General features: G+C 55.9%; 3 protein-coding genes across 6 annotated transcripts; 2 read left to right on the top strand and 1 right to left on the bottom strand.

The window, feature by feature from the left end:
• Positions 1–20889: 20889 nt before the first annotated feature.
• On the bottom strand, positions 20890–26531 carry COMMD7 (COMM domain containing 7). Its single transcript, XM_027697196.1, has 9 exons — positions 26403–26531; positions 25112–25165; positions 24929–25031; positions 23299–23355; positions 23183–23220; positions 22544–22634; positions 22371–22420; positions 21850–21898; positions 20890–21279 (listed from the first exon to the last, which is right to left on the bottom strand). The coding sequence occupies exons 1-9, from the start codon at positions 26484–26486 to the stop codon at positions 21203–21205; spliced, it is 603 nt and encodes a 200-aa protein (XP_027552997.1). The 5' UTR covers positions 26487–26531; the 3' UTR covers positions 20890–21202.
• An 8087-nt stretch (positions 26532–34618) lies between these two features.
• On the top strand, positions 34619–51481 carry DNMT3B (DNA methyltransferase 3 beta). 3 transcript variants are annotated; one of them, XM_027697191.1, is made up of 19 exons: positions 34619–34723; positions 38324–38462; positions 39156–39262; positions 40396–40476; positions 40949–41137; positions 42294–42452; positions 43243–43350; positions 44045–44186; positions 44578–44706; positions 45161–45205; positions 45587–45666; positions 45935–46047; positions 46432–46615; positions 46868–46952; positions 47363–47604; positions 47763–47853; positions 48096–48244; positions 48890–48975; positions 50159–51481. In XM_027697191.1, the coding sequence occupies exons 1-19, from the start codon at positions 34619–34621 to the stop codon at positions 50298–50300; spliced, it is 2376 nt and encodes a 791-aa protein (XP_027552992.1). In that variant the 3' UTR covers positions 50301–51481. The 3 variants fall into 3 exon arrangements, with proteins under 3 accessions (XP_027552992.1, XP_027552993.1, XP_027552994.1); XM_027697193.1 differs by lacking the exon at positions 34619–34723 and adding an exon at positions 37950–38051; XM_027697192.1 differs by lacking the exon at positions 40396–40476.
• Positions 51482–54315: 2834 nt separating this feature from the next.
• MAPRE1 (microtubule associated protein RP/EB family member 1) lies at positions 54316–64644 on the top strand. 2 transcript variants are annotated; one of them, XM_027697194.1, is made up of 7 exons: positions 54316–54417; positions 55112–55235; positions 57787–57932; positions 59520–59724; positions 60092–60201; positions 60892–61044; positions 61419–64644. In XM_027697194.1, the coding sequence occupies exons 2-7, from the start codon at positions 55115–55117 to the stop codon at positions 61473–61475; spliced, it is 792 nt and encodes a 263-aa protein (XP_027552995.1). In that variant the 5' UTR covers positions 54316–54417; positions 55112–55114; the 3' UTR covers positions 61476–64644. The 2 variants fall into 2 exon arrangements, with proteins under 2 accessions (XP_027552995.1, XP_027552996.1); XM_027697195.1 differs by lacking the exon at positions 54316–54417 and adding an exon at positions 54880–54900.
• Positions 64645–64863: the final 219 nt, after the last annotated feature.

Genomic DNA, 64863 nt, shown 5'->3' with positions numbered 1-64863 from the left:
AGCCGGTTCCCCCCTGCAGCACCTCGGCGATGCGCTGGTACTTGCTCCGGGTCACCGTCTTGGTTTTGGCCGAGTCCCCGTAGGTGCGCAGGCACCAGTCCCGGAACTGCCGCCCCAGCTCGCTGTCCCCGGGGCGGCTCCCCCGCAGCAGTAACGGCGGCTTCGGCATCGCCCGACCGGCGGCGGCGGTGGTAACGGCGGCGGTAGCAGCAGCGGCGGCGGCGCCCGGCCCCGCGCCCTGTCCCGGAGCGGGCGGAGGGGCAGCGGCGCTCCCGGGACGGGCTGCGGGGGCGACGGGCGGGATGGAGCAGGGAGCAAGAAGCGCAGGGAGGGTGGCGGCCGCTGTAACGGGGAGGGGGGGAAGCACCGGGGCTCGGACAGCGACCGGAGGGAGGCACCGGCGGCGCCAGCAGCAGCAGCAGCCGCTCCTGTCACAGGATCACAGGCGGCTCCGGCTCGTCCCCCTCCCTCCCTCCCTCCGCCCGCCCGCCCGCCCGCCCGTCCCTGCCTCCTCCGCCCCCCTCCGGCCGCCTCCTCCTCTCAGCGGGATCCCACCTGTTAGAGCGGCCTCGCCGCCACCGACGGGCCACCCCTCCAACCCCCCGCCCCGGGGCTGCCGCTCCCCCCGCCCCGGCTCCGGTGGGATGCGCTCCCCCGGCTCGGCCGCCCTCCCCCTCCCTCCCCTCTTCCCCGCTCCCCGGCCATACGGCCCCGTACAGCGGGGCAGCGGGGGGCGGGGGGCACGGCCGGGGCGGGGTGGGGGGTGTCGGTGGGCGCGGGTCCCGGTGCCGGTCCCAGACAAAGGGCCGGCGGGGCGCGGGCGCACGTGTGCGGCGGGACGGGCCGGCGGGGGCGGAGGCGGGCACCTGCCGAGCCGCCGCAGAGCCGGGGAGGAGCCGCGGGGGCAGCGGGAGCGGCAGGGGGAAGGTGGGGAGGGGGGGTCCGCCACCCGCCGGGAGGACCGGGATCGTCCCGCAGCGCCCTCGGTTGACCGGAGCGGCTGCGGCTTGTCCCGCCGGACCGGGAGAGCCGCACCCCGCCCCGAGCCCGGCCCCGGGGCAACCGCGGTCCTGCCGGCCCCTGGAGCGGGAGACAAAGGCCGGACCCCGGCCTCGGTGCCTCTCTGCGCTCCCCCGCCCTCCGCATCCGCCCCGCAGCCCCGGCTGTCCCGCGGCGGGACCGAGCGCCGCCACTGCGGGGCGAGCGGGGGGGGGTCGGGACACGATCCCGCTGCTCCGACCCCGAGGGGGCGGAGGCGAGGGGCGGCCACGGCGGGCCCCGGGGGGGTGAGATGGGGCGGCCCGTCCCGGCCGGCGGCTGCGGCTCGGGCTCTGCCCGGCGCTCTCACGCATGTGCCGAGATGCTGGTGGTGCCACACGTGTGCTCCCGGTCTGTCCATCGGTGTCACATGTGTGCTCCGTGCCCACCCGGCAGTGCCACGCGTGTGCTCCTGGTCTGCCCATCAATGCCACACATATGCTCCCGGTCTGTTCATTGGTCCCACACACGTGCTCCCTGTCCACCAGTGCCACACGTGTGCTCCTGGTCTGTCCATCAGTGCCACAAGCATGTTCCGTGCCCATCCAACAGTGCCACATGTGTGTGCTCTTCATCTGTCTGTTGGTGTCATATGTGTTCCCTGTCTGTCCCTCAATGCCACATATGTGCTCCTAGTCTGTCCATGAGTGCCACGTGTGTTCCATGCTCGCCTGGCAGTGCCACGTGTCTGCTCCTGGTCTATCTCTTGGTGCCAGGATGTGTTCCCTGTCTGTCCATCAATGCCACGCTTGTGGTCCCAGTCTGTCCATCAGTGCCATGCGTGTGCTCCATCTGTCCCTCGGTCCCACACCTGTGTTCCCTGTCCATCAGTGACATCCATGCTCCCACTCTGTCCATTGGTGCCACATATGTGCTCCATGCCCACCCAGCAGTGCCACGGATGTGCTCCTGGTCTGTCCATCAGTGCCACATGTGCTCCATTGCCTGCCCTGCAGTGCCACACGTGTGTTCCATGCCCACTCAGCAGTGCTACACACCTGCTCCGTCCCAGTTGGTTCATATGAGGGGTGCCTGTGTGTTCAGGAGTGCTAGGGCTGGCATGAGATGTAGGAGCAGGGCTGGGAGTCTGTGGGAACCTGGAAGAGGAATTTGACGTGTCAGTGAGTTGCCAGAGGCTGGTGTTGGAGGTGCTGGGCGCGGCAGCAGAGCAGCCGGGGCACACAGCTGGCCGTGGTGCCACATGCCAAGGCTGGAGACACAGGGGAAGGTGAGGGCACTTCATGGCTGAAGGGCAGTTTTCTTCACTGCCCCCTGCCCTGTGCCAGTTGCATGGTGCCCATCCAACAGATCTCGAGGTGGAAATGGAATGCTGTAGGAGCTGAGCCATGGGTTAGCCATGCCAGAATGGTACAGTGAAACCAGGGGATGTTCATGACACTGGAGCCTTGGCATTACTTATTGCAATATGCCACTGTAGATCATGCTGACCTTCCCTATCCCACCGGATGTCTGGACACCTCTCAAAAAATTCCCAGTGTCCCCATCCAGCTTGCACGGGTCCCAACATGACGCCATTGGAGAGGGACTCGGGGAGTGCAGAGGGTCTTTCCCGTTGTGGATTTTCACCCCAAGGCACGTTGGGCAGGATGCCTACAGGAACTTGCTGCTGTGCTGCAGTATTTCTGGTGACCACTACGAACAGGATGGACATCCTCTGGAGCCTCAGCCAGCCATGAAAGCATGGCTTTCTCCAGGGATGGTTGTGAGGAGCAGTGAGTGGACAGAAATGGCAGAAAAGAAAAGGATGTTCTGCAGAATTTGGGTTCAGTGGACAACTTTCTCACAAAGACTTCGTGGATGAAGTTGGGCTCAGCTCTCAGCCTGCTCCAGCCCCTGGGCATCCACCTGCCCCAAATAAAGTGACTGGCTGAGCTGGTGTTCAGAGCCAGCTGGTACAGGGGGAGCCATGGAGGGGGTCCTATGAGAACTTGGTGAATCACTGTTGTGAGTGGTGTGGTGACAGTTGGATGTCCGTGAGTGCCAGGGAAGTTCTCATTGCTGGAGTCCAGACACTTTGCAGGAGATGTTGAGTGAGGATGGGAGTAAAAGGATGTTTTGCTTCTGCTGAGGAGTTGCTGTGCCCAGGGGTGGTGCTGCCTTCTTCACCATGGTCAGACCTCCTGGCTGAGGTCACCACCGAATTCTCCACCTTGCAGTTGAACTGCTGAGGGGCCAGAGCAAAGGGAATGTCCTCTCACACCACTGTAGGCATGGGCAGATATCTTCTCCTACCTCAGCCCACCCACTGGAAGGTTTGGGGTCCACTTAGAAAGCAATGCAGAGGGTCCCTCTCTGGTGAGCATGGACAGGACTTTCCCTAGTTTGGGAAGGCAAGGCCAGCCATGCCAAGAACTGATGTCCTCTGAGTGACAATTTTGTGCAGACCACTCGCACCAGCCTGAGTGTTCAGTATAATATTTTACGTCCCAATCCAGCATGGTTTCAATGAGTATTTAACTTGCACTGCATGAACATTCTCATGACACACCAAATTAGAGTGCATTGAGGCCACTCTTGTCCTTAAAGATAGGGGGGGAAAAAGAAAGTGGAATTGTTTGGTGGCACTGGACCTTCAGCGGTCGGTTCTGGCTGCAGGTACTGGGTGTGTTCAGCACCAGGTGTCTGCTGACCAATTTTTTATAGACAAACAGGTGGTGCCTCCAGGTCCATAGCTATTTATACTGTACGCAAAAAAGGTTGGGTTTGGGTTTTACCTGAGTGCTCTGCTGCTCTTTCCTCTTTAAGGTGCCTTTCTAATTGCCTGCAAGTTGTGTTCTGTTCTAAAGAAATTTTTGTTCTTCTGACAAAAATGCTCAGCTGGACCAGGGAGTGGACATGCACAGGACAAAGGAGTTGGCACCTGCAGAGGTCAGAAACTGCAACATACAGTAAGGGATAAAATCCTGCTGTGCCACCAGAGACATCCCATCAGGTGCTTGAGAAGTCATAGAATCATGGAATGGTTTGGGTTGGAAGGCACCTTAAAGACCATCTAATTCCAACCCCTCTGCCATGTGCAGAGACACCTTTTACTAGACCAGGTTGCTCCAAACCCCATCCAACCTGACCTTGAACACCTGATCTCCTCATTCAACATCTGGATTTGCACTCAAATAGAGCCAAAACTGGAACTATCTACCTACTGCCGCTGAGTGTTGCTGGGTGGGATCAGAGGCAGGCAGAGGGGTGGGCACGGGGGCACCCATCCCATCCATGGACGTTGCCTAGTGCCGAGCAACACAAAGTGATCTCAGGAGTTAATAACCATCACTTTTGCTGGCAGCTGGGAGTACTTCCTCAGGGAGAGTTAGAGTATGTTTAGGTACTTATTGAATCACTGTGGATGATGTTTGGCTCTTGTAACTTCAGTCATTCACAGCTGGACAGCCAGAGGTACGTGGGTGTCTCAACTGCCTCTACAGTCAGTGTATGACAATGAGCACCTCCAGAAACCATTCATTCCCATGCTCTGAACACTCCCCATGGAGTGAGATGAGTTGCTCACTGGAACTGCCTTATTCTTCCCATCAAACACAAAGGGAGCCCATGTGTCTCTGTCCATGTCTGAGACGTTCACCTGCCTGAGGCTGGATGGGAGACCTGTGATCCACCAAGAGATTTGTGATCCACCAAGGGAAGAATTGTGATCCATCAACTGGATAGCTGTGATCCACCAGCAGGATGGAAAAGGGGAATGATCCCAGGTTGTCTTGGAAGAGTCATTTCAAGGGAGGCACAGAGAAGTACGAAGGCTCTGGAGATGCTCCGGACTGCCACCTGGTTCTAGTGAGCCATACTGAGAAAATTTAGCCTGAAACTAGTGCAGAGAGAGTTTGCTGGATTGTTCAGGAGAGAAGAGAGTGTCTTACAGAGATGACTCAGCTCCCTGATCTCAGAGAAACGGATGCTGAGAGAAGACACGTTTGTGGACAACTAGAGACAAACACCAGGGAGAGACACAGGCTAAACCCTGGCACCACCTTGGTACAAGACAAGTAGGAATGCACAGACCATGGGAAACCCCATGTCTGAAATGAGGAGATGCTGACCAAGCATCAGAGCCATGAGGCTCTACAAGATTGACCTCAGAGGAGAACTGGGGAGACAACCTGGTGGCTGCAAAAAGGAGCTCGGTCGGGTTCTGGGTGACGTGGCCCACTGTGGCTGCCTCTCACAGCAGGCACTGGGCACAGTCAGGGGTCCCACTGGGGTCTCTGTCCCCAGAGTGAGAAATCAGCTTTAATTCTCCTGCAGTTTTTGCTAACTCTGAGCCTAAACAATGAGGTTTTCCCAAGTAGAATTATTCTTGACTTTAATCAAAACCCAATTTAGATCCAGGTCAGATAATAAGTCAAAGCAGCTCAGGGAAGTCATCAAGGAGCGAGAATTCCATCTGGAGCCTGTTGGATTGCTGTCCATGTCACAGCACCAAACATCATTTGGTGTGGCTTCTGCTTGGGAGAGGCCTGGGACCGAGACAGGCAGAGCAACCAGAGTCACAAACTGAGTGGGGATTTGTGGAAATAATAGACATTTTTCCCACCTTCTTATTCTGTCTCCAGTGTGGCTTCAGCGGGCTGGGAATCAAACCACGTGGCCGCTGGATTGATGTGCTTGGAGGAAGAGCCACAGAAGGAGTGGGGTAGCCTGGCGCTGTGGGGAAGGACTGAAATACCCAGCAGCTGCCAGAGCTGTGTGGGAGCCCGGGCAGGAACAGCCAGGGAGCTGCAGAGCAGGGCTGAGCTCCATTCCCAGAGCTGCGTGGGGAAGGCTGATGGCACCTGCCCACATCCTCTGCGACTGCACATGATGCCACGTCTCCCTCAGTTTCAAGACCAGCAAATTCACCCTTCTCTGCTTTTTTCCTTCAGGAGAAAGAAGAAAAAAAAAAACCAACCAGGAGACCACAGATTTCCAGGCTAGGCTGTGCTAAGGCGGCACAAGCTGTCAGCAGGCGCGCCGGGAGCAGCCGGGAGCAGCCGGGGTGCCCTCTGCAAGCTGGAGAGCTCATTGTCTGTGTGGCAGAGGACAAGAGGGAAGGAATAGGAACCAAAAATAGTCTTACAGTCTAAGAAGTAAAACTGTTCCTGTGACCTCTCACACTTGTGCTGGGTTAACAGTTGGACTCGATGGTCTTGGAGGTCTTTTCCAACCTTAGCAATTCTGTGATTCCATGATTCGCCGTGCTGGGGGGTCTGTCTTCCTCCACCAGCCCAGAGGAGGGTCTTCCTCATTTTTCCAGGTGTGATCTGTCCCTCCAGGCACATCTGCTCGGGCTGTCCTCCCTGGCCCCTTTACCCTCCTTTGAAATCCTTACCATGGGTGCACTCCAGCAGCATTTGCAGCTGCAAACATCTGGACAGGGCTTTCCCATGAGCCAGCTCAGAGGTCAGGGGGTTGCTCTGGGCTCTGAGGAATCCCTGCTGCTTCTGTGGGACCCCTGGGCATGGCTGGCACAGGAGGGGACAAGCAAATATTGGCCGGAGTGGGCAGCTCTGCTCCTTCCAGAAGGGAACTGTGAGGTCCACAGGGGTCTGGCCTTTACATTACAACATTTAAATGCCAGTGCTGGAAGGAATAGCTGGCAGGTGGGGAAAAGACGTTTTGCCTGGGGAGTGCTGCCTGCTCAGCAGGCCCCAGGAGAAGCTGGGTTTACATTTTCGGTGTGCTGGGAGACATGAGGGTCCCTGTGGTGATATTTCTGGGTGGGATTTAATGGATTCAGGCTGAATCCTGGAAACCTGTGCAGCAGCAGGATAACGAAATGCCAACTATTCTTCAGTCTGGCTGCATCCCACCTCTGAATACTTTAATTGCTTTGACCCAGCTGTTAACTCAGCAATGGGTGCTGGTCCATGTGGCTCATCCATCCCTGCCTGGGTGCCCAGCGGGGTCTGTGCTGTGGACACTGTGTGTGTGCTGACCACAAAACATGTGCTGCTTGTGGCTGTCCCTCAGCAAGTTCCTGGTGCCATCCATACATCTCCAAAGGCTTGTTACCAGCAGAGCTGAAGGGCCTCACCTGCAGCATCACCCCAGGGGATGCTGAGCCTCAGCCAGGCTACTTCCATGCAGGACAGAGGCAGCAGAGCCCTCACAGAGCCAGACCCCATCCCGTGGAATGCTGCTGCTTCTCTCATTCAACTGCCTGTATCAAACAGTGGCCACGGGAGCACTGGGGCAATTCCTGCTGGTTTAATTTGGGGACCGTGTGATTGGGTTTTTGCCTGATTTCCTCGGGGATGTCGGAGTGTGGGCTGGTCCCAGAATAAAGAGGATTCTGTGTCATCCTAGGGCTGAACGGGTTAATTTTTGTGCTTCCCTCCCCAGCTCGCTGTGGACTCTGGCTGGGACAGAACATCTGTCTGTTGCTATGGCTGCAGTACACTTGAAGGGGATGACTGGATAATTATTGCAAACATCCATCCTGCCTGATGTGCTCCCGGACCCTCCCTGCCCCAGCCCGGGCAGTGGCCGCTGCTCAGGCCCAACTTCACTAGCAGGGACCCTACCGAGGGATGGCGCGTTGGCATCACCTTTTCATTTGCATAATTAATGAGGCCGAGCCTGCAGGGCTCCTGGGAAATCCGACGCAGAGCAGCAGAGATGAAATGGCACGGAGGGCTCCAGCCTTCTCGAGGCTCGTTAGAGCCCGGCTCGCTGCTGACGCCCCGCTTTGGAGCTACCAGGGAGTCGTTCTTCCATTGCCTTTAATTTACCACCCACTTCTATCCGAACAGATTGCTCTGGGCTGATCCTGCCATGCCTCCTCCAGGCACAGGATCCCACCTGGCTGCTGCTGGGCAGGACCCCACCGACTCAGCACGAACCAGGGTGCACCCCAGGGCTGTCACACCATCAGGGACTTGGGAAATAGCAAGGTTCCAGGTTCCAGCGTGGACCCGAGGCATCCCCTGGTTCTCTCTCCTAAGTAGGCTGCTGCTGCTGCCAGCACTGCTGCCTGTGCTCCCTTCCTGCACTCCCTGCCTCCTCTCCCTTCCTGCTCTCTCTGCCTACAGCTCCCTGCCTGGTCTCTCTGCCTAATCTCCCTGCTTGCTCTGCCACTGTCTGCAGCTCAGTGACTTGCCCAGCTGTGCCCACTGCTCACCCTGCAGCACCTGGGCACTGTCCTGTGTGGCTGCAGTGCCAGCGCTGGATCCTCAGCCTCTGGCAGAGCCCGGCTGTCTGGTGATCCAGACAGGATCCCTGGCTTCTGGTGGAGCCCATTGCCAGTCAGTACCTGGTGATCCACCTGGGATCCCTGGCCTCACCTTGCATGTGCTGGAATATGACATGCCCTAGCCTCATTCCTCCCAGCAACTGCTGCTGTTGCTCCTAGGAGTCAGCCTGCCCTGAAACACCCATGGCCTCTTTGTTTCTGGCGTTGCTGTTGTTCTTTTGCCTGCTGGCATTTAACCCTGCCCTGGATCTCATTCTGGGGCTGTTCAAAAATCCAGATCCTGCCCTGTGCGCCCTGTGGACTGACCCTGTTTCTGCAAGTCCCACCTCTGAATTAACAGACCAAAAGATAACACAGGAGTTCCCCTTCTGAGCAGCCACTGCTGTTCTGTTTAACTGGGAACTTCAATGCAGCCATTGTACAATTTTTTTCTGTTTATCAACACGTGGTGGGTAGGAAGCCCAAGTGGAGCTGGGAGCACGGTGAGTGCAGACCCACAGCTACTGGCCAGCAAACAGCACTGCAGCTGAGACCCTCTCTCTGGACCCTCTGCCTGGACCCTGTTCACTCCACAAGAATCTAAGTAGGCTATGTAGGACAAGGCTGCCTCTTGCTTTTCCTGTTATCTGTAACATCAACAACAAATAATAATATTTTCATACAGTGTTTTGGATCCGCAGAGCAGCTGGCAAACACTCATTGGTGCAGAGCATTCCCAGAGGCTCCAGTGGCAGGTAGGGATGGGCCCAGGTCATGGGACACTCCATGGGGCAGTGCTGCCTCTTTAAAGGAGGAAGGAGGATGGCACAGAGATAGAGAGACCTATGGGCTACTCCCAGGTCCTGTCTGATCCTTATCATCCCAACATTTTTGTGTATGATTCAACAAACTCCTTTGCTTGCACAACTTGCTTGATTCTCATCTCTGTGACTCAGGTGCAAATGATGGGCTCACATTTGCAGTGAGAGAGTCGAGCCCTGTGGCTACAAAACCTTCTAGAGATCCTCACTTAGATTCAGCCTGGAGGACAGAGCCAGGCACTTCCCTCTCAGAGGCCCTTGCAGAGGGAATGGGGTGAATGAGGGTGGCAGGTGGGTAGGTGTCACATGGGCTCTGTAACGGGGCTCCCAGGGATAGACAAGGCTGGCATCTGCTTGCCACACCTGCAGAAGGTCTGTTAGCTCCTTCCCCCAGGAGCTTGTCATATCCTGCCTCCAAGGAAGATCTGGGACTTGCTGTCCCGAGTCGGGCCCTGGCCTCGGGTAGCCAGGGCAGTGTGGGTGCTTGGAAGGATGTGCTCTGTTCCACAGAGCTGGCTGCAGGGAATTGTGGATGCTCAGCACCTCTGAAAGCCCTGCCATGGGGGTGCCCAGCTCCACTGGGAGGCACCTCACTGCTGGGTGCCCGTGCTTGGAGGTGATTCGCCTGAAAACACACAGGGTATCCAGGAGCTGTAGGGCTGTGGGAGGATCCAGGCAGAAGGATTGCTTTGGCAGGCAGAAAGGTGGTGCCACTTTCTGCTCACAGCAGGGTCCTGTGTCTGTGGTGGCCTGGAGCTTTGGGGAGGCTTCTCCTCCAGCTCCTGGGCTGCAGGGGCTTTAGGGGACAAGCTGTCAGTGGTGCCCACTTTGTAATTCTGGGGGAGGGGTAGCAGGGTGCCCTGTCCCGTGTCAGGGTGCAGGGCATTATCTCCTGACAGTGCCCCAGTGTCAGTCCAGCAGCGACAGCCGTGTCCCTGGCCCAGCCCTTAGAGGAAGAAGGGCTCTTGGTGACACCTCTAGTTTCTGTGCTCCCCAAGACTGCAGGCAGGGAGGAGGTCAAGTGAGTCACCTCAAAGCCACGGCTGAAATGCAGAGCTGTGCCTGGCAGCGGGGCAGTGGCTGTAGGGGGAAGGAGGAGGAGCGGGCACAGGGCTCCCCCAAGGACAGCCCTGGCCTGGAGCTGGTGATGGGGACTGGTGGAGGGATGGAGGTTTGCCACCTCCCCTACCTCCTGGGCTTGGCCCCATTTCCAACGTGTCTTGGCACCATATGGCGCTTGCTTTATTTGTTCTGCTGCGACTTGGGAAGGAGGGCAGTGTTTCATTGTCTGGCAGAGGAGGTGGGATGCAGGCACAGGAATATGCCCGTGTCCCGTGGGATCACTGCCTGAGCCAGGCGCTCCACATCTCGTCCGAGCTGCAGGTCGGTGTCCTCATCCTTTGCTCCAGAGGGGTTTCCCCGGAGAATCGCTGCTGGAGATTCACCCACCCACGTGGCACCGGAGCTGAACGAGCACCGCGTGTGCGGGAGCGTCCCGGTGCGGAGCACGACCGACCCGCCACGGGACGCTGCCTGTAGGAGGAAAACGTGGCAGCGCTGCTCCTGACTCATCAGAGCACAGGCAGCAATCCTGCGACAGCGATGCCGGGCTTGCCCAGCACCAAAAAGTGACAGCACGCTCCACCCACCCCGGCTTGCGGGAGCAGGAGCCTTCTCCGCATGCCCGCGGTCTGGAGGAGCCGCTATCCCGCGGACATCTCCCCGTCCTGTTCCGTGACACCCTAAATCTCATCCCACTGCCTCGCCTGCCGCCCCTGCGCTCCCCCTGGCCCTGCCTTTTCCTTCCTTCGGCCTCCCAACCCTCAGCTCGCCCCACGGAGCTCTGGGATGGGGAGGAAGGGGAGGAAGGGGAGAAAAGCTGCTCAGAGGCTGAGGCCCAGCCCTGCCAGATTTGCATATTTTTTACTGGCTCCCAAACAAGACATTTCTCCGGGGAAGTGAATGCATCGCCTGCGGTCCCCGAGGGTGCTGTGTGCTGGGACAGCAGCCGCTGTGTGCGGAGGGGCCGCGGTCCCAACACACACCGCGGTCCTGCTCCACACGCTGGCAATCCTCTGCTGCCGCAGGAAAAGCCTTTTCCTTGGTGATTTCAGAATTCACGGGCTTTAATGGTGCTGCCCTGGGACCAGGTCCGGTCCCTCTCGGCTCACAGGAGTCCCGGAGGCGGCCGGGCTGCAGCCGCCTGCGCAAACCTGCTCGTTTCTATTTTGTCACTAGAATTTCCAGCATGTCCCTCCTCTCGTGTATAATTTAGTCGCATGAAAAGGAGCCGCGCGAGGAGGGGAAGAGGATGGGGAAACTTGCAAAGTCAGCCATGGAGAGGGAATCTGTGTCAGGAAGCATCACAAAGGGAGCCGGGGGATTGGCTCCAGTCGCTTCCAGCGGCTGTGTGTGTGCCAGCCCCTCAGGAATCGCCCGGCGGCTCCTTCCCTCCCTGCGTCCCTCTCGCCTTCACTGCGCTGCGGCCGGGCTGGGACAGCCCATCGCCGTTGCCATGGCTGCGGTGTGCGGAGCGGGGGGGCTCGGCCGGGTCCCCCCGCCGGAGCATCCCGCGCCTTCCTCCCGCGTCCTCCCCTCCGGCCCCATCAGATCCGCTCCGGCCTCTCCACGGCCAAAGCCGCAGCGTGGATTTGACACCCGTGGGATTAGACAGGGCTGTGCCCGCGGGAGGAGGAGGAGGAGGAGGAGTGGAGGAGGAGAGAGCAGGGCAGCTCCGGGCTGGGCGGCCTCCAGCCGCCCCGGGGAGGGCCGGGAGGGCGGCGGGCAGGTAGGGCGGGCAGGGCGGGCGGTGCGGGGGGGCCGGGGCCGCTCCCCAGGGAGCGGGGGGGCCCCGGCGGGGCGGCGCGGGGCACAGCTGATCCCCGGCCGCAGCTGATCCCCGCCGCCCCCCGCCAGCTGCCGCAGCGTGGGCGCAGCCGCGGTCCCGCGTGTCCCCCCCCGCCAGCACCGCGCACCCCGGCCCGGCCGAGCGGGGAGCGGCCGGTCCCGGTGCCCCCGCGCTGTGCGGGACCGGCGGGGCGGCCCCGGGAGCAACCGCTCGGTCCTGCCCGCGGCCGGGGCAGGGGACGGGAGCGGGGGCTGCCCCCTCCCCGCAGCCCGGACCGCTCAGCGGGGAGCGGCGGGAGCGGCTCCTGCCCGGCGGGGGGGCCCGCGGGCAGCGGCGAGGGGGGGGGCCCCGCGCTGCGGGCAGCTGCCTCCAGCCCCGCCAGCTGCGGCCCCGGGACCGGCCCTGCCCGGCTGTGCCCTCCCCGAGCTCTCCTTGGGGCGGGACCTGCGGCCCGCTAACCGGCCTTGCTGCAGGGGGGAGCTCGAAGAGCGGCCGTGGGACCGAATATCTCCCGACTCGGGACGCAGCGAGCGAGGACAGCAGCAGCAGCAGCACAGCGAGCCCGCGACTACGGGGGTTGGTCCACCCAGCCCTGGGTGGGAGATATCGCCGCCGCACACCCACGGCTGCGGGAGACGGGCTGTGTTGTGCCCCAGCGGGGCTGCACCGAGCCGCGGTGCCCTCCCTGCTACGGGGACGCTGTGCCCCCCCCGGTTCCCCCGCTGCGCCTGCACCCGGGGATAAGCAAACAGCGGTCCCGGCCGGGGGCAGGAGGCGGGAGCTCCCGCTCGCCCGGGGCGCGCTGGATCGCTGCGCTGATGGGGTCGGGGCGCAGTGGGACCATCTCTCCTGCAGTGCAGGAGAGGGTGTCATGGCCTCTGCGGTGCCACCAGGCCCCCGGTGCGCCCTGCTGTGCAGGCAGGATGCAGGCAGGGTGCCTCTGTGCTCCCGATTACCATCTTGTTTGGAGCCGAGGCAGCGGCTGTAATTTGATGCTCTCAAAGTTGGTGTTTACAAGGGACATGGCAGCCATCAGAGGCTCTTCTTGTTCTCCTGGTGAAAGCATATTCCTGTCTCCACGGTGTGTGGCTGCTCCGTGTGCCAAGCGCTACCCGGGTTACTGAGCATCCTGCAGAAACACCTCAGAGAGTCAGAGCCTCCAGAGCTGCCGTGCTGGCCGGGTGGCGGGGTCAGAGCCCCCACACTGGGGATTTGATGGGACAGTGGGTGCAGTCCCTCTGGTGCAGTTGGCACTCCTGGGCCAGCGTGCTTTCGATGACTGTGTGGTGTCAGGAGCCGACCTGCAGGGCAAGGGGTGCTGGGAAGAGGGTGAGCTGGCTGCCCGCGGGACTCATCAGCTCCCTGTTGACAAATCCTTTCACTCCTGAGCAAGCGGAGTGGGACAGATCCCGGCACGAGGCTTCCCAGTGCCACTCCAGCCCTGCGACTACTGTGTCCTTGCTGGGACTCCACAGGGCACACCCATCTCCCCGACTGGTGGGTGGTCTGGTGAGCTGCCCCCCACCTGAGCCCTGGCACCCCCCCGCCAGGCTGCCCCACAGCCCCACCCGACAGGGCTCATCTCCAGAGCTGGGGAACGCCTCTGGCATCCGTGCCCTCATCTTTTCAGCGGGGCTGCAAATCGCATCGGTCGCGGCACTCAGAGCCCGGTTCCAGTGCGGGTGCTCCAGCAGGGTCCGGGAGCTTTGGCATGGCTCCCGCAGCACAGCGTGACACGGGGCTGTGCCTGACGAACAGATGGCACCAGCGCAGCCTCAGCCAGGTTTGGTGGCAGAGGAGAGCCTGCTGCCCTGCGGCCAGGCTGCCGCGGCTGGGAGTGGGGAGCTGTGCCTTGACCCTTCCAAGGGCCCTGGGGAGTCTGCAGAGCACCAGCTCCAAGGGCAGCCTCTGCTCCAGGCGAGTCTGGGGGAGCCACACGGGATCAGCAGCAATAACAGCTCCGTGAGCCCTTTGTGCTGCACTGTGTTTGGGCAGTGCTGTCTGTCACAGGGCAGCAGAGCCCCCATTTGGGGGGATTTGTGTCCTCAGCCCATGGGAATCCTGCTGGGAAGAGAACACAGGTCAAAGCCAAACCAGATGCAATGGGGGAAGCCTTGATGGGAGTCTGTGGGTGGGTAGGAGGGAGGGAGAGAGGGAGGGAGTGGGGACTGCGGGCACCTGGGCTGAGGCAGGAGGTTATAAGGCAGGTTGGAAACCAGGGCACGTCATGGCAGGGAACAGCCTTGAGAGAGGACGAGGCTGGAGCTGGAGCACACAGCAGGCTCGGAGGCCGTGGTGAGCGAGCTGCAGTTATTCACGGCACCATGATTACAGCCACCCATTTCCAACACCCTCGGCAAGGCGTGAGTGCAATGTGCTCCAAGGAAATGTGATTGTGGGTCCTGCCCCTTGGCCCGGTGCTCGCCGCACTGTGCAGATGGAGCTGGCAGCACCTCGGCTCCACTGCCTGGAGGGAGAGCGAGATGGCGGAGGGGAGGCAGGACTCGTCCTCGCGGGCACAGGCAGAGCTCTGTGGGAGGGGAACAGAGCTGATGCCATGGGGGATGGAGATGGTGACAGGGAGAGGAGAGGCGAGGCAGCCCTGGGCTGGCTGCAGTGGCCATTGTCCCTGATGATCCCTGTCCTAGCCAGGAGAGCTTCTTCCTCCTTGCTGGGGTTGAAGGAGCGATGGCCACATCACCTGCGTGGGATGGATGTGCCACCTGCGAGCTGCTCTGGTTGGTGGTGCTGCGCTTGCATCCCTGTGTCCCACAACCCTCCAGCCCAGTGCGGGGTCCAGGGCTGGCCGGGCTTTTCCCTCTGGTCTCTCTGCTCCTGGCTCAGAGGTTGGTTTCTAGGCAGAGCCTTAAAACCCACATGCATACAAGTACTAAAAAAAGAATAATTTTATTCGATAACTGCATTGTGTGCTCAGAATTCGCTATATGTGAGATGGAGCAAGCAGAAAAGCTGATGGAAAGGCGGGTGCTCCCCCTCTCCTTCACCTGCTCCAGCAGTGCTCTGCCAAACTGCTCTGCACCTGCAGGCTGGCATGGGGGGGATCCTGCTCCGTCCCCACCCCCCGGGCCTCGTGTCCCACCCCCTGCAGCCAGGCCAGCCCGTGGGGCTCTGCCTGAGCTCAGGGTTCCCCCTCTCTGCATTGAGGGGGCTCTGGAGTGTCCCGTGTCCTGTGGGCATCTGTCCACCCTCATCCCACACTCCTGATGCCTCCTCCCTCAGGACCTGACCCTGCAGAGGCCACCCACAGCTGGGAATAGGCATCCACCGGTGCCCCACATAGAGGGAGGTGGGGGGTAATGTATATGCACATATATATACATAAATGCAAGTAATTCCTCAGTAGCAGAAGCTGAAAGTCCCAGCCTGCCTGGCTGGGGGGTGGCCCCCAGAGAGGCAAGGGGTCTTCTCGTTATTATTATGATTATTTTTAGTCTGCTCTTATCAAAGCCAGCCCGACTGACGAACTGCCTCACCCGGCACATTGCAGGTGTGTGGGGTGGGAGGGGGGCTCACTCTGGCACTGGCCCCATGGAACAACAGGGAACCGGGACACTTGGGTTTCAGTTTTATTGCATTTTGAATAAATCCGGAACTACTGCCCCGTGCCGGGAGCTAAACCTGTGGGGGGGGGCTCTGCTGGGGGCGGTGGGGGCCGGTGCTCGGAGCTGGGGCTGCTGCAGGAGCAGTCCGGGAGAGCCGGGGTGGAATGGCCCAGCTGGGCGTCGTCTGGGGTCGACACTCGGTTTTGGGGTGGGGAGGGAAAAGTGTGGCTCCGGGGTTCCCGGCTGGGAAAGCGCTTGTGGGAATTGCGGGGGAGATGGTGCTGCTGGAGGCAGGAGGCGCGGGGGTCGAGGTGGGGGGGCCGCCTGCTGGGAGCGGGGAGGGAGGGTCGGTGGGGCCAGGAGGCGGATTGGGGCTGAGGAGGGCCGGAGGGGAAGGGATGCTCGGAGGGCAAAGGAGGTGGGAGGGAGGGATGCCCGGGGATGGAGGATGCAGGGAGATATCCTGGGGGAGGGAGGGAGGGGGTCGGGAGCGGTGGATGCGGGAGCGATGCCCGGAGGATGGAGGGCGCGGGGAGGGGTGTCCGGAGGGTGGAAGATGGGTGGATGCGGGGAGGAGGGATGCGGGGTGCAGGGGGTGGGAGCTGGGTGGGTGCGGGGAGGGATGGGGGGTGTCCGGAGGGTGGGAACTGGGTGGGTGCGGGGAGGAGGGATGGGGGGCGCGGGGGGGGGGGGGGGGGGGGGGGCCAAACGGGGGGGCACTGCCTGGGGACCGCCACCCCAGGCCCCGGCCCGCGGGGCTGCCGAGCCGGGCGAACAGGGCTGCCCGAGTTGCAGCGTGGCACCGTTATGCCTCGGGCACCGAGTGCGATGGCTGATGTGGCTTCAGGGCTTGGTGCTGATCTCAGGGGTGTGGGGCTGCTCCGAGGGGAGGAATGCTGCGGTGCAGGGGCCGGCATGGGAATGGCAAGAGGGTCCTTGCTGGCGTTTCACAGCCACCCGTCGCCACTGGGACTTAAGAGCTCGGTTCCAGGCAAAGCTGTTCCCCAGTGCTGTGGGATGTGTCAGCAGCACAAGGGTTAACCCCGCTTTCCCTCTCTGTCGGTGCCTGGTCTGGGATAACCTCGTTAGCGGTGGCAGCGATGCCCCTGGGACAGAGCAGCCCTATAAACTGGAGCTCAGCGCTGGGAAATGGGCTGAGCTGCCTCAGTGGGCTGCCCCCACCGTGCACCAGCCCACGGCCACTCAGGGTGTCACAGAGGGGAGAAGCTGGACCGGGCACTTGGGGACAGGACATGTTTGTCACCACAAGGCCTGACACTGTTTGTGAGGCTGTGCAAGGGGACAAAATCCCTAGATAGGACTCCCTGAGGGCACTGGGTGCTGAGAGGGGCCAGCCCAGCCTCAATCCCGCAGCTTGGGGGTCTCCCCTCTGTCCCCCAGGACTCAGCTCTTCCTCCTGGGCTGCCTGCAGCATGGGAGAATGCAGGGACCTTGGCACCGTTGCTGTGCCAACCATGCCAATCCCAGCCTCAGATGGGGACTGGGGATACCCAATCACCCCCCTCCCGCTTGGCTTTTCCTCGGATGGGCTGGCATGGGTGCCCGGGCATTGTTTCTGCCTGTGCTGTTGTGCCACAGGCCGGTTTCTGGTGGCCACCTCCCCGTGCTGTGGGAGAAGATGGGTTCCGTATGCTGGAGCATTCATTCCCTCTGCTGATCGACAGCCTGCGGTCTGGCTGAGCAACCCCAATTGTTCCCAGTGTGCCTGGACAAAGAACTGCCTAGAGAGATGGCAAGGCTTAGGAGCAGAGGACATGCTAGGAATATTTCCACTGCCTTGGACACCACCAGCTTTTTCCCCCACCTACTGCAAGAATGAGAGGCAGTAGCTTGGTTTTGCAGGCAGAGTGGGATGCTTTCTCCCTGTCCCAAGCAGGGTGGATGCAGAATCTTGTCCCAAGGCAGGCTGAGAGCTCATTCCTGGGAGCATATCCTCAGCTGTGGCACAGTGCTGTGCCGAGTGCTGCACTCACCTGGGTGCTCTGGTAAGGGGATCTGGAGCCTCTTCCCAGGGCAAGGGCCGTGGGAGCCATAGGGAGTCCCACACAGCCCCTGCAGGTCCCTGTCCCCAGGGACTCACGTGGCACAGCAGGGTGGTGGTGCTGCCCTGGGGCCTCTGATATGCTCAGGGCTGCTGTTCCCAGGCAGACAAAGCAATCTGGGGAGCTGCAGTTCACACCTGGTGTTTTTGCTGGGTGCAAAAACCAAAAAAACCCCAAAACCTGGAGGAATTGGGGAGGAGGACAGCATGGGGTGAGGAGGGGCAGGACTGGCTTCATTAGCCACGCTGGGCTCTGTGGGATTAACACCACCATGGAGGCAGTGCCTTTCCTGAGCTGGTGTTCAGCTGGGCCAGGCACGGCAAGCTGCAGTCTCTGCCTGGCACTGGGCTGAGTTCCAGCTGCTTTGGGGCCATCACCTGCCATTTCTGCTCCCTGGCTCGTCTCACGTGCCATGGCTCCCTCCCAGCCATTGGCCAACTCTGAGATTAGCCACCCTGTTTTGCAAAGGGGAAAGCTGGGACAGGGATACAGACCAAGTGGAAAGCCCTCAGCACGGAGTGGCTCCTGGCGAGGTCTTTGGAATCCAGGAGGTCCCATGGGAGCTCTGCAGCTCCCACACGACCTGCTCAAGACCAGACAGAGCCCTGGTTCCTTCCTTCCCTGCCAGCCCATGGGCTCGCAGGCGGGAGTGGAGTCCATGTCTGCTCTGCTCCCTCCGAGCAGGGGGAGGGCGGTGGGCGCTGCTGAGGCTTTTGTTCTTGGGGTTTGGAGGACTCCTCACGTGAAGGGAGCAGCAGCATCGGCATTTGCAGTGGGGAGAAAATGTTGCATCTGAAAATATCCCAGTTTCCCTGGTCATTAGCATCTGACATGGTTGAGAATCACAACAGCCCTGAATCCTGGAATTCCCTGTGCTGGGAAGCGACAGATCCTGTCTCTGCTGCTCTGCTGTGGCTGGTGGGGACCTGGCAGGGATGAGCGGGGGGCTGCCTGGGAGCACGGGACCCCCATTGCAGCCTGGCTGCTGGGGCCACTCTGCCCTCTCCCACGAGCTCGGGAGAGACTGCCTGGCAGCTTGAGGTGACCTCTGAGGTGGCAGAGAGTCTCCACTGTAGCGAGTGGGGCTGCAGAAGCATCTGAGCGCACAGGGGGGTGTCTGTGTGGGCTTCAGCATGGCCGAGCTGCCCCTGCCCCGCTGCAGCCCCACGCTCGGGGCCGCGCTGCAGCCGGGAGGGCCCACAGTGTCCTACACAGCAGGAGCTGGGCCAGGGATGGGGGTGCTGAGGAAATGGGCCGGGAGAGCCCTTGGGGAGGCAAACGGCTGCAGGAGTACGGTTAGCTGCACCCCAGGCTGGTGAGGGGCCCCTGTTTCCCCTGCGCCCGCTGTCCCGCCGAGATTAGCTCTCGGCTGGCTGGGCTTGACGGGCAGGCGGAAGGGGCCTTGTGCGCGAGCACCACGGGGCCGCCCGGAAACCCGGGCAAAGCGGGCACCGCGGCGGCTCCTTCCCTCCCTCCCGCTGTGCCTCGGTCCCTGCTCAGCCCTCCCCGTGGCTGTGCCCGCCGCCTGCCAGGTCCTGGCACGGGGGGCATTCACCATCGCGCCGCTGTGCTGGCGGCGAAGCCGGGAATGTGCCGTGCGGCAGAGGCATGGCTGCCGCGCTGTTCCCCGGCGCCCTGCTTGCTCTTGGATGGCCTGATTGGGAGGGCGACGCAGCTCCCCCGTGGTTGGCATCACCCTGTGCCGTGGGAGCCAGCTCCCTCCCTACACCCTTTCCCCACGGGGCTGCCAGCTCGGCTCATGCACAGCCAAGTGCGTGGGATGAAAGGGCGCTGCCGGGTCCCCGGGAGCGCTGGTGGCAGCGGGAAGGTCACGCTGTGCCGCACATGCCGCCGATCAGAGCTGCCCGTGGGGACAGCGGGGCAGCTTGGGGGTGACCCCTGCACTCGGGGTCAGCGGGCCGCGCCGTGCGTCAGCCCCGAGCGGCTTAATCCCAACCGGGCAGGGGGAGGAGCGCGGGAGGGGGGGGGACGGCGGATTCCTGACCCACAACCGAGCCTGGCATCTCCTCCGTGCAGCGCCGCGGGCCCACCTCCCGCCGTAACCCGATAGGGTTGAGCGGTGCCGCCCTGGCACTGGGAGGGCGAGGAGAAATAATGGGAACAGGCAAGCAGAAAAACGCGAAAAAAAAGAAATTCCTTTTGTCTTGAGAAAGCAGGAGCCCTTTGAACTGCTTCTTCCTGAAGTAGCTTTTCCTGCCCCCCAAGAGGAGATGGAGTATTTTGTAGAACATTATTTCAGAGGGTTGGTGAGGGTTTTTTAAATTTTTACAGTAATCACGTGACAAAGCTCGAAATGCTTGTGACTGGCCCGATATGGGGGGAAAAAGAATAAATCCCATACCCGGGTTTGCCAGCAGGATTCCCCATTTCCCAAGCACACGGCTCAGCCTGTGCCCGCTGTCTGTCCCCATCACTCCCACAGCACCGCAGGAAATGCGATGCAGGGACACGCTGGGTTTGCTGCAGCTGAAAACCCGCGGGTGAAGCTGCCAGTTGCAGGCAGCTTTGTGAAGCTTTTCTCACAGGATTGGTCTGCTTGGGATGGGTTCAACTGGAAGCAGCTGCAGGCTCACGGCAGACTCGCAGGACGCCACAGGACAGCGAATCCCTTCAGGTGGAGGTTGGAAACAGTGAATCTCTTACTGGGATCTTCCCTGGTGATGTGGTTTATTCCCTCCGCTGCAACTGCCGAGTGTGCCAGGGACACAGAGGTGCCTTGGGACATCTTGGAGGTGGAAGGAGCTGTAAGAGGAGTTTTGTTCAGCTTTGTGCCATGGGAGGAGGCTTCAGCCAGCTCAGGCTGCTGGACAACTCAGCAGTCTGGACATGGGAGGAATCTTGGTGATTGTAACATCACCCACTGCCCCAGGTCGGGTCTGGGCACCCCTCTGCTTCCTGATGAAGAGCTCATCCTCGCCCTCAGACAACTGAAGACTTGAGCTAATGGTACTTCATGGGGTTTGGACATATGTCCACTGGGAAACGGGCTGGATCTGACTGTGCAATGTCACACAAGCTGCAGATTAAAGAGCAGCACATCCAAATGAGATTTATCTAGTCACCCCCCGAGATGTCTTCCCCCTGTGCACAGAGGCAGATGTTTGGTTGTTTAAGATTTAAAATCATCTATTACTGAGATACTTTTCCATAATGAGGCACGATTGGGAAGGAGCTAATCAACACGTTTCTTAATACGAGAGAAGGGAGAGGCTTGAAGGGAGCACTAAGTGACTTTCCACATTAGATGCTCTCCTTGCTTCCCCTGTCCTCCCTGCTTAATTCTTCTAAGTTTGAAAATTATTCTAACTTCTGTTTCTCTTTTTCTTACAAAAATCAAATTCTGATACAAATGGAACAGGATGGGAATGGGTTTATTTCTTTGCTATTGTAGTACAAGTACGCACATATTTCTGACCACAATTTCTTATAATAGTATATAAAAAAAAGGAGATGTGTGGACTTGTAGGTGCTTTGAAAAAGCTGAAACTTTGCCACAGTTTCAAGTTCTGAAGGATTGATGGGTCCTGCTGGGCCATGACATTGCTGCTCACTGCACAGCTTGTCTTCTCTTATCAGGGTGTGAGCGTCAGCTGGGAAAGAGCAGATCTGCAGGCCCACGAGGAGGAATTAAACATCCTGGACAGATGTCGGCTCAGGTCTGTGCAGTTTCAGCTGAAGCTTTCCAGGCTGGTTTTGACCCGTTCCATTTCATGCAGAAAACTGTAGAACTGGGGCAAAGTTAACTCTGCAGAAAAAAAAAAAAAGAGACATCTTAGATTTCAGATTGCACTTCCAACATTGGCAAAGCCATTCCAGTGCTACTATGGAGCAACTCATGTTCACCTAAGCTGGGCAGAGTTAGCCACCTTGACTCCCAGCAGCTGGTTCCTTACACTAGCTGGGCTGGGATCTCCTAACAGCACTTCACAGTTGGGAATCATTTACTTTCCTCCTCTGCTGTTCTGCTCTGACCGCTCTGCACAGCTCCATGGCAGATCTGTGTTTACTGAGGCACAGATGTGAAGATGCCCAGATGTTCCTAAACACTTCCAGAGTGCCTGCAGGAGGGAGAGGCCAGGGCAGGAATGATGGAGGGGCTGGGGCAGGGAAAGGCCAGGGCAATAGTGGCCATGGCGATGGAGAAACTGGGGCAGGAGTGATGGTGAGGTCAAGGCAGGAGTGGCCACAGTGATGCTCTTGCAGTGATCCCCCCCCAGGTTCTGCCCCCAGACTCCCCCACCTCCAGCAGCACTCAGAGCCCCAAAGTGCTGCACAGCTTTCCCGTGCTTCCTTCTTGTCCAGAATGTCAACTCACCAACATACACGTTTTCCAACTGGCTCCCTTTTTTAATCACCAGCTTCAGCTTGGGGGAAGGAAAAACAGAGGTATTTTAGCTCCTGAGCACCAGGAACAGGAGTTCGCTGTGAGTTTCAGACTGTCGCACAGCACACACATCTTTGACGGGCTTTTCAAGAAGTGTCAGTGTAGGAACAGATTCCCTGGGCATTGGGAGGATCTCTGGAAGTCCTTGATCCCATTTTCCCTCCCTCCCCAAGAAAGCTTGACCTCTGCTAGACTGAGGTTTTTGAACAGCTTTTCAGAGTGGGCCACACTTCTGTGATACCTCATGTCTTCAGAAGAGAAACAAACAGCAGCGTGCCTGCTCTCTGCCGGCAGAGGCACTTGGAGACTGAAGCAGATACAGTGACACAGCCTGTTCCTATGAGTTCCAGTTTCCCTCCCCTTCCCTTCACAGCCAGCGCTTCCCACATGCCTGGTTGGAGCTTGTTCCTTAACTGCACTACAACCTGAACTCTCTGATGTGGGAGATTTACCTGTAAGAAGATACTTCCCACTTTTTCCAGCTCACTGCTCCCAGCAGTCACTGTGAGTCAGAAAGAAGAGAAGGCAGATAATCTGTTAGTTAAATGGTGAAATAAAAAGTTACTTAGCTGAGAGCTGCTGGTGGGTTTCCCAACCCATTCAGTTTATGCTGTAGATCTATTACCTCCAAACTTCCACTCCATATCTATCAGCTGGTTAATCATCAGTGTCTGACCCACAGCCAGGCGTGTTAGGGTGGGGGAATTCACCTTCCACTGCAGGAGCAAAAGACACACCAGCAGTCAATTCAGAGGCCTCTGTTTGTACCTGAAATTTCAACAGGAGTCAGAACTGAGGCAGAAGCCCAGAGTGAAGGGAGAACTAATGTGGTTGGGAGGGCTTTCAGAGGTGTTTGAGTCCTGCTAGGATTTCCATCTGCCTTGGCACTGCTGTAAAGGAAACTCACTGGTTCTGTTTTAATGCTGGTTCAGTGTAACAATATCTGTGCAAAAAGCCATGTGTTCATGTAACTGCATGACCTCGGGGCTTGAAGCATGGGAAGCACAAAAACATCACATGAAAGCCACACAGCAGTGCAGGAACTGTGACACTGATGAGGGAGAAGCCACGGCAAATGAGAGGAATCATCAGACAAACTGCTCCTTATTAGTTTTTTGAGGATCTTCAGTTCAAAATCCTGAGCTGGTTTTGAAGAAAATACCCAAAGTGCCAACATGTCTCAGGAGCACAGTAGGGTTTTATGAGTTCCCACTCAGAGACTGACATTTTGTTAGCTTAGAAACAAGCAAAAATATATAAATACCTGTTCTGCAAAATAACTGGCTTTCTCTTCACTGAGGCCTGTGGGAGAGACCATATGAGATTACTATTGTGATAAATATTAATTATCTTTTATTTTGTGAAAGTCAGGTGACCTACCTAGAGCAATAAAATCTGCTTTGACTTGTTCAGAAGACAAATTCCTCTTCAGGGCACCTGAATAAACAACACAAAGAAGAAAAATCACTTTTATTGAGTCAAACCAATCTTTACCGAGTCAAATAGAGGCAGGGACGGGGCCTGGCGCTGGAAAGCTTCTGTTCCTAGGCTGTGTTTTGAAGCAAACCACAGCTCCTCAGAGATCGGAAACCCAGTCGTGCCTGCCGGTATCTTTGCAGATGCCCAGTGCTTTAAAAGTCCGGGCTCTGGGAGTGCCTGGGAGAGGGCGAGATCCCATTGCAGGTATCCATGGGAACAGCGGCAGCGGTTGTGTTTTGAAGCTGCTGCTTTCTCTCCTGTAGCCGCTTTGCTTGTTAAAGGAGAACTGTTAAGGCTGGCGGGCTACTAATTTGACCTACCTGCTGTGTTTGGGATGATGGGTGTGAACGTGTGCATATAACACTTTCCCCCGCTGCGCCTTTCCCCTTTGTTCTGGGGCACAGGCAGCTCAGGGACCTTTACAAGGATTCTGCTCTCTGAAGCCAAGAGCAGGAATCTCATAAATTCAAGGAGACTGCCAGCCCCACGTGGCTTTCCGGCTGTGTAGCACAGAGGCAAAGTTATCTGCTGTGATCCGTTCTGATACTGTCCCTGGCATCCCAGAGGTAAGAAAAAGGCACAATCGGGATTGAAGCCAGAGCACGTGAGCAGGAACGACGAGATGAGGGCACCAAGGCCAGAATTGGGATGGGAGAAAATGCCGATTCCACATTAAATCCCCCTGGGACGGTTGTAGGAAAGGGAATTATTTATTGCTACGCCTGAATAGGAAAAATGGCTTCAAGTAGCAGAACAAGTTTAGAACAAATTCAGAAAACAGTTGTGCTCAGCATCAGAGCTGTGGAGGAAGCTACAGGGAAGCCAGGGCTGAAGAGTAATAGCAAGGGACTATTAATAACAGGAAGGATCAATGGGATGAACATGCCTTGGAGTGTTTGATGCATTACCATGTCAAACGGCAGCCACAACATCACAATAATCTCATAAAGTGCTGGAGTCTGGGGTATTCCAGGGGAATCCCCCCAAACCTCTTCCCCACTGTTTATGAATGAGAAAGTGCTGGACACATTCAATGTTTCTCTTAAGCAAGACTACAAGGTCAGATGTCTCCTTCACATGGCCTAGAACTACAGCAGTCCCCAGCCCACTCCAAATGAGTGTACACTGTCTTATCTGTCTCCAACAGCACTTGTCCTTGGAGGAATTACAGTACTGGGTCACTTGGGTGGAAGTTCCTGCAGAGACTCACTGCTAACATGAGGCTGCCTTGGTCTGGCAAAGGGATTTACAGGTACAGGTTAAACCAAGCTCTGTCACAGTGTTGTGCTGCATTTAACTCACAGGTATTTAAGGGAGTTTAGTTAAGCCTGTGAAATGTGTGTGCAAGCAGGGTATAAAGAATACAAAGAGTCAACAAACAGGGGAAGTTTTGATTCTTAAGTGCTAAGTGCTGTATTAGGTAGTTATTGTGCAAACCAAGCCCCCACAGTTCCGAGACACACTTTAGCAGCATGCAGGAATGGATGGGACAGTTTGGCCTCAGGGCAGCATATGCAAATGCATCACTTACCGTTGGGTACCAGAAGAATACTTTTGACAATGTTTTTCAGGGGGCCCAAGCTGATTTTATTCATGGTGGCAAAGTCTGAGAGCTGAGCCAGGAACCTTTCTACCTGTTCAAGAAAAAGAGCAGTGATACAATCGTTTTTCTGGCCAGAGCTGTACTCACACACCTCTGGAGCTCTTGCCTTACCTCCTTGGGCTCCGTCAGAAAGCGGAAAAGCACTTCAGTCAGCGCTGAGAATTGCTGGAAGAAACAGGACAGTGTTAGAGCCGGGCATCAGCCACCCACAACCTCACCACCCCATCACCACCCTGATCCAGCTCCACCTGCCTCCAGCACATTGGTCCCAGAGCTGGACCTCCATGCATTCTGTGATGCCTGTGGATGGGATTTGCTCATGGATGCTTTTCAGAGCCTCTCAAAGGGTCTGTGCAGCTGGTAGCTGGCACTACGCAGGGCTTTTGTGACTTGTGGCTAATCGGAAGCTGCTGTTCTTGTGCAATCCAAAAACTGCGAGTGGGAAAAGCTGTGAACATCTACTCTCATGTTTCACAAACCCCATGGGGCAACCAGACTAACTCGGGAAAGGCAGAGAGCTGGTTAAGGGTCTAGTTGCTGCCTTCAGCTTTCTGAGGGTGCAGCTGGCAGGGCTGGAGAGGCTGCCTGTGTGGCAGAGCACCACCAGCACCCTCCTCTGCTGGCACCAGCACCAACCGTGACCTTTTGGGTATGGCTGGCTGCTGCTGCAGTGGCTCCTCCTACCCTGCCCTCATCCTCAGACATTTAATGGAGATGATACTGGGCTGGTATCCTCGGTTCTGGGCAAGCTGGGCTGGAAAAGCTTCTGCGCCTCCACAACTTCAGCCCACACTGAACCAGTTGCTCAGCCCAAAAAGCACACCCAGTGTGTCGGTGATCTGGGAGTAGACGGTACCAAGACTGGGAGCATCAGCTTGGAACAGGAGGTGTGGGGTGGGGATCACAACCAAACGCTGCGTGGCCCCCACCAAAAACCCCAGTGCCTGACAGGGCCCCCCTGCCCACCGGGCACGATCTGAGCCCCCCACCAGGAGCTCCGCCAGTGTCCCTGCCCACGGCAGGAACTAGATGGTCCCAACCATTCTGAGATCCCATGATTCCATGCACACCCCACAAACAGCTCTGGCGTGCGCGGGGCTCGCCCGGCTGGGTCGGGGCTGTCCCGCCGGGAGCGGGGCCGCGCTCCCCGCCCTGCCTCGAGCACCGGGACACGCCCGACGGGGCCACCTCTGGGAGGGGCCCGCGGGGACCTCCAGGCCCGGTACCGGCGGCGCTCCGGGGCTGCGGTGCCGGCCGGGTACAGCTCCCCAGTGCCGACCCGGTCCAGCTCCCCGGGGCCGGCCCACCCTGCCCGGCTGCGGCCGCCCCGGAGCCGCCGCCCCGCGCGTTCCGGGGCCGCCCCCGCCGCCCGCCCATCCCCGACCCGCCCGGCCCGGCGCACCTGGGCGCTGAGCTGGTTGAGGTTGTGCATGTCGCCGCTCACCGCCTCCGGCACCGGGTCGCGGGTGAAGTTGAGCAGCCCCATGGCGGCGGCGGCGGGGCCGGGCCGGGCCGGGCCGGGCGGGCGGAGCCGCCGCCGCCTCAGCCTGAGCATTGGCGGCCGCACTTTCCGCACCGCCGCGGCCCCAGACCCGCGCTCAGGGCACCCGGTGGCCACGGGGCACCCCGGGATGGCCCCTTTGGCCGCTGCAGCCGCAGCCCGATAACCCGCGGCGGGGCCGGGGCTCTGGCTGGCAGCTGAGCAGCGTTAAGATTTTTTTTACTGTACAAAAACCCCCATTAAAAAAAATGTTTTAAACCCATAGCTAATAGGGTGAGTGGTTTTCTTTTTGTCCCCTGAAAATTCCACTTGGGAACGGAAGGTTGGGTGTGCTCTTCCCTCTCCAGCTTCTGCTCCCGAGCGCTGCCCGCTGCCCAGCCTGGCACGGGCTGGGGGGTGATGGGTGGCCCGGGGTCAGACAGCCCACGTCTCATGGCAGGGATCTGTGGGCTCCGTGGAATGGGCAGGGGTTGGGTAAGGAAGCAGCAGCTCTGGAATGAGCCAGCCCACGGGCAGAAAGTGCCCAGATGTCCATGGAGTCAGGGTTCCATCGGGAGATTTTAACCTGATTCTCACCATAACCCATATGCAGGAGGTCTCCTTGACTCAGAGACGTGTAGGAAGGCAGAGGAGTTGGAAAATCACCTTCTCGAACAATGGAGCTGATCCCATCCTGAGACTCCCTTACCTTAAGCTGCTATTTTACAGCTTTCCTTGGGCAGGAGCATGAGCTTCCCAGGATTCCACTCTCAGTGTGAAAGCGTCTGATCCATTTTATCAGGGAAGGTGTTCCTCGGCTGTCGGGGCAGAGGACAGAGCGTAAAAGCCTTTGTGGAGGTAAAACTGCGGCAGCACACGAGGCTTCTGGTTTATTACTGGCACTTGCAACTGCAAATGAGAGTATAGGAAATTTTATAGCCCTTTCATTGTAAGACTATCCCAGAAGCAGTTTATAAACAAGGAGATAAGCAGCTAAGTACCACTAATGATGAGGAGTTAAGAGATATTTACTGGTGGTCTGGCTGGAAATAGCATCCAGCTTCCTTTTCTCCCCCCTCTACCTCGCAGTCCAGCTGGGAGAGTTTCTGTTTCATAGACCCAGGTGTACCTCGATTTTTGAGGTGAAAAAATTGGCTATGGATGTGCTTGGAGGATTTGACCCTAAATATTTAGAACACTTTAAAGCAGGTTTTTCATATTGGAACAATTTATCCGTTTCTGTGGTGAACCGGAACAGCCCAAGTCAGCTTAAACCATTCTTGTCTCTAAAAACGAGTTAATTTGAGCTAAAACTCCTTCAGGGAGATGGATGGAGGAGGTACCACAAGATGCCAGTGTGTGTGAGCACGAAATTCCTCTCTGGCTTCAAAATTTTCCTAAGTGCAAATTAGTAATTGCAGTTAATTATCGCACATTTTCATAGCCACCAGAATTTCCCCCCCGCCCCCGGTATCGTGCGGCCGAAAATCTGAAACCAGGCAAGAGACAGTTTTGTGCCTGGTTTGCACCTGGAGTCATCCTGTGATGGATCTTTACTTCCCTGTCTTCCCAGGGTGATGCTTTAGGAGCTAATTAAGGACGGTCTGGGTGCTCGCGTGTGTGCGTGTGCGAGCACGCCGGAGGTTCGGCAGGACGGTGACGCCAACGCTGTTGAACAATTTTTCAGGCAGCAAACCAAATTCTTGAGGGAAGTTGAGTGACAGGATCCAAGAAGAAGAGGAGTCTCAGTTGAATTGCACGATCATAACATCCTGCTCAAACAATCACCGGGAAATTCGGTGGTCCCTCCTCCTGGAATATGAGCTGACTGCACTGTGGCATGTGAGTGCCATGAGCCCCGATACGGCACGGGCAGCTCTGTGATGCCAGAATTTACTTAATTCTCAAATCAAGAAAGATTTAATCGATTAAAAGAGAAGGTTGCAGAGTGATGGCCACAGTTATGGGTGCGCCTGGTGGGGGATGGTGACCAGCGTCCAAGGCAGAGCCCCAGGGCTGCTCTGGGGGTGCAGACAGCCATCAGCCCATGGGTGCTCCTGCCAGGCCATTCTCATGCAGAACGTGTCGCTGATGGACTCATCAGAGCTGAGGACGGGCCAAGGACAGTTTGCAGTTGCAGGTATGTGCCCTTGTTCACCATAAATACCAGCATAAAAGCAGCAACATAAAGCAATGGGAACACACACACACATACACAGACACACATGCGGGGAAACAGGGTCTGAAAATGGTGCTGTCCTATCTGAGCAGAGGATCCATGTACCTTTTTAGCTTCATTTCACATGTCAAACGTGAAAAGCTTCCTCAGTGCTTGGAGAGTGTTAGCTGGGTAAGGGTCCTTATTATATGTTCCCAAAGGATCAAATCCTGGGGTGTCCCCATCCTGTTCTCTGATGCCACTCTCTATGCCAAGCTCTCCCAGCCCTTTGCAGTTGCTCCCAGGTCAACCTTGCAGTTGATGTGGGGAGCATTGCTTGCACTCACCAGCCTGAGAAAGGCCTGGAAAAGGTAAGAGTGTGTGGAGGAGCCAGGGGTAAAATTCAGAGGCCTTTCACCAGGCTGGTCTGAGCCCACCTGCTGTCTGGGTGTTCTGCCCACCCGCAGTGTCTGCTTTGGGCTTGAAGCACTCCGAGAAGGTCTCTGGACACAGTCTGAGAGATGCTGTGACTCCTCCCAGCTGAAACTTTGGAGGAGCTTGTTCTTTTCCCATGGGATATATGAGAGCTCTGAGACCAGGATTTCAGTTTCTCCTGCAGTTTAATGCCCCTTCCTCTCCCTCATCACACTTCTTACCCTTTGCTCCCAGGCAGGCACCGCTGCAGGACCAACTGTCTGCCAGCCTCGCGTGCAGAGGTGGAGCGGAGCTGGGAGCTCCTCTGCTGGGCTCTGGCGCACTCCTGGCGTTGCAACCACTGGCAAAAACCCTCCCTCCCTCCACTGGCTCCCCTGCCCCTGAGCAGGGACCATAATCCCTGACCCAGGCAGGCAAGAGCAGCTCTGGAGGTGACACGGAGGGAGGGGGCTCTGCTCGCAGCCACCCCCCGGGAGCAACGTTCCTCTCGATAAAAGTATATGCGCTTAGGAGAGTGGTTTGGGGAGGCCTCGTCACTTCAGATTAGGCTGTAGCAGGCGTATCCTGTTTTCTGGGAAAAAGAGGATTTTGTGGCCAGCTTTGTTAGAGAGGCATTGAAGGTTTCTCTTTGTATGCCTTCACGTTTGAAGTTTACAGACGGGTAGCTGCAGACTTTCTAGATGTTCTGGTTACACGGATGACACTTATTTTTAACCTTATTTTTATTAGAGGTTTGTATCATGTGGGCCTGGCCAGCCCACAGGAAGGGCTAGAAACTTCTTGTAGGAGGGATAACACTTCCTATCTCTGTGTAAACAGCAATTCTCCCCCAGATGGGAAAAGCCAGCCCAGCTGTAAGGGAAGCTGGGGCTGTATTCCCACATATGGCAGCAGGATGAGGCTCTCCCACAGCAGGGACAGACCTTGCTTCTAACAGCCAGAGCCCTGTTGGATGGCACAGCTCTCCCCAGGCTCAGGAGAGGTGCTGGGGATGGGAGAGCTGCTCTGGGGAGCCGTGGTGAGGAGCGGATGGTCTCTGGGAGCTGTGATGGAGCAGCACTGGTGGAGCTGGTGGAGAGGCAGGTGGCCAGTGCAGGGCTGGGGCGAGGGCTCAGGCCATGGAGAAGCTCATGGAAGAGGAGGACACATCCTGTGGGACATGATCCTATGGGGTCTTGCAGCGAAGAATGCCGGGCAGTGAAAATGATGTTACTGCAGGCTGGGAAAGAGCCGCTGAGCTGTGTGCGCCGAAATGGGGACCCCAAAGCCTGAACCCAGCAGGAGCATCACCACTGACTTCAGCAAAAGGAGAAGTTCCTCCTGCTCCCAGCCCCGGCTCACAACTGTCTGAGGGGATTTAATAGTGCTGGTGCTCGTCCCTACCTGCGAGAAGACTAAACAAGAACTCGGCCACTACTGAGACCTGGGAACCCGGGACCCACAGATCCAGAGGTGACAAGGTTGCACTGCCGACAGCTGTAGGTAATGACACATATTTGCTCAATCCCTTTATTTGTGGAGGGTCTCCAGGCACGCTGCTGTGACACATGGAGCAGGTTCTGACTCAAAGCCTTGGGTGCAAAGCAAGAGATGGGAGGTGGTGGGAGCCAGAGCAGAGCTGCAGTCAGAGAGGGGTGTTGGTTTTTCTGACCAAGAGAATTTTAGGAAGAGATTTGAAGTAGGGGAACTGGGTGGACAGAGAGCTGGGCCTGGTGCTATAACCCAGGTGCACTTCAGAAAAGGCATTGGCTGAGCAGCCTTTGGTGAGGAGGAGAATTGAGGGTTGGGAGTGAGGAGTGATGCATGGAAGGGCTGGCATGGTCACTGGGGAGCATGTGAAAGATGAGGAGTCATTTCTGATGTGAATGGATGTTGCCAATCCCAACTGTGTGAAAGTGACAGGGAATAGCTTCTTCAGCTGGTTGGTCCAGCTCCATGGATTTGAGATGCCAGCCAGATGGGGGAATGGTTCCTGCTGGAATGATTTCTTGCAGAAGCTGGGCAGCCCAGCCTTGCTGCCGGTGGGAGTTCCTCCATCATGGGGAGGGATGTGGTGTGCAGAGGACATGCCACCTAAGCCCAGGGGTAGGGAGGGACTCCCCACCTCTCCCTCCATGTTCACATGAGCCCTGGCCATGCTGCCCAGCTCCCTGCCTCTGCTCCAGCGATGGAGCAGAGGGGGTATGCCCCCACAGCCATGTCCCATTGCTAGTCCATGCTAGAGAACCGCAGGGCTGGTGAGAACCAGCAAGGGAACTGCTTTGCTATTCACCTGGCAGAGGCTGCTGCTGCCAGCCCTGGCTCAGCAGGAGCTGCTGAGAGCCTGGTGCTGGATACTGGGAATGTCTGGCAGGAGCCTGGATATAAAATCCTCTGTAGAGGTACCCTGTTTCCCAGGAAATGACATACAAATTCTCTTGATTGTTAAGAAATAAACTCATAGCATCTCTCTGTGGTGTGTTTAGAGGAGACAGGGAAAGAATCAGGGTTTGTCTCATCCTCTGCCAGAGCTGCTTTGTCTGGTACCAGGCCTTTCCCACAAGCAGTTTGCACAGCCATCCTCTCCTGAATTAAATGATAACTGAGGGGCAGAGAGGGAAAGAGGGCGTTTCAGCCGGCAGGAGATTGATGGCAGGTCAGCGAGGCCAACAGCAGCAGGAAGGTTTCCGCAGAAAGGGAGAGGAGCCCATGGATGCTGGAAGGGCTGATTCCAGCCTCACAGTGCCCTGGAAACTCTAATGAGCACAGCACAGCCTGAAAAAGCATTTCCCTTTCCCAAATCTGGAAAAAGAAACAGGAGTAAAATCTGTCTGTCTGTTTTAATCTCCTCCCCTGAGCTGCAAATTGCCTTTAGGTTTATGCAATATGTGTTTGTTTGAACGGTGATGTCCAGTGTTCCCAAGGGCTCATCCAGAGCGGGTTTCTCAGCTCCTCCTGTTCATTTGCAGAATTTTTTTTGCATTTGCTGCCAAATTTTTCATGCTTGTGTTCTGCAGGGGTGGAGGGGTGGGTTGGGGGAACCTGCTGCACAGGCCTGGGGCTGGTCCACATGCTTCCTGCAGATTTCACACACTTTGGCTAACTAAGTTTTCCTCCTGACCTTGAAAGCTCATTTCTGTCACACCAGGATAATCATATTCCTTTCCTTACTGGTATATACTCTTCTGCTGGATCTAGAAGTAATAACAAACGAGCAGAGAAGATTATACCCCACGTGGACTCTGGATGCTTTGTCTGGGGCAGGAGAGGCGCGGGCTGTGTCCCTGGCCCCGGCGCAGCTCCGCAAGTGTCTCGCCTCTGGATGGGAAAGGGAAAGAACAAACAAAAACTGAGTTTAAAACTTGTGAGGCTTTGTCTGCCCACACTGGGCTGCGCGGGGTTGTGCTGCACAGGGCTGTGTGGGGCACGGGGCTGTGTGGGGCACGGCGCTGCTGGAAACTGGTGGGCAGAGGGGTGGCTGGGCGGGTGAGGGCTCTGCCCGGCCCCGGGGTTCCCCTTCTCTCCCCGGGGCGGGGGGGTGTCTCCTCTCTCTCGGTGGCTGAGCTGCGGGGGGCTCCGAGGACCAAGCCCCGGAGGAATGCTGAGGGTTAGGGGGATGCCGGACAGTGGAGGCCACACCAGGACGCCGGCGGGTACCAGGGTATGGTGCGAGACATGAGAAGGTGTGGAGCCCCGGGAGAGGGATACTGAGCCCCGGGGAGGAGAAGCAGGGCACCGGGGAGGGTATGAGGGGAACTGGGAGCATGGGGGGATGTGGGGCACTGGGCGATGAGGAGTCCCGGTCGATGCGGGGCAGTGGAGGGGACACAGCGGGACGCTGAGGGTGCGGAGTGGCGGGAGGAGGATGCGGCGCCCCGAGGGATGCGGGCCCTGAAGGAATGCGGGACCCCGAGGGCTGCGGGCACGGGGGGCGCGGGGGGCCGGGCGGGTGCGGTGGCGGTACGGGCCCCGCGCTCCCCTCCCCCGCCATGGGGCGGCGAAGGAGGAGGAGGAGGAGGAGGGGCTGCCCAGCACGGGCAGGGTTAAAGCGCCATGTAACCGGAGCGCGGGGCTGTCGGGGGCCGGCCGGGGCGCGGGAGGCGGCGAGCGGCGGCGCGGCCCCGCTGGACGGCGCGTCCCGCCGCGGCGCAGGTGAGCGCTGGACCGGGGGGACCGGTGGGTCGGAGCTGGAGCCGCGGAACATCCTCGTGGGCGGCTTTGTTGTGCGCGGCGGCGGCGGGGGACAATGGGGCGGGCGGGGACTCGGCACCGGGCGCACCGGAGCGCGGCGGCGGGAGCGCCCCGGCCGGTCCGGCGGTCCCGGTAGCCGAGGGCTCGCGGCTCCGCCCCGGGAGCTCGGGCAGCGGGCGGGGGGCGGTGGGTCCTGCCGCCACTTGTTGCCGGCGCTCTGCTCCGGGGCGAGTTGAGGGGATCTGTGTTCCTACAGCCCCGGGCATGGTGCCCCTGGTCCCGCCCACCCCTCCGGTCCCGTCGCAACTTTCGGAGTTTCCCGCAGCGGCGCCGCGAGCCCCGGGGGCGCGTCCCGGGACTGTCACAGCGGGGCCGGTGCGGGACCCCCCACGACCCGCGGGGCCGGGCCGGGGCTCAGCCAGAGGCTGGGGCGGGAGGGTCCCCTCGCTGACACGGCGAGTGATGGCTGCGGGGCGGGGGGTGGTTCGGGGGGGCCGGGGTCCCCCTCCTCGGCTCAGCGGCCCCGGGCAGCGCCGCCTCCAGGCCGGGGGCTCTGGGGGAGCTGCCGGGGGTACCGGGACGCGGTGGCGCTGCTGGTCGGGCCGAACACCTTTGTTTTCGGTTCTCGGTCGGGGATCTGACAGCGTATCTTCCTTCTCTGTTGGCAGGAAAAGCAGCTCCCGGCGGAGCCTCAGGCGCGAAGCCTCCCCGGGGCCGGGCCGGAGGGACGGGACGGCCGGGGCAGGTACCGATCGGAGGGCTCTGCTGGCATCCGCCTCCTGTAGAGCCCGGGGGGGGAGCCCGGGGGGCAGTAGAGCATCGGAGAAAGAGGAATGAACTTCGCAGTGGCCCAAACGTGGGGCACAAGTACCGGGAAGCCGGGAGAGGGAAGCGGCGGGGGGGACCCCATGGCAAGTGGGGCGAGCAGTGGTCCTACGCCGACCCCCTTCGGAACGGGACAGGGAAAACAGCGGGGCGGCTGGAACGTGCTGCCCTGAGCAGGACTCGCCTTTCCTGCCCAAGTTTCTAGTTTCCAGAGAATTTTTAATGAACTGTGGGGGAGTGAGCCCGGGTATCCCAGTCCCGGATCTGGGGCTGTGCGGGGCCGGGCAGAGGGGCGATGGGGACAGCGAGGTGTCATTGTCATGGCTTCATGTCCTCTTGTGCAGGGGGAAGATGAAGCAGTGACCGCTCCGGACAGAGGACCTGCCACTGCTGAGAGGGACCCACCTGAGCGCCGGAGCCCCCACTGCCCCCAAAGGCTGCCAGCCCTGCCCGCAGCTCCCTGCCTGCAACCCCCAGCCCCGCCGGAAGGCAGCCCCTGCCCCACGCCGGGGGGCTCGGGAGGGGCCCGGCCCGGCGGGATCCCACCGGGATGAGCATGGTAAAGAGCCCGGAGCGGCTGGAGCAGCGGTTGGCGGGGATGGTGGCTGCCCCGGAGACGTCTCCAGCCTGGTCTGCACTGGGAGAGGAGGGGCTGGTTTGTGTTTTGTTTCTTTTCTTTAGTCCAGCTTTGCTGAAAGGCAGCGGGGAGAGCCGGGGTGGGCGCCGAGGGCTGCGGGGGGAGCGGAGCGGGGCAGGAGGAAACCGGGGGAAATGGAGGGAAGTGCCGGAGCGGGAGAGCGGAGGGGCCAGGCACAGGAAGCGGGCAGGGGGAGCCTGCCCTTCGCCCCTTGCCCTTCCCAGCAAGCACATCTGCGAAATGGGCGCCTTTCTTACGGAACTGCCAACCCAGCAACTCCTTTCTTTCCAGGATTAGAGGAAAATGTTCGGTTTGGGGAGACTTAAAGGCCATTAGTGTGCGCCACAGCCCAGAGCCAGCCCGGCCATTAGGGTCCTTTATTTCTTTTTGTTATTCAAACAGGGCTTGGGCGATGGCTCCATCCCAGCCATCGGCAAAGCTTCCCTCCAGCCTTTTGATATGCATGCCCCTGTCTGGAGGCAAAGTCCGCAACCTCCCCACCTCCTGGGGACACGCACCTGATAACAGGGCAGCCTGTTTTCCCAGCAAGGAAAACTGAAACCAGCCCGGGCCAGGCTGGGGGAACAGCCCCGGGAGCAGGGGCAGGGGTCCAGTCCAGAGCACAGCCCGGCCAGGTGAGCCCTGCCTTCCCTGCCCACCCTGCCCTCTCTGCCAGGTGAGTCCAGCTGTCGTGCCCACTCTGACTGCTCTGCCTGCTCCAGGGTGGCTGGCAAGCATGGCCAGACAGGGACCAGAATTCTCTCTAAGCAGTTAATACTGTGGCATGGTCTTTAACCAGTTTGGCAAATCTTAAAGAAACTGGTATTGCAAAATGAGGGCGGGCTCCAGAGTCAGCGGGTTCATTGTCTCCTCGGTGGGATTTGGCTGCAGGGCACGTCCTGGTCACCAGGCAGTGCCGGGGCTGCCGCTGGCGCCAGGCTCTTGGGGAGCAACTCTGGAATTCTGCGTTGTTTTCCTCCTCGTGGGTTCCCATCTGGAGCGCATGGCTGTGAAGCACCCGGTGTGTTTGCAGGGCGCCGGGCAATGCAAACACAGCAGGGCTGGTCTCCTCCTCCCGTGAGACAGCACATGTGAGGGCAGTGCTCTGTTTCTTATTATTTTCGTAATGCCCTGCGTGCACATGTTGGTGTGTTTCTGCAAGGGGAGGTGAGGACAAAGAGCCGAGCCTTCCTCTCGAGCAGCAGTGGGTGAGCTTAGAAGGACGTGGCTCCTGTGGGGGGACCTGGGGTGGGCTGTGAGCGGCAGGACGGGCTTGGGCATGAGGCTTCAGTGCTTGGTGCAAACGGCAGCGGTAGGAGGAGAAAGGATGGGAGTTACAGTCCTGCTGCATTGGTGTGGGATTTTGGGAAAGCGAGACTTTTAACGAGCAGCTTGGGCTATGGTGTGCTGTTCCCTTTCCCGTCAGAGGATGGTGATGGGGATGTCCTCGAGTGATCTTGGGCGGTACAGCTGGAGAAAACATGCAGCAAACAGTGAGCTGACCTGCCTCTGCTCACAGCAGGGCCTCCAGCCCGGTGCCACGGACCTGCAGAGCTGTGGCCTGTGGGTCTCCGCTCTGCCAGGGGGCAGTTCCTTCCAAAGGGATAACTCCTTTTCCCCCAATTTATAACTGGAACAAAGACAACCTGGGAGCTCCCTGAGCACGTGGCAAAGCCGAGCTTGATGTGTCGGGTGCTCAGTCCTGGTTGTGTCATGTTCCAGGGGAAACCTGGCCACTGTGTCACCCTTCCCTGCTGCCTCCCTGGGACGGGGCTGGCAGGACACCCTCGCCTGGTGGCCTGGCGAGCCCTGGCCATGCTGGGCATCAGGCAGCCCCAGAGCTGAGAGAGGAAAAGACATTTTGAGGTGCAGTTTGAACTTCCTGACACAGGACTGAAAGCAGGGGTCCTCTGGGGTTTTGTAGCTGCAGATGTTTTGCAGGGCTGGGCGGTGGCCTTGCCTGCTCCTGAATCTTACCTGCCTCATCCTGCCTCATCTGCCTGTCCCCTCTGGGTCACCCTCATGCTGGGAGAGCAGCATATCCTCTCACACCTCCCTGTAGGGATTCCCAAGAGTGATTCACTATTGTTTAGGGAGATTTGCTGGTTCTGGTGGCAGAATCATTGCTAGCCATGGCTGCAGCTGCTCTGCAGCGTCTGTGGGCTGGGGAAGGGGAGCAGACCAGGAGGAGCTGACCCAGCTGTGCTGTGCTGGGGTGGATTGCTGCATCCGGGGCCATGTGGGACCGTCCACCTGAACTGGGGGCAGGCAGCGAGTCTGGGCAGCTCCCAGGAATTGTTTGCCAGGTCTGGGAGCAGATGTGCTGCAGCAGTGGGATTTCTGCACACAGAAATCCCCCACGCAGCTGTAAGGGGGTTATGTGGCTTCAGACTCTGTTTGGTGCAATTTCTCTCCTTCTCCCTTGGTTGAGGGGGGAGGCAGGATGTGCATGGGGGTCTCTGCCTGGGGAGGTGGGCACCGGACACCTGTTTTCCTTCATGTTTGGGTGTTAGCAGGTTTTCTAACTCAGCCCTCGGCATCCAAAACATCAAACCCCAACTGGTCTTTGTTAGCCAGAGGTGCTGACAGATGATTTCAAAGCAGTAATCTCAATTGTTAGGGCAGCGGTTGGAGGCAATGTGGAGTGAGAGTGACGCAAAAGGGACGGTGGGCTGGAGGTGGGGTCTCTCTGAGGCTGGGGGGGTGTTGCTTTGGCTTCCTAACAGGGCTGTAGGTGGGCAAAGCCCTGTGTACTCCTCGGCTCTTGCGTTGCATGCTCCTGAAATGACTGTGCTGCCGAAGGGGCAAGTTGCAGCACAGACCCATAGCCCAGCAATGAGGCAGCGTTGTTCACTGCGTCCGGGTGCCTCTAGGAGAGCCAGAGCTTCCACTTCCAAAAACAGGATCCGGGGAGGGCACCCAAGGGAAGGCGGAGGCGTCTGAGCTCAGGCAAGGGGAGCCCCAGCTCTGCAGGGGGGCACCAGGGCAGGGGGTGCTGCTGCACAGCCCCCTGCCCTGCCCCCTCGCCCTGGGGCAGGGAAGCTGAGGCCAGGAGTGGGGGGCAGGAGGAGTTTTCTCCCTTTGGGGGAGTTTAACTGGCTGCAGGCTCCAGGACTTTGCCCCTCATGGCGGGCGTGCTGCCTGCCTGTCCTGCTGCTGCCGGCACAGCCCACCCACGCCTGGGCAGCCGTAATGGTGCCCTGGGGGTGGGCTGTCCCCTGGGGTGGGCTGTTCCCTGGTTTCTGCAGGGTGGCAGGGAAGTGCAGCTCCCCTCCAGACTGGGTCCTGCAGAGCGAGGTGGGGCTGAGCAGCACTGAGTCCAGGAGCGTTCCACAGCATACGGATGGTGGGGAAAAGCCTGGTGTTCCCTAAAGATGTGTGGATTGTGTCTGGAGCCTCTGTTAGCCGGAGCTGGTGGATCTTTAGGGCCACCATATTTGTGGGGAGGTTTTGTCCAAGTGCTGTTTAGCTCCCGGGACCCCTCCAGATGCGTCTCCAGTCAGACCCCGGTGCTAAGGGCGTGAAGTTGTGGCTGGCTCTAGGAGGTCACACTGTCTGCTTTGCCCTCCTTGAGTCTTCCTTCGCGGCTGAATTTCCTTTCCACTCTGGCTTCCACAGGCGACCATGAAACAGGACAAGAGCCACGGGCAGGACGAGGCAGACTGCAGGGCAAAGCTGATCCTCCTCAATGGGGACTGCAACAATCCTGCCACACCCAGCGTTGTACTGGAGGCGAATGGGAAGCCCAGTACTCCAGGTGAGGGTCACCACGGTGTGCCCAGAATGCACCCTGCCTGGGATGTGCAAGGATAAACGGGGTTTGGGATCTCCCAGCCACTGTCCTGAGGAATTGTGGCCGGGGGGGGGCTGCAGTGCTGCAGCCATGGCCAGGGTCCCTCCGTGATGTGACTCCACCGGGTTTCTGCAATCTTGTAGCACATCCAGGCCATGACGTGGCTGTGGAAATGGGTGCCACAGTGGGAGGCTGGCTCTGCCCCTTGGTAGTTGAATCCCCTGGAGTAAGGGAAGAGGGGGAGCCCCACCAGCCTGAGGGGTGCCACTGCTCCTGGGATGCTCCAGTCTGGGCTTCCTAAATCCTACCTCTTGGGTAAACAAGGTCCTGTTTTAAATGACCTGTTGACAAGCCCTGAATAGCTGGCTTGTGCCCCTGAGCTTCCAGGAACTAAGAAGTAGATAAGAATGTCACCACACTTGCTGCTGGTCTCTCCCAGTTTTGGGGACAGGTGGATGATCCGGGGGTGTGGTGCCATGATGGGGAGCCCTGGGAACACCACTTGTCTCTGCTCCTGGCCACAATTCTCCAAGATGAGATTTCTGTCTCTCCAAATCATGACATGCTCTTAAGAGCAGTGGGACATGCAGAGGCATGTGGGGACACAGCCAGGAGGGCTTGCAGAGCCTAAAGCTGCTCTGCCTTGTCCCTGCACAGATCCCATGGACCTCGCGCTGTTGCCTCTGCAGAACAAGAAGGACAGCAATGGAGACCTCTCCAAGGAGGACCTGGCCTGGCCACTTGGCCTGGCGGGGGTGCAGAAGGTAAGATATCACCTAGGCTGCTCTTTATGGGCTGTCTGTGGGGGCATCCAGTGCCAGAATTGTCATCTCTTTCCCTCTGGGCTGTTCTTGTGCTGGGGGAACAGTCCAGTGATGGATGCAATACTCATTTACCAGTGTAATATTGTAATTTTTAAATTCCTGATTTACATGAGACCACAGCAGCAGGAGGGGGTGGTGTGAGATGCAGTGATGCCCACTATGTGTTGCAGCAGCCTAATAATTATCATAATTATTATGCTGATGTTTTCTCTGAAAAGTCTTGTCTGTATTGATGGACTGAACCATCTCGTGTCTCCCTCTCTTGGGCTGGGCTGCTTTTAGCTGCCTTGGGGCTGCACCCCAGTTTTACCCACCCTCTTTTGTTGACTAGGTTGACAAACCTCCAGGATCTGGAAGCATTTTTGCCTTCTTTCTTTATTGTTTTGAGTTAGAAACAAACCCCAAGGTTGGAGATCTGCCTGAGATGAGGCAGCTTCCAAAAGAAAGAGCCATAAATCCAGTGGGTGAAAATTCAGCTTTCCCACTATGTTTGGTTCAGGGGCTCTTCACTGCAAAATCTCATGTAATTTTGAGCCTCGTTTATGCCGGATGCAGGAAACATGCCTGGGCTGGACTGTGTTTGTGACTGCTGGGGAAGGGCTGCTGCAGGGTGCTGCAGGGCTCTGCTGCAGGGCCAGCTGTGAGAGGAAGCACCCACGGGTGTGTGAAAGCATCCATGAGTATGTGAGTGGGTCTGTACCTCCGAGGGGTGCTCTGCTGGGGCCTGTGGCTCTCCTGGCATCCAGTGCTCCTGGCTGTGGCTCCTGCTGCTGTCAGTCATGCCAGATGCAGGGCTGCAGCAATGGATGCTCCTGAACCCTGCAGAGACTCTGTGGAGTGCATGGTTGCCCGGAGGGGCTCAGCACAAGGTGATCCAGCAGCCCTCTTGCCCTCCCCAGGGCTCCAGTGCCGCTGGTGCTCGGCCCCGTGAAGCACAGGCTTGTCCGTGTCCTGCATGGGGAGGGCACCCCTGCCATGGCACCTCTCTGTTCTGGTGGCAGGTGCAGCCCCGGGGCAGCGCTGGGTGGGAGAGCAGCCTCAGGCAGAAGCCCACAGTCCACCTCATCTTCCAGGCAGGGCAGGCCCGGCACGTGACGAGGATCAAGGACCGAAGCAGTGTGGAGGCTCTCAGGGACCTGCGAACTCCTGTGCGGGTGAGGGTCTGCGGGTCTGCGTGGGGTCACGGCTTCCCTGGGGCTTCCCTGGGGCTTCCCTGGGGCTCCAGAGACCTGCACTCCTGCTGCACCCTGGCCAAGCAGCTTTGGACGTGGTGCAGACTCTCAGGGCCTCAGTTTCCCCTATGTAGATAGGAGTGAGTTTGCTGTTTCTTGCCCTTTCTATGATTTGGGTGTGTTGAAAACCCTGCAGTGGATTTGGGACAGGAAAAGGGGAGAGAGCAGTGGTGTGCCATTTGCTTTGGGTGTGACAAGTAAGAGCTGAGCAGTTCTCCTGCAGAATCTCCTGTTAAGGGCTCTCCTCTCTGCTCATGGCAGCAGCAGTGCCTTCAATCACTGGCTCCCCTTCTCCAATCCCGACTGTGAGGTTGGGGGATGATGCGGGGCAGGTCTCTGTTCCCCACTGCCCCTCTCCTTGCGGCACTGACGCTCCTCTCCCTTTGCCATGCAGGGCTCCAGGCGTCGCTCAGCCGTGTCCACACCGCTGACCATCGACCTGACGGAGGAGGACTCCCGGGACTCATCCCAGAGCAGCAGCACACTCTCCGGCAGCAGCTCCCAGGAGGGGCAGAATGGCTCTGCCGAGCTGGGGGCTGAGGAGTCAGAGAGCAGAGACGCGGGGATGGCACTGGAATACCAGGTACGGAGGGGTTGAACTCTGCTCTTGCACCCACGGTGGTGTGGGGCAAGGATGAACCTCCCTGGCTTGTCCCAAGCCTGAAGGCGTGGGGAACTTCTGGAAATCTCACTGCTGCTTCTCCTGTCTCCCCTTCCCTGCCTGCCCTTCCCTGTGTGCCTGGGGTGTGATGGTCTCAGGTTGTGGGGGCAGCTTACTGCCCAGGGACACTTTAGGGATCAGTCCTGGCAAGCTGCCTCCAGTGCCACACACGGGCCCCCCAAGACACGCATGCGTGGCATGTGCCCTGCCGTGCTGTGCCCCGCTGAGACAGGCAGTTGCATGTGCAGAAAACATTTCTGTCGGGGATGCTGGAGAGAACTGAAGCTGCTGGGGCTGCAGAGCGGGATTCAGCGCCTGCGGGCCACGAGGCAAGGCCCCAGACTTGCAGGAATTGGGCAATTGCATCTTGCTGCATAATTAGGAGCCTAATTGCAGAACAAAGCTGGAAAGGAGGGCTCTGCAGGCAGAGGTGAGGTGCCCTCCTCAGGTACAGCACCCAGCTTGGCCCTCAATGGGTCACATCAAAATTCTTGGTTCTTTTTCATCTCTCTGTTTTCACTCTGCCCTGTTTCCTGCTCTCCTCAGTGGGAACAAGAGGGATGGGTGGGTGGGAACCCTTTCCCTGGGCTGCAGCCAGACGGGCTGAGCTGTGAGCCCTGTGAACGGGCTGCCCTGTGCCAAGGAGGAACCTCAGGGCACCCAGGGAGCAACCTCGGGGCAAGGCTTCCCAGTGTTTGCAGAGACCCTGGGAGGGCAGGCAGGAGTGGACACGCACAGGGCCTGGTGCCAGGAGGGCTGTGCAGGACAGAGCACGCACCATGCCGTGTGCCAGGCATGGGCTCAGCGTGGGACTGGCACACACAGACCTCCCCACTGAGCTCTGGCATGGTGCAGGGCTGGGAGCCAGTGCTGCCAGGAGGTGCTGGGCCATGTGCTTGAAGGAGGGGGTGCAGCCTGTCTGCACAGATATCCAAGTATGCGACACACACAGTGGAGCAACTCTTCAAGGTGCTCTGGGTCCATCCCCTGTGCTCCAGGGCTCTCCCGCAGGGCTGCCCAGATAAAATAGGGTGTTTGTGCTTTTTGGCAGATCTGTGTTGTCACCTCTTGCTTTCAGGATGGGAAGGAATTTGGAATTGGGGAGCTCGTCTGGGGGAAGATCAAAGGTTTCTCCTGGTGGCCTGCGATTGTTGTCTCCCACAAAGCCACAGCCAAGCGCCAGGCTGTGTCAGGCATGCGGTGGGTGCAGTGGTTTGGAGATGGAAAGTTCTCCGAGGTAAGCCTGCTGTCTGCCCCTGCCTGCTGTGCCCAGCTCCAAACCCCCTCCCCTGCACATTTCTGCCCCACTCCTGGGGCTGCCTGTGGGGTGTGTGTGCGCCCTGCAGCCTCCCTGGGCAGGCACCCTGGTGTTCAATAGCCAGGCCTTGGCGGGCTCTCATGGCTCTGGTGTCTGTAACTAATAATTGGACACTGTAGGTTGGTGACAGTGTCCAGCAGTGGGAACATATGCCTGGCCCCTACGCAGGGTTTTGTCCAGGCCTTGGGCTCCAGGGCTGCCCAGGAGCTCTGCCTGGTTAGGGATGTCCCGTCAGAGACCCATGACCCCCCCACAGACTCAGAATATCCTAAGTTGGAAGGGACCCATGGGGATCATTGAGTGCAACTCCTGACCCTGCTCAGGACAACCCCGAAATCCCACTATGTGCCCAAGAGTGTTGTCCAACACTGCTTCTTGAGCTCTGGCAGGCTGATGCCGTGACCACTTCCCTGGGGACCCGGTTCCAGTGCCTGACCACCCTCCGAGTGAAAAACCTTTTTCTAATATGCAACCAGGATATCCAACCCTCTCATGCTGCAGGCGGGAGGGAGGGAAGGGCCGTGCTGGTGTCACAGTGCCGGCAGAGGGTGCAACCCACCCGTCCTTGTCCTTGTCATGCTGCCGCTGGGCTTCCTCCCCTGGCTGTGGTGCTGCAGAGTCGGGCTGGGAATGCAGTGCCAGAGGGGAAATGGCCGGGCAGGACATTCCTGTCCTGTCCCGCTGGTGAGCTCTTGTCACTCTCTCACAGGTTTCTGCGGACAAGTTGGTGGGACTGATGGCCTTTAGGCAGCATTTCAATTCTTCCACGTTCAATAAGCTGGTGTCCTACCGCCGTGCCATTTACCATGCCCTGGAGGTAACCACCAGGGGTGGGTGGGTGAGTGAGGTGCCAGCTAAACCAGCTGGACTTGGAGGCAGCGGGCTGGGACTCAGGAAAATAGTCCTTTCTCTGCTAGGATTATTTGCAAGTGCAGCTGTGGGGCCAAACTCTGCTTATCATCAGGGTTCAGGGGTAACTGCTGCTGCTCCAGGGTCTCGCTGCTCCAGATCCCCAGGCCAGGCTCCCTGCACTGTCTCGGACACAGCAGCATCACAGCAGCAGGGCCAGGCTGGCTGGAGGTGTCCTGGGCTAGTGCCAGGTGCCCTTTAAAGTCAGGGCTGGTGCTGAGCACCCGCGTGTCCAATCCACATCCAGGGGGTGCATCACACACTGGGATAAAGGGCTGCAGATCCACAGGCACCTCTTCTGCCTCCCTGCCAGGGAGCAAGAGTCTGGGCAAGAGCTGGAGCTGGGCTGTCCCTGCTCCTGGCTCCATTAAGGCTGGTGAAGGACGGATGGGCTCATTGCAGGGATGGAGGCACCAGAGCACAGCCGAGGGCACACCCAGAGCAGGAATCCATCAGCTGCTGCCATCCCAGGGCCACCAAACCCCACACCCGTGTGTGTCGGATGGGGAGGGGGCCTGGGGCTGTGGCCCTGGCAGGCGTGTGGCTGCTTCCCAGAGAGAGACCACCCCGTCACCCTATCCCATGCTGTCCATTCTCGGCAGGTTGCCCGGAGCCGGTCGGGGAAGACGTTTACAACTGGCCCCAGGGACTCGCTGGAGGAGCAGCTGAAGCCGATGATTGACTGGGCAATCACTGGCTTCAAACCCCTGGGGCTCAAGGGACTGCAGCCACCCAAAACCTCAGGTGAGGCAGTGGCATCAGCTGGGTGGGGGCTGGCATGGCACTGGCAGGGGGCTGGTGTGGTCAGCAGCCACCAGTATCTGGCCCCAGCTGAGCCTGCTCACCCTGTGCTGTGGCCGTGCCACTCTGGTCCCAAAGTGGTCCTGGAGCTCCTCACTGGGTCCCTGACAGTGACTTTGCATAAAGCCAGAGCAAAGCACTCCCCATGCCCTTGCTCCTGGAAATCTGACTTGGCTGAGCCTTGTGCCATGAGTGGGGAGCCCAAGTGGCCAGGACAGGTTCTGCTTGTGGCTGGGGTGGGACCTGGCAGGGCTTGGCAGGAGAAGTCTCTCGTTGCCCTGAGGTGGTCCTGGGGCTGGAGGCTCGTGCCCAGGGAGCTGCCTTTCTCTTGCAGAAAATGGGGTGCTGAGGAATGGGACGGAGGAGGTGCTGTCCCTTGAACAGTATCCCCCCACCAAGAGGCTGAAGAGCTACCCCTGCAACAATGGCAAGGAGCAGCGCGTGGAAGAGGACCAGACCCGAGGTAACCAACAGAGAGAGCTGGGGAGTGGCTTGGCCTGGGCTGCGCACTTTGAGAGCACTGGAAAACCATTCTGGGAAAGGGCTTGGCTCTTCCCTGGTGGCCATGAGCTTGGTTCCTGAAGGCAGAAGCTTTTGTGATCCCATAGTGCTCAGTTGTGCCTTATTAGACACCAGCAAACACAGCTCAAGATAGGGGCTGGGCTCCACTAGTGGCTCAGCTTGGGCATGATCCATGAGCTGCTATGCTGAGCTCTAATATCTCCTTCAGTGAAAGGATGTGGGTTTTTCCACAAAATTTAAAACATGCCCATGGCCAACCTTCTCCGTGTGATGCTCAGCAAAGCTGGACCAGTTCTAAATGCAAGAAAAAAAGCAGCTGTAAGCAGAATTCATTTAGAGTTTCTAATGTAAGGAATGATAAATATTTCTTTTTTTTTTTTTTAAATTTTATAAAGAACAAATGGTTTCCGAAGTTACGAACAACAGCGGGAAGCTGGAAGGTAATCACTGGTCCTGTCTCCCTTGGGAAGAGGCGTGGGGTGATGGGGATCCTGGCTGGCAGTGCTCAGCAAGGGTCATGGGTTCCTTTTCAACAGCACCATCCAGGAGGGGGGAAAGCGCTGTGATGGAATGGTGCTGGGGTCCCTCTGTGCTGAGGGGAACAGGGTGCTGTGCAGATCCTTCATGGGGAGCCACAGCCAGATATGGATGCGGTTCCAGGGGCAGACCCCATTTGGATGCCGTTCCAAGGGCAGGCTGTTCCAGACACTGTTCCAAGGGGATGCTCCAGCCTCTGCAGCCTGAAGTGGGGTGGGGGTTTGGGGATGCCCTGCCCTGACATCTCCATGCCTTGGGTGAACACAGCTCTCTCTGTCCCACAGACAGCTGTTTGTCCTGCGGGAGGAGGAACCCGGCCACCTTCCACCCACTGTTCAAAGGAGGCCTCTGCCAGACGTGCAGGGTAAGTGCTGCAGTGCTGGGGCTGGAGGATGGGGCTGGGATCTATCCAGTGTTGCTGGGACAGGGGGTGGCTGTGCCAGGTCCTGGCCATGCTGTGTCCTCCACGGGGCTGTCCCTCAGCATGTTCTTGCCACCTGAAACACCAAGGATGTGCATCTCCGAGCTCTGGGTGGGTACCAGGGATGGACCAAAGCTGCATTCTCTTTTCACCCTCTGAGCACAACTCCTGATTCTTTGTCCTTCTCTCCTCCTGACTGTCCTTTCACTAGGATAGATTCCTGGAGTACTTCTACATGTATGATGAAGATGGTTACCAGTCCTACTGTGCTGTCTGCTGCGCGGGCAAGGAGCTGCTGCTCTGCAGCAATTCCAGCTGCTGCAGGTGGGCCCCGTGTCTCTGCTCCTGGGGCTGTGGCCCTGGCATCATTCCAGGGAGCTGTGGGGAGCAGGGTCCTGCATGAGCCTGGGTGCAGGGGCTGTGCTGCTCCCCAGCTGGCTGCCATGCAGCATGTCCCAGCACAGCCTACTTCTCCCTACTGAGCCAGGCAGCACCTGAATAAGCCATGGGGAGGTTGGCAGGAGATTTACCCATGCCTTGGGTCACTGGCTTGTGTTAGCAGCCCTAAAAACCAAGGTACCACCTGGAAAAATATCCTGTAGAACAGGGCAGGGGCTCTGGTGCATTGGGGGGGAGATTCCAGGAGAGGCTGAGGTGACCCAGAGGGGTCCCTGAGGTGACAAGCACGAGGTGTTGTGGTTCGGGCAGGTGCTTCTGTGTGGAGTGTCTGGACGTGCTGGTGGGGCGAGGGACGTCGGCCAGAGCAAAAGTGCAGGAGCCCTGGAACTGCTACATGTGCTCACCGCAGCAGAACTACGGGCTGCTGCAGCGCCGGCAGGACTGGAACGCCCGTCTGCTGGACTTCTTCACCAGTGACAAGGGACAGGAATATGTAAGGGCTACGGGCAGGGAGCCTGGCACGCTGGGGTGTGGGAAAGAGGGTCATGAAGGCCGGGGCAAGTGGCTTGGAATTCCTCTTCCCTCTGCCTCGGTCTTGTTCCTTCACCCTCTCCAAGGGTGCTGGGCTCTTGGCCCTGCAGGTGCTCTCCTGAAGGCAGAGGTGATGCCTGCAGAGCTGAAGTTTGGCCTCATAAGGTGATGCAGCACTGCCAGGGCTGGGGCTTCATGGCTGTTTCCATTGCAGGCTGCACCCAAAATCTACCCAACAGTCCCGCCAGCAAAGAGGAGACCAATCCGAGTGCTCTCATTGTTCGATGGGATAGCAACAGGTGAGGCCGTAGGGAAGCACTGCCTGATGGCTTTTCAGCACTGGGCAGCAGAGATGAATCATTCCATGGACTCAAACCTGTCTCTGAAAGCTTGTTGGGGAGAAGGGGGTGAAGACAGGAGGGATCCCTATCAGCAGGGGTTGAGGGCAGGAGAAAGGGAGGGATGGATGGAAGGAGGGAGGCAGGCATGGGAGTTTTGCTCACAAAGGTTCAGGTGGCTGGTTCCCCTGAGAAGCCAGAGCTGTGGGAACAACAGTAACCTGGCCTCTGGTGAAATACCTGAGGGCAACTGGTTTGGCTCAGTTCACTCAGCTCTGGCATTCTGCTTTCTGGGAGCAAACGGTGCCTGGAGGAATGGGTCAAAAAAAAGTTTGTTCATCCTGAAGTCTTGTGTGACTGCCCCCACCTAGGACATCCAGGAGCGGCCACATCGAGCTCTGCTGACGAAGGAGACCGGGAGGCTAAAGAGAGCAGTGCGACCTCAGACCTCTGTCCGTTGGCAGGGTACATGGTGCTGAAGGACCTGGGCATCCAAGTGGAGAAGTACATCGCCTCGGAGATCGGCGACGACCCCATCACGGCGGGCACCGTGCGGCGGCCCGAGGGCAACATCACCTACGTGCACGATGTCAGGAACATAACCAAGAGAAATGTGAGCTCTGCTTCTGTGGGGATCCGGGGGATGTGGCACCGTGGGCGTATGGGTCTCACCCCACCAGCCCTGGGATGGGCTTGTCCCCTACCCCACCGGAGAGGAGAGACCCACTTCCGTGGCATTTCCTAATGGGCTGGTGTGTCCGTTCCCTGTAGATTGAGGAGTGGGGTCCTTTTGACCTGGTGATCGGTGGAACCCCCTGTGACGACCTCTCCCTTGTCAATCCAGCCAGGAAGGCGCTGTTTGGTAAGGCTGCTTCACCTCTGCTGAGCTGGGTACCCCGGGGTGTCCCTGGGTCATGGAGCCACCTGACAGCCCAGGGAAGTGTTTCAGCCCCAGGCTGTGTTGGTGGTGGCTCCCTGTGGCACCTGCAGAGCACGGGCTGTTTCCATGCCCGCTGTGGTGGAGAGGGCAGCCAGGCCCCTCCCGGCACCCCATTCCCGGTGCCTCAGCTGGTCCCAACCTGCTGCTCTGCTTTTTCCCTGCAGAAGGAAGTGGGAGGCTGTTCTTCGAGTTCTACCACCTGCTCAACTACGCCCGTCCCAAGGAAGGCGAGGAGCGGCCCTTCTTCTGGATGTTTGAGAATGTAGTGGCCATGAGGGTCAATGACAAGAGGGACATTTCCCGGTTTCTGGAGGTAGGAATTGCTGCTGGCGGCGGGAAAGGCGTCAGAGCAGGTGACACTTGCTGGGCTGTGCAGGGTGTGCCAGCTGTGAGGGTCTGGCTATGGTTTCCTGTGGCCTCAGTGCTGGAAAACCCCCTGCCTGGTGCACATGCCGAGGAATCAAGTTTAGTCTTGGCTCTGGATCCTCCCCTCTGGCTTTCAGCAGGTCAAACCCAAGCACTAGTCCTCCGGGGGAGGGGTTTTGCCAGCCTTGAAGAAAGCATCTGTTCAGAGCAATGCCTGTTATTTCCAGGGAGAGGGAGGTCAGGGACTGGGAAGGGTTTTTAACTCTGTGGTAGCCAGGACGGGCTGTGAGTCAGCAGGGACCCTGGTGTAAAAGCCCCATCGGAGGCTGACAGTTCTGATCCTGGCCCAGGGGAACCAGCACTGAGCACCCTGTGAGGGTTACTAGCTGCTGGCCATGGCCATGACCTGGGAGCCTATGTGGCCAACCAGGATGTGCTGTGGTGTGGAACAGGGTTTGTGGGGGCTACATCCTCAGGAGGATTTGCTGGAGACTTTTAAGTCCCTGCAGTGCAGTGGGAATGGCTTTTCCTACAGGAGAGGACTAAACTCACATCTCCTTTAACTTTTATTTCCCCCCTCTCTGGCCCCCAGTGTAACCCAGTTATGATTAATGCGATCAAGATATCGGCTGCCCACCGAGCTCGTTACTTCTGGGGCAACCTCCCGGGGATGGACAGGTAATCAATCAGTCCTTTGCTGTCCTCTTGAATCTCTTACTGTAGTTTTTGTTGGGTTGTGCTGCTCATGTTCATGTGGCTTTTTTTGCCTCCCTGGCTCAAAGCCCAGCTCCTGGGAGTGAGGAGCTGCAGCTCCTGCACGGGGCAGCTTCCCTGCAGTGATGTGCACATGATAATTAATGCACTTACTAATGAGCAATGGCTGTGGGAAAAGTGTAGTAGTGTCCTGTGCCCTGGACCTGAGGCATGTGGAAGGAAGAATGATGGGGCTTGCACAGGGTGCTGTGTGGTGGGTCTGGTGGGGGGTGCACATGTGCCCCAGCCTTGGTGTAAGGCTTAGGCTGATGTGGGGGTGCTGTATGGCAGCCCTGTGCCCTGTGCCATGGTGGGGGGTTTGCTGGAGGTGAACCAAGCAGCCACTGGGGCTCAGCTGGGTGTAGTGCCGTGGGGAAGCTCATACTGCAGCAGGCAGCTGCTCAGGCAAAGCACGACAGCACTGCGCTCCTCCAAACCCTATTCACACCCTGAATTCATGGCAAAAAAACAACAGAAGGACTCTGAGTAGATAAAATCCAATTGGAGCAATCCTGCACACCAAATAGTCCTAGTGACAGAACCTGAAGTTTTTGCATAGCGGATGCTTTGGCCGGTAAACACAGACTGGGGTTAAATATTTTTGTTTGTTTATTTAAATTGCCAGTATTTGTTGGAGTTAACACTGAGCTAAAGGCATTTGAAAGTAAAATAACAATTCCCGAGCCTTTGTCATGTGAAATGGCTCTTGGACTTTCATCTGATTGTAAGGGAAGTGCCCAGCCCATGACTCAGCTACCCAGAGCTGCTCATTCCTCTCTCCATGGAGTAGCCTGGAGTGGTGCTTGCAGAGGTGCTGCTGAGCAGAGGCAGGCAGGATGCCACTGGCACAGGGCTTCTCCAAAAGCCTTGCCAGGAAAAGCTACAGAGGGCACAGGGGAAGGTGGGCTGCCACTGCCCATCCCCATTCAGAATAAAGACACTGCTCAGGCCATGTGGAGCTCTGACCCCGCTGGGGAGCAGAGTGCCCTTCCCATAGGAGATTCCAGGTGCTTGGTGTCTCTAGGTGGCTCAGGAGCAGGGCTGGCCAGTGAAAGGGGCTCCTGCTTCTGCTCTGTCTCACCCACCACCTCCTGCCTCTGCTCCTCAGGATCTTTGGCTTCCCCCTCCACTACACGGACGTCTCCAACATCGGCCGCGGGGCTCACCAGAAGCTGCTGGAGAAATCGTGGAGCGTCCCGGTCATCCGGCACCTCTTCTCCCCGCTCAAGGATTACTTTGCCTGTGAATAGCAAGCCCGAGTGTCCCTCGTCTCTCTGGTAAAGGTGCACAGCGCCGCTGCTGTGGTGGGAGAGGGACGGGCACGGCTGCCAGACTGCCAGGGCCCCGTCCCTCCCCGGCCACGTGCTGCGGGACCACGGCAGCCTGGCCCTGCAGGGAGAGCCGTCTGTAACCAAAGAACCTGGCAGGGTCACTTCTTTAAAGGAACTAACGGCAGTAGGAAATGATGGACAAGGAGCTTTAATTATCCAGCGCAGGAGCTCTATGCATCACTGATGAGACGGGGAGTCTCCTCCACAGCATTAACTATTCTGGTTTAGCCTGGAGCTGGGAAGTCACCACTTGCTGAGCAGTCAGTGTGGGGGCAGCTGCCAGGGAGCTGCAGGCAAACCTGAACTACAGTGAATTAATGCTTTTCCTAAACAAACAAAACCTCTTGAAGCAACTGCCAAAAACCCCCAAACCGTAGCAGCAGGTGTAGGGGACCCTGCTCAGGTTACACACTGAACACATGATTATACAGAAACCAAATCTTTTTTATTTTTATTTTTTTTATAAACTTTACTTTTGTTGTTTTAATGTCTATTGCTGCTTTTAAGGCATTACATAAGAATGTGGAGATTCCTAGACCTGAATGTAGCTGAAACTGAACTGTGAGGTGATAGAATTACTTTTCTAGCTAGAACTGAAGAAATACTGTTTTATGTGTTTGGCTGTAGTTTACAGATATTCACTACTTCCTTTTTAAAGCATCTAAAACCTTTCCTTACATTTTAAAATCCTGCTGAATGGCTTGAAAGCTTACACAGTAATTGGAGCAGGGAGGATTTGGTCTCCAGCGTCTGTAAAGGAAGATGTTCTTGGAGCATCCATTTCCCAAATGAATGTGGTATGTCAGCAGGAAGGACAGCGTGGTGGTCAATGGCATCCTCAAACCACAGCCCCCCCAAATGTCACGTACCATGTCATGAACCCGAGCAGCAGTGGCTGTGGGGCAGGGGGTTCCTTACAGGGAAAATCCCACCTGACCCCTATGGGGGGTGCAAGGTCCAGGAGTGCAGCACTGCTCTTTCCCGTGCCCATCCCGTACTGTGGGCAGGGGGAGTGGACCCTGAGGGGCAGCGAAGTGGGAAAGCTGTGGGGGGGGCTGTGTGTGTCCCCCCACTGTGGGCACTGCCACTGCTGGGGGGTTTTGGGGGGATGCAGGCAGGGGCTGGACCTCTCCTCCTCTCTGCACCTGTCTCCCTGTGCATCCCTGGGCAGAGGTGGGATGCTGCTGGTGCTTGTGTGCCCAGCCCCAGCCTGGCAGTGCCCTGGGGGCTCCCGTGGATGTACGCACAAACTGGAATCTCCTGCAGCCACCAGTGTGCTCACTTTTGATTGCCTTCCTTTGCCAGACTGACTGTCCCGCTGTCCATGAAGCCCTGGGCATGCTGTGCCCTTTGTCAGCATCCAGGGAGGTGTGGGTGCCTGCCTCCAATCCCGTCAGGTTTTCCTTAGCCACTGGGCTGCTGCCTCAGCAGGCATCTCTAAAGACTCTGAATTCCAATGCACATTTCAATGCACTGAAACAGCTTGTGACATTCCCCTCTCCTCTGTCCTCCCCTACCTCTGCTGTTCACCTGGCTCTGGCAGAGCCCTTCAGTGCCTTCTCATAATTGATTGGGTCCAAACCATGGGCCAACCCACCCCCCTGATTGGTGCTAGGCTGTCTTGCAAGGTGTTGTACAGTATCAGTGGGAAGTGAGGGCCTCCCTCCCAGCTCCTTCTACCTCTCTGACACGCTGGGACCCCCTGGCACCCCTGTCTCGGCTGGTGGAGGATGGCAGCCTCTCATTTTCCACCCTTGTGTGCAGCTTTCCACCCCAGCTCTGAGGATCATTTTCTCTTGGTCTCCACCCCAAGGCTGTACTTGGGAAGGAGCAGAAAAGGAAGCCCACATAGTTTAAAGGCTTTTTTTCCTGTTTTAACCCGGAGGTTACTCTAATAGTCTTCCATGAGGGGTTCATTCTCCATGACATATATTCAAGCCCCACACCTTAGTCAAGAAAACGCTGGAGAGAGCCAAGTGAGCTGCTCCATGTCACTTCTTGGGGACATGTAGCACTGTCTTGTCACCAGCCCCTGGGCTGGGAAGATGGCAGGGTGGGTTCTGTGTGTGCTGAAGGTGTTTGGGAAGCCTTGGCATTGCCACTGCTGCACTGGCTGGTTTTGAACCCCTCGCCAACCTCTGATCCTTGTGTCCAGCTGGAGCCCAACCACAACACTAATTCCTCATCCCAGCTCCTTGAAGTCCCTGTTCAGAGCCCAGCATGGGGCCTGTGGGTGACAAGCGTCCTCTGCTCTGGACCCCTCTGATGGGTTTGATTTTTCCAAACGTGTCCTCCACTCCACAGCATCCCTGATCTTATACTCCAAATCTCACATCCTTTCCTATCTGATCAAAAGGAAAACAAATAGATGAGGGGAAAAAAAAAGGACTTGGGGAAAGTAAACAAAGATAAAAGAGGAATGAGAATTGTCTTGGCATTAAGCTCACTTGATGAGAATTGTAGTAGACAAGTCTTCCTTGAAATGTTTTTCCCTGTTAAGAGCCGCCTTTTATTATGTGTTTATAAAATGTTAAGGGAGGGGGATTTCAGAAATGCCTTTTTAATACTTTTTAAAGGTTTCTAACTCCCTGGTGCTATTTTTTTAGGTTAAGGATTTTTAATGTTGAACATGTTGCGGGTTTTTGTACAATCTTCTAAAAATGAAAGAAATGTATCGTTTTGAACACATTTTTCATGTTTTTTTGTATCCGGAGTGTGGAAACTCCCAACTCTTTCTCGTCCACATGATTCCACTTGTTTCCACGTGGGAAAGAAAGGGGATCCATGTTGACAGTTTACCATTTATCATGTCTGATTAAAAAGGAGTATTTCTGTATGGTTGGACTGTCTTTATTGGGTGAATAAAAGGGGGTTCACAGCAGGAGGAGGGGCACAGCTGGGGAGCCGGGATGGCCCTTCCCCACTGCTGCTGAGGTGACACCCAGTGACACCAAGGTGGCCGGTCCTGGCTGTGCTGGGTGGTAGAGGTCAGGCTGTAGAGGGGAGTCTGATCCCTGGCTGGGCTAGGAATCAACTGCAGCTACTCAGTGAAGATGTCTATCCCAAATAGAAATATAAGCTAATGGGCAGGGACACCTTCCACTACACCAGGTTGTTCAAAGCCCCATCAGCTCTGACCAACACCTAGTTATGGTCAGTCAATTGCTTATAACACTAAGGTTGTTTTTCTAAAAAAAAATAAAATATCTGAAATCTGTCTCATTATCCAAAGATCTGGTGAACCAGTAAGAAAGAACTCAATCATGAAATCAGCCAGGCATAATAATTTACCTCTCCTTGACATCTCAGCTTTTACCACATAACTGAAAATAAATGTGTATCTTACAAGTTCAAGCCATCCATCCACAAGATGGATTGCACAGGTGGCAGCAGGACTGTGCAATTCTACCAGTTCAGAAAAAATGCCCTTAATTTCAGATTGAAACACAAGAGCCCATCAGTCTGGGCTGGGCTGTGCTGGGGTCTGGGCCAGGCTGTAGCTGGGTGGTCGGTGCCAGGTGGTCGGTACTGGGGGGTCGGTACCCGGTGATCGGTACCGGGGCGTCGGTGCTGGCTGTACCGGAGGGTAGGTAACTAGTGCTCGGTGCGGGGTGGTTGGTGCAGGGTGGTCGGTCCCGGCTGTACCCGGGGGTCGGTCCCGGCTGTACCCGGGGGTCGGTACCGACACTCCCCCGCCGCTCCCTCGTTCCCGATCCCCGCGCGACCCCTCGGGCACGCGGGACCCCTCGGCGTGGGCGGGGCCACCGGCTCCGCCAATGGCGGGCGAGCCCGCGGGGCGGGGCAGGGCGGATGGGCGTGGCCTTCGCCCATAGCAACGCGGCTGTTGGCCCCGCCCCTTAGCAACCGCCCCCGCCCTCCCTCCCCTTTCTCGCCGGCCCGTCCCGGCGCGCGGCGCTCCGCGCGCGGGGCCGTGACGCGCGCGTGACGCAGGCGCGCAGCGAGCGCGTGACGCGGTCCCGGTCAGGGCGGGCGGGGCCGGTTTGAACGCGGGGCCGACGGGGCGAGCGCGGCGCAGGTACCGGGGCCGGGCCCGGGGCCGCCGCGCGGGAGCGGGACGAGGAGGGGGGAGAGGACCCCGCGCTCCGGGGGAGCACGGGGGGGGCGGCCCGGCGGGGCGCCGCCGCTGTGAGGGGACCGGCGCGAGGCCTGCAGGGCCGGGCCGCGCCCCTCCGCGGGCGGGGGTGCGGTGGCGGAGCGGAGCGCCCGGCGGGGTGGCGGTGAGGATGGGTTGGGGGGTCTGTGTGTGTGGGGGGGTATGAGCGGGCCGTGCCCCGCCCCGCGGCGCGGGCGGCCCTGCCCGGCGGCAGCTGCGGCGGCGGCTCCGCTTTGTGCCGGCGGGGCTGGGCGGGGAGCGGCCGCTCGGGGCTGATCCCGCGGGAGATACCGGGAGCCGGGCAGGAAGTGTTCCGGCCGTTCCCGGTGGCGCGGGGGAAGAGAGGGGATGAGTAACTTGCCGCGGCCGTGATTCCTTTTCAGCGGTTCCCACGTGAGCGCCTCGGTGCGAATTTTTCCTGGGCAATCGCGGAGCCGAGCCCCGGGCGGCCGTGGGGAGGGAGGGTCCGCCCAGCTGTTGGCTGCGGGCAGCTCCGTCGCGATGCGCTCGCTGGTGTGTCGGGAAGGCTCGAAAGGAAGCGGCTCCACCTCCGCGCAGCCCCTGAGCGTGGGGGACCGGCGTCTGCGGCACTCACACCTCTGGTTGTGTCTTTCAGAAAATGGCAGTGAATGTGTATTCTACTTCAGTGACCAGCGATAACTTGAGCCGACATGACATGCTGGCGTGGATCAATGAGTCTCTGCAGCTGACGCTGACGAAGATCGAACAGCTGTGCTCAGGTGAGGAGTCGGTGTCCCAGATAGAGTCCCGAATGGGATGTGCACCCTGGTTCTGCAGAGGTGCAGCTGTGCAGTGTGAGCCCTCTGTGCTGCCCTGCTGTAGCCCTGCTCCTGGCTTAGTTCCTGGTGTGAACAGATTCGTGGTCAGTGTTATGAGCCAGTTATGGTTGGAGTGTTATTGAAGTGGTTGTTAATAATGGCAGTGTAATGAAAAGGCACGTTCTCCTGACTCACTACAGCATAGGTGCCATAAGGAATGGGCAATAATGTGAAAAAAGACTCAGGAAGAAGGTGCTTTCCCATGAGGAATTAAGCATTGAGTCTCAGTGGGTAGAGTAACTCTTAACACGTGTAACTAGCAAAGACAATCGTGAATTATAGAAGAGCACTGGAGTGTGAGGAAGGCAAACTGGTGACTTGTGGGGTCACCTGCGGGACTTTTACAACTCCTTCTGGTCCCAGGGCACGTCAGTCTGTGTCAGCCCAGCCTGAGCCAACTTCAGCACAGCTGAATCTCATGTACAGTTATAGGCAGAAAAGGGGAAGTTGTTGTGGTACAGAAATGGAGTCAAGTGTCATAGTAGGGAGGGGAGTGTGGAAGGAGGAGGCTTGTAGGGATGAATAAAAGATAATAGTCTGTAGAGCTGAAAAAAACCCAAGGCTAAAAATGCAGCCTGAGTACAAGATAATTTGGGTGACTGCAACAGGCACTCAGTGAAAAGTGGAAGTGTAGGTCATACAGTGTCTTTGAATTAAGGTGTTGCTCATGGAGTGAGAGATGTGGAATAAAATTTAAAATAAGTTTGGGACTGTCAATACAGCCTGGAAAAAACAATCCCAAAGATTACAGAGTAGCAGGGGACTCAAGATAGACATCTAAACAGATATTTGTGTGCCTTTTGTCTAATGTGATGATGGAGAAAAAACTGTGAGGGTGAAGGAACTAAAGATCTACAGCCACAGAAGGAAGGGAAGTGATAAGCACTGTCTGCTTTTGGATAGGCAGGTTAAAACCCTGTCGTGTGCAGGGTTGATTTGCACAGCAGAGAGGTTGTGCACTGGTGTGAGTGTCGAATGCTGTGAGAGCCCTGTGTTGAAGTGAGGGTAATTGGTGCTGGCTCTGCAGAATTTCAGCTCACCTGTTTTGAGGGAAGGACTGAGAGCTGTTGATGTAGACGCTGAGTAACGTCCCTTTCCTGTGTCTGCAGAAATGCTTTGTGCCTCGGCAGGTATGAAGTGGCTTTTGCTGTCCTAGTCCTGTGGAAGCAGGAGTTCCCAAGCTTGCTTTGCTGCCTTTGGCAAGGGCAGTAGTAACAGCAACAGTTTGAGGTTGCATAAATGCACAAAAGATGACCTTTGACTTACACTGTGATCCCTCTTTTGATCATGCTTATCTCTCAGACTGCCAATAGTGAGCAAACCCCTGGTTTCTGGCAAGTCCTCTGTGTTTGAGTTGGGATTGGAGTTCTGCAGCAAGTGAACTGAGAGACAGTGGAAGAGCAAACAGCAAGAGTTGTTTTTTTTTTGGTCTGGTTTTCTTTTTTTTTTTAATTTGCATCAGTGGATGATGTCAGTCTTCTGGTAGCAGGTGAAAGTGGGAGCCCCTGCAAAATATCTTCATGGAAAGTGAACTATTATAGAATGTGCTTGAGATGAATAGAGTAGTTTGGGGCAATGCTGTTATATATTACTTCTTGGCTTTCAGATAGCTCCCAAAAGCTTGTTGTGTAGCTGTTTGATGGTTTAGGTTAGGGTTCCCATTACTCCTTAATTAATTCATGCTAGTGGGGGAATAATGCTCCAAATGTTGTGCTGGTGTTTTCAGTGGCACATGCTTGTGTATCATCACTTCAGAGGGATGATCTAGTTTAAAAATACTTTTTTTTTACTGTGTGTGTATATTCTACAAAACCTGATTTTTGGAGGCGATTATCTGCTCTTTGTGGCTGAACTGAATCCCTCTCTTGCTCTTATTACAACAAGAGCTGAATTAGAGGACATGAAGGATTTAAAATTAATAGAAACACTATCTTATTTCAGTTCTTTGATTAAGGCCTGTTTTAAATATAATCCAGCTTAATTGGCCTTTTATCTTGGAGGGCACCTTGAATTGTGTATAGCTTCTATTTCTAGGAAGTAAATTTGGATTTTTAGAATAATGCTTTTTCTGATTTAGTGTTGTTAAGAGGAGATTACATGCCTGTTGGACACATGTAACATCTCAGATCTGTACTGATACCACAAAGAAAGGAAAGTCAAATTACTCATTGGATTTTTCTTTTTACCTTTGAACTGTGGAGGCAGGATTGCTCTTATTCATAAGAGTTCAAGTAATGAGCCCAAAAGTGTGATTCTGCAGCTCCCATAAGCTTATCTATGGCCATGCTGCACAAAAAAGGAGACTGAAGGCTCCTGTTTTCTTGCCTTTAAGGGCTTGTGTAGCTGAGGAGTCAGGTCAGTTTGCTGATCTAACTGGAAAGTAATTTGTGAAGGTTAGTGAGCTGAGCTGACTTAATTCATCCCAGGATTTGTGTTCTTTTCCTTTTGGCAGGTGCTGCATACTGTCAGTTCATGGACATGCTCTTCCCAGGTTCTGTAGCACTCAAGAAAGTGAAGTTTCAAGCAAAATTGGAGCATGAGTACATTCAAAACTTCAAGGTTCTACAAGCAGGTTTTAAACGAATGGGTGTTGACAAAGTAAGCTGGGCTGTAACTGATTTCTCTGTGCTCTTAATGTCAGTGTAGATGGGATGTACTTTCAAATTTAGAGTTGACTAAATCTGGGAACACAATTTGCTTTTGGTTTGTAAATCTCAAAACTTTTGGTTTTGGTTTGCATTGGGGTCCTCAAGTAATTTAGGACATGATCTGCTTTACTGCAGCCAAGGACAGGTTTCTGGTTCTTAATGATGAGGTGAACGTTTCCATTTTAATTCTGTGCGACTTATGTGGCACAGACTAATATTGAAATTTCTATAGGATAAGGTTTGCCTGAACTTCCTTTTTTGGACCATGTTTATATGAGGTGTGCTCCCATAACCTACTGCTGTGATAGTCCTAAGGATTTCAAGTTCTTCTTTACCATTATATAGAACTATATAATTGTTAAGGTTGGAAAAGCCCTCCAAGACCATTGATTCTAACTGTGCCCCCTGCACTGCCAAGGCCACCACTAAACCATGTCCCCAAGGGCCACATCTACACAGCTTTTAAACACCTTCAGGTATTAAAACGTGTGATTTTTAGCGAGTGAAAACGAGATCTGTGAAAAAACTTGTTCAGATCAAATGACAGTTCTGCTTATGGAAGGGGGATTTATCCAGGTGATAGTGACAGACTGTGTTTGGTAGGATGTGGAACATCCTGTGTTAAAGCTTTTTCCTTCTTTAAGAAGACAGCTTGTTGTGTGCTGGCAGCAGCTCCAACACAGGCAGTCTCTGCTTGGGGACAGTGACTTGTGCAGTCTGTCCACACCTGGACAACTAGTGTGGCTTCCAAATGCTGAATGATCATTTGGAAAGTGGTCATTATGAAAAAACTCTTCCCTGTGAGGATGCTGAGGCACTGGGACAGGTGTCCCAGAGAAGCTGTGGCTGCCTCATCCCTGGAAGTGTTTAAGGTCAGGTTGGATGGAGCTCTGAGCAACCTGGGCTAGTGGAAGGTGTCCCTGCCCATGGCAGGGGGTTGGAATGAGAGGAGATTTAAGATCCCTTCCAAACCAAACCATTCTGTGATTCCATGAATCTGTGGTCACATAACAGTCGTGGCTCCTGGTCCCTGCCAGGTCATGGACTTCAGCTCTTGACCTACAGACAAGATTTCTCCATTTGCTGCATCTTTTTAATAATCTTCAATTACACACCCCATCCAGAGAAACTGGAATCTGCTATAAAGGTGATGTTTTGCTCTTGTAGCAGTTCTGTGTGCTGGCAGGCTGTGGATTTGGTCAGCAGTTCATATTTGTCAGACCTAGCGCTGCCTGAACCAGCTTCACGTGGACAGGAAGATTTGTGTGTGAGCTTGGTGTAGCAGAAACCTTGCTGAAGAATTATTTAAAATTATTTGGACTCTCACAGTGAGCCTGATTTGTTTTCCATTCCAATTATTAGCAAAAATCCTACTATTTGACATAGTTGTGGTCAAGGAGGATTTTCTCTAGACTGGACAAGAATTAGATTTGTGCATCTTCTGAGTGCATTAATTTTAAAGCTTTATATAAAAATACAGAGGTTCTTTAGCCTTAATATGAGTCTGACTTTTTTTTTTCCTTTTTCCCTGCTTCAGATAATTCCTGTGGACAAACTAGTGAAAGGAAAATTTCAGGACAACTTTGAATTTGTTCAGTGGTTCAAAAAATTTTTTGATGCAAACTATGATGGGAAGGAGTATGATCCTGTTGCTGCTCGACAAGGCCAAGACACAATAGCACCAAACCTTGTTGCTCCAGTCATGAACAAACCCAGAAAATCTCTTGGAACTGGCAGTGCAGGTAGAGAAACTAGTTAAAGGATTATCTAGATCATCAGAAACTCTGGGGAAATGAAGACTGGGTTGCTGTTTAAAACCAGTGTATGGGCTTATAGTATTTTGCATCTTGTTTCAGAGATGTTAGGCTCAAACACTGAGGCTGCTGTAGTACCCAGGTGTCAAGGCTACAGAAAGAACAGTCTTCTCTAAAAGAGAAAATGGCAAGGATTGGTGCCAAGCCATGCCAAAAAAAAAAAAGCACATGTCACATGGAGTCAAGGAAGGAACATATCTTCAAACTCTTGCATGCCTAAGCATGTTTGGAGGGGAGATAGTACCTTTATAGGAGGGAGAATTAATTAGAGTTAATTGGTGAATTAATCTTGCAGCCCCGCAGAGGCCCATCGTTGCACAGAGGACCCCAGCAACTCCCAAAGCTGGGTCTGGGATGGTCAAAAAGGGTGGAGGAGACGATGAATCGGCCGGACTGATCGAGCAGGTGGGTACAGCACAGCCCTGGGAGTGACCTCTGCTTGGCTGAGTTGTCTGCAGGTTTGTTCCTCCAGTAGTGTGAAATGTCTGGGTTGGGCAAATGGAAGAAAACTGTCTGAATCTAGTCAGCTCATTTAAACTCACATAGTTGGAAGCCTTTGTTAAAATGTCTTGCTCTCCTGATGGGAGTGAAACCCCTCCTGCACACGAGTGCCCAGACATTTAACCCCAGTGTGTGCCGTGTCACACATAGCATGGTTTGTAAGTATTTCCACAGCTGTGTTGCAGCTCTCCCAGCATTCCAACGGAGCTATGAGCAGCTGCTCCTTCACTAAAATCCTGAGTGCAACACAACTGAAACTGCTGTCAGCGGGAGAGTTGTCGTGAAAGAATGTGTGAGCAAGGAGAACTGCAGGCAGGCAGTGCTTTACCTATTTCAAGGAATCAGCCTTTAGAATTTCCAAGTGGTTTTGCATGTGTTGGACTGGATGTTTGTTGTGGCAATAATATTATAATATTACAATTTGAGAAATGGTCCTTTTCCTCCTCTCACAGTCCCCCTCCCCCCATATCTTGGTTACTGCTGAAGTGCTTTGCATATCAACACCCTTCTGAGAACTTTAGGAACCCGCCTTTTGCATAGATCCTACTGAATTCTGTCTCTGGTGGATAAGTTATTATTGATGCCCCTTGGCAGATCAATGTATTGAAACTTACTGTTGAAGATCTGGAGAAGGAGAGAGACTTCTACTTTGGCAAATTGAGGAACATTGAATTGATCTGCCAGGAAAATGAAGGGGAGAATGATCCAGTGTTGCAGAGGATTGTGGAAATTCTTTATGCCACAGATGTAAGTAATCTGTTATAAATTGGGTTGCACAGTTCCTCCCTGCCCTTGTAATTGGAAGCTGGTTTCCTCCTAGTTCTATTTTATTTTTTTTTTTTTTTTTTGTCAAATGAGGTTTATGGCCTAGCTTTTTCCTGTAATAAAGGAGCAGATAGCATAATTATAGTCAGGCAGCAAACAAGGTTGGCCTTTCATGAGAAGTATGTAACAAATAGATCAAAGGTGAGGAAAATACTTCTGGTAATGCATCTTGACACTGTAAATAGTGACTTAAGGGTATCTATCTGAAGTAAAAGGGGGGAAAAAGGCACACAGAGTAGCTAGGAACTGGTTTGACATCAGATTTTCATTAAAGCACTTGTTTTCTTCCCCTTCAGGAAGGCTTTGTGATACCTGACGAAGGAGCACCGCAGGAGGAACAAGAAGAGTATTAACAGACCACATACTGTACCAGCAGAGCAGCAACATCAGAATTCTTTGCCCCAGATCATGTGCTTAACTGTAAAATACTCCACTTTATTCTTAGAGGACTCACTGGTTTCTTTTCATAAGCAAAAAGTACCTCTTCTTAAAGTGCACTTTGCGGAAGTTTCACTTTTACAGTGGGTTTGAGTTAGGAGCTCTTTCTCACGCTGTAGCAGAGCAGTATTCACATCGAGGTGGTATATTTAGGGAGCAAGAGGCTGAATATTTGGAACTCGTTGCAGAATGGTTTGCTGGTAAAACACTGGTTTGTGGGAAGACTCTTTTTGTATCTAAGGTGGCGTGTAGTAGAGAAATTAAAGACTCTGACTCACAGAAAGATTGAGTTAATGTGAAATTGCAGCACAGAAATTATAATAAATGCCTTAAGAGTATTTAAAATATGCTTCCATATGCCAAATTGAAGTAATGTGATGGGAGATTTTATGTGCTTCATATTGGGGTAGACGTTTGTTTAACTCCATTCACTGCTGTCCGAGAGGCCTTGCGTGGCAATCTCACTGTGTCAGCAAGTGCTCAAAAGGGGCTATTAAAACAAAACTCCATTCCTATGTAAAGCTGCTTACTAAGTGATTAGTTCTCGATGAAATGGGCCTTAACGTTGCCTGTCACAAGATTAGAGGGAGTATGAACAGCTGAGACACATAAATTACCTTGAAGAGTGCTGAAGCCTTTCTCTGTGGCATTGTGGCTTTGCCAAAACGTACTGTGTTTTCTGTAAGAAAAACAAAAGCAAAGGGCATCCAGTCTCACTGCCTAAAATGTCCTTCAGAAATAATTTTTCTTCCTGGCTCTTGTTTCTATTTGTTCTGTTTATTTTCATTTCTTTTGGAATCCTTTCTGGTCTCTCATTTTTCCCTTTCCCATCCCAAGGAATGCTGATCACACCCAATAGTTGTAACAGGACTTGCACTGTGCAACTGGCTTTGAATGAAAGTGAAATGAGCATATGAGGATGACATTTTTCTGTTTTCTTTCTTTTTCCCTTCAAACCAGGGCATATTAATAATACTTGCCAGTTCAGTAGTCTTCTGGGGTAAAAACTAAAAGATGCTGGCTAACAGAGCTAATGTTATTGCAGAAAATACAGTACTGAGACTAACTTAAATATTAATATTTAAAGTACTTTCCTTAACTGTCCTTTTTTGCTATCATGCCCCTCATTACTGTTGTGTTTGGCAAGATCCTGCAAGACTTCTGACCCCCCTTCACTACTGAGATTGATCAGTCCTGTTGTGCTTGTATTCATTTGTTTCTGGTGGTAGCTTGTCCTAAAATGTGTGTAGGAGAGCATTTTATGGTAATTGTGTAGTGCATGAATCTTTGTGAAGTTCAGAGAAAAACCCAAATTCAGTGAATGCCAAAAATGCAAGTATCTAGCCATTGTTTAAAATTGCAGTGGTGCTATTTCTCTTGTGGCCTTTTAGACTTTTGTTGCCCTAAAACTCCATTTTACTGAGAAACCATATTTGACTTGGATTTTTCTTGACAGGGTTTTTCTATTTTAAGCAGTTTCTAAATAAAGTTCTGTATTTCAAGAGTGTCATGTCTGCTGGAGTCTCTCGTGCTTTCAGATACCATTAGGCAGAGCTGAAGCTCGTGGTAGTTTTGTGGCGAAGCTTGCAGGACCTGGAATTTCAGCTTCCATCCTCCAGCCCCAGGCATTGCTAACCTCAGTAACAGTAATCTTGGAACTTTCTTTGGAGTGTGCTGGGGGAAATGGTTGCTTGAGTTCTTTTTTTTTTTTTTTCCCTCCCACAAGTGGGTGGGATGTGAGTGTGGTGTTGACTTCCTCCTCCTCATGGTGTTGGAATGGGGCTGTGTAACAGGAATGCTGCCACATGTGTGTTTAATGTGTTTTAAAACTGCTAAAACACTGGTTTATTAGTTATAAACAAATGAGATGTTAATTGTTTCTGTCAACAGGCTCTGTGAGCAGACTGACTGTAAACTGAGTTGATTTGTTTGATTTGAAGTGCGTTTCATAGATGATCTTCAATTCTCCTGTCACAGCTGTGTGCACAGACCAGCATCTGCAGAGAAGTGCTCATGGGGTTTATCTGACCTTGGAATGGGAAGTGATCCCTGCAGGGCTGCTCCCGTGTGGGGAGCACCCTCCCTGCCCCTGAGAGCTCTGTGGGTGCCTTGCTCTGGAGAACAGGCACTGCTGGCACTGCCTGCTGGTGTGGCACAACTGGGGCTGGACTGCACAAGCACAGACATAGAACTGGGGTTTGATGCACATAAAATCTTCTTTACCATTACTTCCTTGCTTTGAAGTCGGAAGCATATTTTTTTCGACTCTAAATACTCCATTATTCCAGCAACTCAAAGCAAAAGATGGCAGCAGGATGTGGCTGACAGTGAAGATGACTTTCGAGAGGTCAGAAGTTGTGCACTGGGACCTGGTTGCTTCAAATCTCTTTCTAACAGGATTGTGTGCGTGGAACTGGGAAGCACCCAGGTCATCAAATGGGTTGATTTTGGACAAAGCAAGTAAACAGCCTTTTCTGCTAGGAGAATGCTGAGTCAGAATTCCTGCTGGTGTGCCTTGGGAGGCTGATGGATGTGTGGACATATTGGACGTGCATTATAAAGCTGAATTGCAGTGGCAATCTGGTCAGTCACACACTGCTCAGATTTCCAGTTGCTTACATCACTTCTTTGCTACCAAGATGAGTTATAAATAGAATGGGGACAAACCCATAGAGTCAACTTATGGCTCTGTTATAGATATTGTGGCATAATCTGTTTTTTAATGTCCTTTTTTGGGAAGCAAATTACAGTAAGCCCAACTCAAACCCATAGACTTAACGTAGCTACTCTGTTACCCTGGTACAGTATATGCTGTTAATTTTAAATGTTCACCTGCTGGAATGATTCCAATAGCATCCAACCTTTCCTAGTATCTTAGTTTATCAGTTCTTTGAAAAACAAACAGGATGGAAGAAGCAAAAACGCACATCTCCTTTCTGTACCAACATGTCTTACTTGCAGGTGGACTCGTGGATGTTTTTTTTTTTAACTTTTATTATTCGTTTTTTAAAAAATTCCTGGTTTGCAATGACAATTCTTACTGTAACTGGTAAAAGCCTTCAAATAAAGGCCAGAAACTTCCTTGCTGTCGTATCACATGGCTGTTTAGTGTGACTGCTTGAGCACTCAGTCATCTCACTGTCCGGTGGAATGTTCTTCCTCGGGAACATGCTCAGAAGTGGGAGTTGGGAGCATCCTGCCAAGGATAAGGCTGCTCACAAGGGAAAGGTATTTTTTGGAAGTTGGTGTGTGAACTCAGAGGGCTGTACTGTAGATTCCAGGCCAGTCTGGTGGTGCACAGCC

Source organism: Neopelma chrysocephalum, unplaced genomic scaffold (assembly GCF_003984885.1).
Source record: "Neopelma chrysocephalum unplaced genomic scaffold, ASM398488v2 Primary Assembly neopelma1_119, whole genome shotgun sequence".
Classification (NCBI taxonomy): domain Eukaryota; kingdom Metazoa; phylum Chordata; class Aves; order Passeriformes; family Pipridae; genus Neopelma; species Neopelma chrysocephalum.
Note: the sequence above shows the minus strand (reverse complement) of the source record. Positions and strands in the feature narration are given on the sequence as shown.

Bases quoted from the DNA above. Each gene is read 5' to 3' on its own strand.
- DNMT3B (XM_027697191.1), top strand. From the start codon at position 34,619: ATGAGCATGGTAAAGAGCCCGGAGCGGCTGGAGCAGCGGTTGGCGGGG. The intron at 42,453-43,242 runs GTAAGCCTGCTG...ACTCTCTCACAG, and splicing joins GAGATGGAAAGTTCTCCGAG to GTTTCTGCGGACAAGTTGGT. The intron at 45,667-45,934 runs GTAAGTGCTGCA...TCCTTTCACTAG, and splicing joins GCCTCTGCCAGACGTGCAGG to GATAGATTCCTGGAGTACTT.
- MAPRE1 (XM_027697194.1), top strand. From the start codon at position 55,115: ATGGCAGTGAATGTGTATTCTACTTCAGTGACCAGCGATAACTTGAGC. The intron at 55,236-57,786 runs GTGAGGAGTCGG...TCCTTTTGGCAG, and splicing joins GATCGAACAGCTGTGCTCAG to GTGCTGCATACTGTCAGTTC. The intron at 57,933-59,519 runs GTAAGCTGGGCT...TCCCTGCTTCAG, and splicing joins AACGAATGGGTGTTGACAAA to ATAATTCCTGTGGACAAACT.
- COMMD7 (XM_027697196.1), bottom strand. From the start codon at position 26,486: ATGGGGCTGCTCAACTTCACCCGCGACCCGGTGCCGGAGGCGGTGAGC. The intron at 25,166-26,402 runs GTGCGCCGGGCC...TGTTTCTTCCAG, and splicing joins TCAACCAGCTCAGCGCCCAG to CAATTCTCAGCGCTGACTGA. The intron at 22,421-22,543 runs GTAATAGATCTA...TCTGACTCACAG, and splicing joins TATGGAGTGGAAGTTTGGAG to TGACTGCTGGGAGCAGTGAG.